The sequence below is a fragment of the Ostrinia furnacalis genome, unplaced genomic scaffold (genome assembly GCF_004193835.3).
Source record: "Ostrinia furnacalis isolate ACB-3 unplaced genomic scaffold, ASM419383v2 OfSCF1217, whole genome shotgun sequence".
NCBI lineage: Eukaryota > Metazoa > Arthropoda > Insecta > Lepidoptera > Crambidae > Ostrinia > Ostrinia furnacalis.
Window position 1 is genome coordinate 317,879 of NW_021131456.1, and position 60,948 is coordinate 378,826.

General features: G+C 39.2%; 3 protein-coding genes and 1 long non-coding RNA gene across 4 annotated transcripts; all 4 read right to left on the reverse strand.

Annotated features, from left to right (window-relative positions):
• Positions 1 to 545: 545 nt before the first annotated feature.
• On the reverse strand, positions 546 to 2,698 carry LOC114351884 (uncharacterized). The gene is made up of 2 exons (XR_003655815.1): positions 2,100 to 2,698; positions 546 to 1,813 (listed from the first exon to the last, which is right to left on the reverse strand). It is a non-coding gene; the product is annotated as an uncharacterized LOC114351884 (long non-coding RNA).
• Positions 2,699 to 10,230: 7,532 nt separating this feature from the next.
• LOC114351883 (asparagine--tRNA ligase, cytoplasmic) lies at positions 10,231 to 29,919 on the reverse strand. Its single transcript, XM_028303232.1, is given in 11 exon segments — positions 10,231 to 10,452; positions 14,720 to 14,930; positions 16,076 to 16,180; positions 17,013 to 17,157; positions 17,937 to 18,065; positions 20,311 to 20,428; positions 26,087 to 26,107; positions 27,573 to 27,741; positions 28,093 to 28,313; positions 29,346 to 29,693; positions 29,765 to 29,919. Coding segments are annotated over 11 exon segments (1,665 nt in total). The 5' UTR covers positions 29,778 to 29,919; the 3' UTR covers positions 10,231 to 10,267.
• Positions 11,802 to 13,128, reverse strand: LOC114351881 (asparagine--tRNA ligase, cytoplasmic-like). Its single transcript, XM_028303230.1, has 2 exons — positions 12,793 to 13,128; positions 11,802 to 12,142 (listed from the first exon to the last, which is right to left on the reverse strand). The coding sequence occupies exons 1-2, from the start codon at positions 13,004 to 13,006 to the stop codon at positions 12,102 to 12,104; spliced, it is 255 nt and encodes an 84-aa protein (XP_028159031.1). The 5' UTR covers positions 13,007 to 13,128; the 3' UTR covers positions 11,802 to 12,101.
• A 3,334-nt stretch (positions 29,920 to 33,253) lies between the features above and the next one.
• Positions 33,254 to 58,153, reverse strand: LOC114351872 (fatty acid synthase-like). Its single transcript, XM_028303217.1, has 39 exons — positions 58,018 to 58,153; positions 57,094 to 57,214; positions 54,926 to 55,129; positions 54,586 to 54,702; positions 54,075 to 54,250; positions 52,511 to 52,653; positions 51,930 to 52,133; positions 51,287 to 51,473; positions 50,446 to 50,608; positions 49,703 to 49,872; positions 49,131 to 49,282; positions 48,789 to 48,972; positions 48,241 to 48,389; positions 47,729 to 47,913; positions 47,095 to 47,214; positions 46,895 to 47,004; positions 46,051 to 46,241; positions 45,376 to 45,542; positions 44,946 to 45,197; positions 44,463 to 44,580; positions 44,129 to 44,383; positions 43,543 to 43,974; positions 43,309 to 43,464; positions 42,965 to 43,080; positions 42,461 to 42,611; positions 42,138 to 42,309; positions 41,143 to 41,255; positions 39,517 to 39,672; positions 38,981 to 39,153; positions 37,770 to 37,919; positions 37,364 to 37,567; positions 37,092 to 37,200; positions 36,788 to 36,941; positions 36,481 to 36,631; positions 35,927 to 36,068; positions 34,506 to 34,682; positions 34,113 to 34,221; positions 33,398 to 33,980; positions 33,254 to 33,365 (listed from the first exon to the last, which is right to left on the reverse strand). The coding sequence occupies exons 1-38, from the start codon at positions 58,073 to 58,075 to the stop codon at positions 33,412 to 33,414; spliced, it is 6,660 nt and encodes a 2,219-aa protein (XP_028159018.1). The 5' UTR covers positions 58,076 to 58,153; the 3' UTR covers positions 33,254 to 33,365; positions 33,398 to 33,411.
• Positions 58,154 to 60,948: the final 2,795 nt, after the last annotated feature.

The following is a 60,948-nucleotide window of genomic DNA, read 5'->3' on the forward strand; positions in this document are numbered from 1 at the left end:
CTTCGAAGTGCTGCGCTGCCGCCTGCAACCCTTGGCGACGTTGTTGCGAATGCTGCTACCAGTCTTAATTCTATGAAGGTAATTATAATATCTATTTCTACCTCGTAATGATGTAATGGTTAGTGTTGACGCTGTCGACTAGCTCATTGTCTGGTTCGATTTATTTATTTCAGCTTTAATACCATATAATCAGTATATTGTGGCGAACCTAATGCCATAATGGTTATTTAATGATTTGCTGTTGCTAATTTTATTTCGTAATTTTAGTCTAGGTAATTGATTTAAGAACCTCCAAACCTAAATCACCTAGAGATGCAAATAGAGGCAAAATATTGTTGTCAATCTTGTTGTCAAAATTGTCAATCAAGCCACGATAGCCGAACGGTGAAGAGGTCGGACTGCAGGGCTAAGATGCGCGCCGTGATAAACTGCTATCGCGGCGTTATATCGATTTTGACGTCACTATATCGTTTTATCTACCGGCGCTAACATGGCACCCCGAAAATTATCATGTCATCTGTCAAAATGTGATAGTGATAGATTTGTTTTTTTTTTGTGATAAACCTGGCAAGCCCTAACATGAAGCGCTAACTATATCATATTTTGACATCACGATAGGATAGGATGTGGTGTTTTTATCGTCTTCGATCCTTGCCCACGATAGCAAGACGATAGGAGATTAACTTTTTTGCAAGCTACTTTAACTCTATTTATTTATCATTTATAATGGTAAATGACATTTTACGACTAATTTGAGGCTAGTAAAATTCAAAGAAAGGAATCTAGCACCTTTGTGATACTTTTACTTCTAGGTGGAGATTGAGTTCTAGTTCAAGAGTTTATCAGTGTGAGGCGAATCTTGCGACAGTTTATAATCGCTAGCTGCAAAATCTTAGTGCTCCCACAGTCCCACCCACATATTAATTATTACATTACCTACCTTGTAAAATAACCATTACTTACCTACTTAGGTAGGCAGTCAACAGTACATCAGACAATACATATTAAGTTGCAAATGTCGTGAGATACCCCACAGTGTTTAGCTTGATTTAAGTACCTACTGTCATCTGTACATAATCTTGTAAAATTATTGAAAATGGGGCGGAATGTGGTGACCGAGCTTCTTGTGTCTACATCAAACAGTGGCAAGGTCATTGTCAGAAATTAGCATTGGGTGGGATGTGTAATCAAACTTGCTATAATAACAATGAGAATAAATGAATTTTACTAATTTTATAACTTGATGGTGATACCATACATACATTCCACATTACTATCAATCTAATTCCTCCATGTGGTCTTTTTTAAGGGCTTTAATGTGACAGGATGATAATCTTGTACAATTTATTCCATTATAATAAATTCATCATCATCTCAGCCATAGGACGTCCACTGCTGAACTTAGGCCTCCCCCAATGCTTTCCATGTTGCCCGATGGGGCAGCAAGGTTCTGGGGTGGAGGCCGGGTACCGGAATACGCAGCGTGGGACGTCCACCCACAAGGTGGACCGACGACATCATAATGGTAGCAGAAAGGCGCTGGACGCAGGCAATAAATTCATTATTGCAGTGTAATTTCAAAATAATTCAACCATTATTTACAAAATCTTTATTTGGAAAACTTTTGTTTTACAATAGCTATTTATAATTTCAAATACAAACAGAATTCCATGAATTGGTTAGCCTAGCCAGTACCCTTGAAGTTTTTCTTGCTGATTGTTATTGTAAATTTTCATGATAGTGAGCAAGACTTGATTATATCTCCTTTAGAATGAAATAATCACTCATAATCCCACACTTCTTCATCCACTGTCTGAAAAAAGAAAGAATATTATTTAAACACAATTATAAATATTACAATTACATAAACAGTTCATAAATAGAAACATTTACTTAATCCTATTTGTATTTTAAGTTTACATACAAAATATTGATCACAGTATTATTACACGGTGAAAGAACTATGTGAAATAAATATAGGAAAGAAGGTGAAAGCTTATTTGTAGGAATAAAGATATTTTTCCTTTTCTCCGGTGCTGTTACTTATGAAAATCAAGATCTGCGGAGTATAGCTAATATTTTAGACTTTAGGTACTTACTTTGCTACTTATGAGTGTAACTTTATTTCTCAAATCTCAATAAACTTTCTGACTGCTTCATGTAAGTTGAATAATTACTGTAAACCTCGCATTATGGGGTAGGTAGTGGAGTTCGGTTATTCTGTTAATTTTGAAGACTTCATTCTTTAATACTATCGGTATGATTAGGAATTCTTCATTGTTTTTCATTAACTCGGTTATCTCTTCGTTTGATATTTTCCGTACTTTAGAAATATTAAAAATAAGACTGGAAACATAAAAATACAATTTTAAAAACACAAACAAATACAATCAAGCAGTCATGTAATGTCAACAAAATTGACATAACTTTTTTTTAATGACGTTCTCACTGCTTTAAGATATGTGTTTTTAGCCGAATTAGTAGCAGAAATGAACGAGATTGAACGAATGAGCTAAAATATTTCAAGGTTGGCCAACATAATAACGCAATTTTTTCTTAATATGGCAACAATTCGGTTATCACGCGATAGCGGTCGATAGACTTTTCTATCGATGGTTCCATGTTAGGGAAAATGATAAAATTATCTACGTGATCGAAAATTGTCTTATCATATCATGTCATTGTCGATGCGCGCATCTTAGGCCTACTGGCCGACTCGTGATCCGAGGAACGCGGGTTCGGTCCCCGCCGCCGCTCGACTATTGTGGTGAGCTCACTCGTGACACAAGCATATTTAGCTTAGTACGAGGGGCTAACGGGAGTATTAGTAATTTGTGTAATAACAAATTACTAATAATCTTTTCAAAGAAAAAAAAAACTGTGTTTATGTTTATATAGGTTAAGTATCGTATGAAATTTAAATGGCTGCATTGCTCCTAGACACGTGATAAGTGTAGCTCTTCATTACATTATTTCGCATGACTATTTCGTGGCTTGTGCAACTATGGGTACTGCCGAATTTTAATGGCGGATTCACGTATTTTGGAAGGTTCTAAGATCCATCAGAATTCAGATTCCTTCTGCACGTTCCGTTACATCAAGCCATTGCGTCGTAATCGAGGCCCTGCTCCATAAAGCGATTTCGATATATTTGGTTTTAGCAGTAACTTCTCACACGACGTTAAGTATATACCTAGTACTAAACATAATTATGTATGGCCTGTTAAAGAGCCATAAATAGATCTGCCACTAGAACTCATGCAGTTCCCTCCTTTGGGTTCGTCCAGGCAGTATACATAAATAATAATATGTTTACATCAGACAAAAATACTAACTAATACCTAAAACACACATAGGCCAAGTTTAAAATACATACCAGTATGCAATATTTAGACAGAGCCGGACAAATTACAACTTGGTTCAAAGAACAAGAACAAAAATGTCTTATGTGGCACTGACACGAGATACTGATTAAAATGAGTTTAGACTAGATATTTAGTTATAAATAAATTAAACTGATATTCGAAAATGTTTTACCACAGAATAATAATAGGTACCTACTACAGAATATGGATGCCTGCTGATCCAAAAGGAGCTGTGCTTGTTACACACAACAGAATGCCGCATGCACTTATAAACTTATAAACTGCTGCAGTTGTAACTATTCCCCATTAATATTTTATTCACAGTCTACTTTAGTATTAGGTCGTTACATAAATACCTAAGTGGAATGCCTACTTTACTAAATTCGTAGTTGTTTCACCTTGTAAGCCGCCTGAAAAGTTTGGCCCGGCTTGCAGATGCGTCAGACAGATTTCACGGTGAAGCAACACGTCTGAGTGTCTGCCGGAGCCGATGCCGCCAAAACCCAGTTACGCAAGCATGACGTCAGTGACATCAGTCCACCCACATTATCGTAGTCATAGCCCTTTGACTGATTTCTACCATATCCTGGTTACTTGCACAAGTTTCCATGTTTGCAATTTAGCTCTTGTGCGATAAGATGAGCGCGAGGAAATTGTTGAAATTTTCCCTTTCACGTAGGTTTTCTCATTATATTTTGCAATACACATTAAGAAAACGTATTGTTTTCGAAAATGGCGTTATTTACTATTGAATATTACACAGATTATATCATTATCATCATTAGACATGCTAGAATTGCATGTGTTTTCCCAACGCGCGGACGCTCGTGTGATTTCAGTACGGAAACTAACCTTTAATTACGAATTGATCGTCATTAAATATTGGGTACGGACGTATTATTACAATGAGGTCCTAAGTAGTTAGGATAAAAGTTATCTATTCGTACCTACAGCCTAAACACTATTGCAATTTAAAATAAATATCTTTCACGTTGCTGTTACATTATCGGGCGTCGAGCATCCTGAAAGAGCGAGTCCAAGCTCTATCAATCACTAGACCACAGGTTTGTTAATATGTGGTAAACACCAGGTAGTAAGTGGTCTAGCATCTCTTTATTTAGGCTAATCTCCACTCTTTACCTACATTTTGCTGAAAACGAAATCATAAACGACTTCTTTTAGTAATCTGTCATAGATTCACCATCATCAACGTGGTAATAACACATATTGGATTGCGATGTTTTTGCATTATAAATCCACATGACCCGCCTTCATAATGTCGAAGGATAATATAATCGATTTATTATACAAGATGGGCCTATTAGCCTGCCCAGTCATTTCGACACATGGCTACGTGAAGATCACTTTCCCCTACATGGAGAAACAATTGCTGCCATAAATATTTTATTAGTCCCATAAGGTCTTCGAGTTGATATTATTAATTAACAGTAGGTACTTGCTTATATACTCTTCAATGGTAATGTATTAACAATTAATCAATTTAATTGATATTTATTGGTGTTTCGAATTAAGGAATTCTTGTTAAAATTTTGTTGTAAAAAATGATGAACAAAAATCTTTTGAAAGACTTGAGAATCAAGGGAGTTGAAAAAAGGGTGGTATTCAACAAGCACTTCCAGTTTAGCTACTAAATCTACCTAGGTTTGTAGGCATTGTAGCTTTAAACCTAAGCTTTAAACGTAAATGACTAATTTATTAAATGAATTCCAATCATCTTTAATATAAATTACTGAAGTAGATATTATTATACAGATAGAGTCATTAAACGTAAATGACGCTGCCTCGCGGTGTTCCGCTGTAGCTACTTTGAATTCAGTTAGTAGCAAACGTACAACGTAATTATTTATTACATCAACTTTGTAAGTTTATCCTAATAATCAGAAGATCAGTTTACTTTGAGATTTGGTGACAGATCTCGAGTAATGGCGAGTTATTGTTGGATTGGTATCATAAAACCACGGAATCGGGCACAATTCATGAACAACTCGTGTCCCTGAATTTAGCCTATTTGCTTACATTCTTTGGGCTTTTCGTGGACACTTGAGCGAGATAAGTGGTATGTAGATTACTATCCGCACTGCCAGTATAAAGTGTTTTGTTGGACGTCTCAAGCATAATTAGAGGATCTGGAGCGTAGCTGTAATCAAATACTTGTATAGCAACTTCAGAAAACAAGTTTCAAATACCTTTGTTAAGAATTGACAAATTAAATTTTATTAGCTACATATACTAACTGCATATAATGTTAATTTAATGCATTGAACTATACATTTGTTACTTTTAATATGTAACGTGGTTACACAAGGTATGGTTGAAAATTATTTTTATAAGTAAATTCATGAATAAATAATTTATTTTTAAGTCTTCTTAGTTTTTCTTTCAGAATATTAGTTAGTCAAAACAGAAGCTGTAGTATGTACTTATCTCTCTCTCTCTATTTAAGATTATTCAGGAAACTGAAAATGTAATTTCGGTAAGGAAACTAACTACAAAGTCAAAGAAATAATAGTAAGTGATTGCAGACTATTATATTCATTCTCTTTTAATTTACTTACCTACTAAGAATTCAGTTGTGTAGCTATATTGTTTTTATTTTATCATAAAAACAGTTCGTATAATTCGTGTATGCCTGCACGTAATACGTATAGGTGGTATAGATAACTATATGATATGGCTGGCTTTCTTATTAATCGCGAGTCATGCAATTGTATGGCTCGCACATGAGAATTTAGAGCTCTGAGCTTTTAAGATAATGAAATATTGATTCTTTATGAACATGCCTTTCTCGATTTCAGGTTTGACACAGATATGTAAGTAGTTATTAACCATCACTCAACTGTCGCCTCAAAGGCCTGAGCGCGCTCAAATTGATTTAAATAGCCTGATCACCGTATTTATGAACACGCAAACACTATTATCGGCTTGCCTTATTGTTCAAAAGTGTCTGAATAGTGAGAATAATAATCGGGTTTGTGTCCTTACTTAATACAGAAATACACATGAAGAGTGAAACTGTTTTTTGATTTAAGCGTTATCCAATTAGGGTAAAATCATCTTACTAACATGGTGCTTAATTGATTCTTAAACGAATATATTATTTGGAAAGTAATTTTCACCATATTTAAATATAAGTTGTAAGTACTTATTCTTTAAATCCAATTAAGGCGATCCATAAAGTGCCACACAAGAGGGCTGCAATGTTCACTATAAATTGCATTAAACCTTGCTACACCGTAAGATTGAGAAAACAACGTTATTTAAAAATAAGAACCGTGGCGTTGTCTCCATTGTACCTATTTATGAAATTTATAATCTCATTCTACTTACCGTCCACTATATTCGTATGTCACTTATGAAATGTGCGCTTACCCATTTTTACTTACGTAACTATTTCATTCATCTTGCTAAAAGCCTTATTCAAGCACAACTATACCGCAGATAAAGTACGAGTAACGTCAACTCTGAATCATGTTTTAATATGCAAGAAAATGGATTCGATACATAAAAATAGATGCAATAACAAATGATTAAATGCATGAGATACAGGTAGTAGGTAGATACTACTAAGTTATACTTCTTGTTTTTGTATGCTCATGATAGCCGGAGCGAATATTCTTTTATGTAACTTGATGCTGTAAGTTTGAAGACCTAGAGCAATGTAGTAGGTACACTACGTTATTTTCAGCATTTCGCATTTTGCGATCACGGTAATAACATCGTTTACAAAACACTTTCAATTGCAAATGCGCGTCGACGATGCCTGAAAAAAGCTTTGTAAGCAAAGGGCCCATAAGTGTTCACGACCCTACTACCTTACTTTACCTTATTTAATAAGAAAGACTCATCAATTTCTCCTTGTTTGAAGATAACGGGAGCATGGCGGCGACTGTCAAGCACAGTGAGCGAAAGCGTGGGCCTGAAGCACGCGCTACGACGGCTGCAGGCCGTACCAGCGCGCGCTGCGCGTCTCGTGCACGCGCTGGTGGACCGCATGCGCGTGGGCGGCGGGCCCATCGTCTTCACGCAGCTCGGCGCCTTGCGCGGGCGCCAGCTCGCCACCAGGACTGCCGCGCAGGCACCGTACTACAGCTTCAAAGGCATCAGGTAAAAACAACTGAACAAATAATCTTTATGATAAACAAAAGACTGACACAGATTATTACATCATCGTCATCTCTAAACCTTCTCAGCCACAATCGATTATGTTGTCTTGAACTGATGATAGAGCAAGTTAAATTAAGGACGTTTATGTGCCCTGAAGAAGGCTTGTCAGATTGTTTGCCCTGAAAAGTTAATAAAATGAAAGGGCAATAAAATAATCATGTGAAATTGTGATTGTATTTATCGGTTAGGCGTTACATGGCGTTACCTACCTATGTACACTGCTTATTTTGTCCACTATGGTTAGAACAGTAAAAGTAACACATTGAAAGTGACCTCTCCATACTTGGTAGGACTATTCTATTTTATTATGTATGAGTCTTCGTCGTTCGACGCCGTCAAAGGCAGACGTGTGTCCGATTTCTTAACAAAATATCTATAATTTGGCATTTTAAATTCGACTGTATTCGTTAAATTTTAAAAATCAAATTCGTTTAAATCAGTGCCCGTATTTTTCGACGCGAATCTACTGCTCGCCTGACTCATCGCCCGAACCCGTGCCCGAACACAACGGCGCGCACACAAGTAAGAAATTATTTTACTGAGCCGTGGACAAGCTTATGCAATAATGAGCCTGTTACATTCACCTGTTAAATCAACTTCGGGGCAAGAGTGCCGTTCCACACCTGATTTATCCACTATTGGTCGCGAAGCAGCGGACCCGCAGATTACCTGCACCGATTGCCTTAATGACCGACTGTTCTAATACGTGCGCTGGAGCAGTTTTACAGCAGAAAGAAGGAAACAAATGGAAACCATTAGGATTTTTCTCCAAAAAACTCAGTGACGCACAACAAAAATACAGTACATTTGACCGTGAGTTGTTAGCAATATATATGGCTATCAAACATTTTAGATATCTCATCGAAGGCAGAAACTTAATCGTGTACACCGACCATAAACCGTTGGTTTACGCGTTAATGAACAATTCAGTTGGCAAAAATGACACACCTCGCCGTATAAGGCATCTAGATTTCATCATGCAATTTTGCTCATCGATTCATCATATAACTGGAACAGATAACGTTGTCGCAGATACTTTGTCACGAATTTCATCTATAGAAACATTAGAAACGCCATCTCCAATAGATTACAAGGAAATTGCCAAAGCTCAAGTAAATGATGAACAACTGAAAGAAATGATGCAATCGAACACAATTAAATTGAAACAATTATTTCTACCTAATTGTGACATACCCATATATTGCGAAGTATCGAAAGACACAGCGCGACCATATTTGCCTCCACAGTTTCGGATATCTGCCTACAAAGCGATTCACGAAATCAGTCATCCAAGTATTCGCGCCACTAGAAACATGATTCGCGATCGATTCTTTTGGAAGTCGATGAATAAGGACGTTACCAAGTGGACAAGATCTTGCCTAAACTGTCAAAAGTCCAAAGTCCAACGTCATACAACATCACCGTTTGGCAACTTCGTGCATAGCAACAGATTCGAACATCTTCATATGGATATAGTGGGACCCTTAAGTTACTGTGATGGCTATCGCTATATAGTAACCATGGTGGATCGAGGTACAGGCTGGCCAGAGGCCTATCCAGTAAAAGATATCACAGCCGAGACTGTAGCCAACATCATATTCTCAGGCTGGATTTCGAGATTCGGATGTCCATTACGTCTAACCACAGATCAAGGTAGGCAATTCGAGTCGTGTTTATTTAGCCACCTTGCGAAGAAAATGGGCATTTCAAAAATTAGGACCACTGCTTACCACCCTCAGTCGAATGGACTCGTAGAAAGATGGCATCGTATGCTCAAAACAGCTTTAATTTGCCGAGGAAACACAGATAATTGGGTTACAGAATTACCTGCCGTACTTTTGGGCTTAAGAGCAAGTTTACGCGACGATACGCAAATAAGCGCCGCCGAATTAGTTTATGGCGAAGTACTGAGGTTACCTGGAGATTTCTTTCAGCCGTCAACGCAAGATATCTCTGAAAACGAAACTTTCTTACAAAACCTTCGACAGAAAATTTCACACTTATGCGCTGTCCCTAGAAGAGAAATCAGACAAGGCAAAATATTCGTACATTCTGGTTTAAAAGACTGCACACACGTATTTGTACGTGACGACAAAGTAAGAAAACCATTAACGCCACCTTATCTTGGCCCATTCAAAGTCATAGAGAAATCGGACAAATATTATAAAGTATTGCAAGCAGATACAGAAAAAGTTGTTAGTATAGATCGCTTGAAGCCAGCATTTACAATTGAGTCTGAAGAGCTCTCACCTAATAAGGAAAGGCATTCTGTAAACAATCCGATAGTTACAAGATTTGGACGCATCAGCAAACCTGTCGTACGCTTTGCGTTATAATTATTCGTTCCCGAGCATTACGTACATCACGTCACGTTCTACTCGTCAATATTCAGTCAACTTTATTTCATCTAAACATGGGAAAAGGGTCAAGCAAAATCGAAAAAGAAGAAATAATCATCGCACAAAATGGTGCTGGAAATTCTGCATCTGCTGCTGNCAAAGAAGCAAACAAAAAACTCCTGAGCGTAAACAAAAGGCTGTGGTAATAATCGTCAAAATCAACAGATTTTTAAAATAAAGAATGCGTCTTGCTTTTCGAACGTCATAGAATAAATCAAGACACTGGCCAGAATCCTGCAAGGCTGCAAACGAAAAGAAAATCGAAAAAAGAAAAAACAAAAGACAGTCAGAAGCGTTATATTTGAATTAAGAATCAGTTTATGGCGTGCAGCGCTCCAGGAAGCGCGGGTAGAGGCACACGTCGCGAATGTGGTAGCGATCCAGAAGCCAGCACAGGAATCGCTCGAGGCCGAGTCCGTAGCCGCCGTGCGGAACGCTGCCGAATTTGCGCTGGTCCGTGTACCAGTAGTACGGCGACGGGTCGATGCCTTCGCGCTTGTAGCCTGGGGATAAAAAAAAACAAAGTTTAACCCGTAAAATGTTTAAAAGTAAAGATTTATGAATATTGGAGACTTGGCTGTATGGCATTATGCCTTTGCCTTTTTCTTGCTAAATAAAATAATAGACTCTAGAAAGGTATAAATGACCTAAACTGAACTGTCCCACCAAACTCATTGACAAGGGGGCGCCACCATCGTTCAACTACATAGTTTACAACATGGCAAAAATCGGAACCAGCGATCCCGTATTGACGGTGGCGCCCCGCTGTCAATGTCACGGGTAGGAAAGTTCAGTATATTGGGTCTATAACCCTTGATACTGGCAAGATAAATTAGTGGCTCAAGTTTGTAAATAACAGTTCATGGTCCCATATCTTCATGGATCCACAGACGACGTCCGGGTCTATTTGTCACTGTCGCTCATGCGGGCGAGATGCTTTGCAGGAGAGGGATGGCAACATTCAAAACTGCGGATGTTTTTTTCTTAGTAGCCCCGCTATGCGTTTTTCAAACATGTATGTATTTTATTGTAGGTATCAGAATTCCTGCAGTTTTATTCAATAGAACGATCTTAGTACAAAAGTTAACTGGGCTTTCAAAAAGGCTCGAGCTTTCAAAAAGGCTCTAGCTTTCAAAAAGGCTCGAGCTCTCAAAAAGGCTCGAGCTCTGCCAAAGACTCCAAGCTTCATACAAACGAGGCGAGCCCCGAAAAAGGCTCGAACTCTAAAAAAGACTTCCGAGTCGTCGAGCTTCATACAAACGAGGCGAGCCCTGTAAACGACTCTGAGCTCTCGGCAAAAGGACTCGTAAGCCTCGAGCCTAGTACATCACTAATGCGAATGCGATGTTTGACATCAATCCTCGTACCTTCCATCAGCTCCTCATGATCCCATATCCTCAATCTATTTGTCACTGTCGCTCATGCTGGTATCTCGCTTTGCGTTTGAGGGATGGCAACATTAGGAACTTCGGTTTCTCGGAGTAACCTCGCTGTCATTTCGAGCTCTGTCATCTCTGGGATGTCTTGTTACATTTTTTACAATCCACGTACCTTTTATCAGCTCCTTATTATCCTCATGGACAGCCTATACTCCAGTAAAACAGTCTACCAGTCCCATCCCAGCCGCCGACGACCTCCGGGTCTATTTGTCACTGTCGCTCGCTCGCTCGCTTCGTATTTAGGAGTATGCTCGCTGTCATCTTGAGCTCTGTCACCTGTGGTATATCCTGCGCTGTTTGACAGCAACCCACGTACCTTCCATGAGCTCCTCGTGGCCCCATATCCTCATGGAGCCGCCGACGATCTCCGGGTCTATTTGTCACTGTCGCTCGCTCGCTTCGTTTTTAGGAGTAACCCCGCTGTCACCTTGAGCTCTGTCACCTGTGGTATGTCCTGCGATGTTTGACAGCAATCCACGTACCTTCCATGAGCTCTTCGTGGTCTCAGATCCTCATGGATCCACTAGGAAATTTAGTTCTTGAAAGTTTCCGCAAGGGGCGCTGTACAATCTGTCATACATTTAATGTCACTTTTTTGCGTTTGACGTAAACTCACGCCACGCCCCCTGGAACCTGTAATGCCCTGCGATGTTTGACACCAATCCACGTACCTTTTATCAGCTTCTCGTGGTCCCATTATCCTCATGGACAGCCTATACTCCAATAAGACAGTCTACCAGTGCTACCCACGTACCTTCCATGAGCTCCTCGTGGTTCCATATCCTCATGGATCCGCCGACGACCTCCGGGTCTATTTGTCACTGTCGCTCGCTCGCTCGCTTCGTATTTAGGAGTATGCTCGCTGTCATTTTGAGCTGTCACCTGTGGTATGTCCTGCGCTGTTTGACGCCAACCCACGTACCTTCCATGAGCTCCTCGTGGTCCTATATTCTCATGGATCCACCGACGACCTCCGGGTGTATTTGTCACTGTCGCTCATACTGGTATCTCGCTTTACGTAAGAGGGATAGCAACATCTTAGTAATCCGCTGTCATCTTGCGCTCTGGTATCTTTAGGATGTGCTGCGAAAGCGATGATGTTTTTCGGAGTAACCCCACTGGATTGCGACTCATTTTGACGCCCTGGAATCTATAATGCCCTGCGCTGTTTGACACCAATTGCCGTACCTTCCATGAGCTCCTCGTGGTCCCATATCCTCATGGACAGCCTATACTCCAGTAAAACAGTCTATTTGTCAATGTCGCTCCTCGCTTTGCGTGAAAGGGATAGCAACATTCAGAACTTCCGATGACGGTTTTCGGAGTAACCCCGCTGGATCGCGACTGTCATTTGACGCCTAGGAATCTGTAATGTCCTGCGATGTTTGCCAGCAACCCACGTACCTTCCATGAGCTCCTCGTGGCCCCATATCCTCATGGAGCCGCCGACGATCTCGCCCACGCCCGGCATGAGCACGTCCACAGACTCCGTCAGCCGCTCGTCGTCGCCGCACCGGGACATGTAGAACGACTTGATCTCCGCCGGGAACTTGCAGAGTAAGAGGTCTACTCCGAAATGCCGTCTCAAAGTTTTGGGTCTTCTGTCACCCTCGCTCATGCTGGCATCTCGCTTTGCGTGAGAGGGATGGCAACATTCGAAACTTCGGATGATATTTTTTGGAGTAGCCCCGCTGGATTGCGACTAATTTTGCGCCCTGGAATCTGTAATGTCTTGCGTTGTTTCACACCAATTTACGTACCTTCCATCAGCTCCTCATGGTCCTGTGTCCTGATCCATGGTGTGTCCTGCGCTGTTTGCCACTAATCCACGTACCTTCCATGAGCTCCTCGTGGCCCCATATCCTCATGGAGCCGCCGACGATCTCGCCCACGCCCGGCATGAGCACGTCCACAGACTCCGTCAGCCGCTCGTCGTCGTCGCACCGGGACATGTAGAACGACTTGATCTCCGCCGGGAACTTGCAGAGTAAGAGGTCTCCATGAGCTCCTCGTGGCCCCATATCCTCATGGAGCCGCCGACGATCTCGCCCACGCCCGGCATGAGCACGTCCACAGACTCCGTCAGCCGCTCGTCGTCGTCGCACCGGGACATGTAGAACGACTTGATCTCCGGCAGGAACTTGCAGAGTAAGAGGTCTACTCCGAAATGCCGTCTCTAAGTTTCGGGTCTTCTGTCACCGTCGCTCATGCGGGCATCTCGCTTTGCGTGAGAGGGATGGCAACATCTTAGTAACCCCGCTGTCATCTTAGTAACCCGGCTGTCATCTTAGTAACCCCGCTGTCATCTTGCGATCTGGAATCTATAGGATGTGCTGCGAATGCGATGTTTGACATCAAATAACGTACCTTCTATCAGCTCCTCATGGATCCATCGAAGATCTCCGGATCTATTTGTCACTGTCGCTCATGCGGGCATCTCGCTTCGCGTGAGAGGAATGGCAATATATGATACTTCGGATGACGTTTTTTGGAGTAACCCCGCTGGATTACGACTAATTTTGCGCCCTGGAATCTGTAAAGTCCTGCGATGTTTGCCACCAATCCACGTACCTGCCATGAGCTCCTCGTGGCCCCATATCCTCATGGAGCCGCCGACGATCTCGCCCACGCCCGGCATGAGCACGTCCACAGACTCCGTCAGCCGCTCGTCGTCGTCGCACCGGGACATGTAGAACGACTTGATCTCCGCCAGGAACTTGCACAGGAGGAGGGCTCCGCGTCTGTTTGTCACTGTCGCTCATGTGGGCATCTCGCTTTGCGTGAGAGGGATGGCAACATCTTAGTAACCCCGCTGTCATCTTAGTAACCCGGCTGTCATCTTTGTAACCAGGCTGTCATCTTAGTAACCCCGCTGTCATCTTGCGCTCTGGAATCTATAGGATGTGCTGCGAATGCGATGTTTGACATCAAGTAACGTACCTTCCATCAGCTCCTCGTGCATCCATCAACGACCTCCGGGTCTATTTGTCACTGTCGCTCATGCGGGCATCTCGCTAAGCGTGAAAGTGATAGCAACATTAGGAACTTCGGTTTCTCGGAGTAACCTGCTGTCATTTCGAGCTCTGTCATCTCTGGGATGTCTTGTTACATTTTTTACAATCCACGTACCTTTTATCAGCTCCTTATTATCCTCATGGACAGCCTATACTCCAGTAAAACAGTCTACCAGTCCCATCCCAGCCGCCGACGACCTCCGGGTCTATTTGTCACTGTGGCTCGCTCGCTCGCTTCGTATTTAGGAGTAACCCCGCTGTCATTTTGAGCTGTCACCTGTGGTATGTCCTGCGCTGTTTGCCACCAACCCACGTACCTTCCATGAGCTCCTCGTGGCCCCATATCCTCATGGAGCCGCCGACGATCTCGCCCACGCCCGGCATGAGCACGTCCACAGACTCCGTCAGCCGCTCGTCGTCGTCGCACCGGGACATGTAGAACGACTTGATCTCCGCCGGGAACTTGCACAGGAGGATCGGGACGCCGATCTCGTCTGTCATTTTGCGCTCTGGCATCTCGGGAATGTCCTGAAATGTGTGAAAACAGTTAATAGGGATGATGACTGGGTCATGAAATCGAAATTCTATTTAGTCCGTCAGACAGATATTTAGAAAATATTACTCATATTTTTTATTTTTTTCCATAATCGAATAATTACAGTATTATATTGAGTTGAAATGTCGCGTGACGTCACTTTTGAGTAAAAATTCTACTCAAGCGTGACGTATCGCGCCATTTTAACTCGATGTAGCACTGTTATTATTTAATTATGAAAGAAAATAAAAAATATGAGTCTAATATTTTCTAATTTTTTATCTGTCTGACGGACAAATAATTGAAATTTTGTCATCTAGCCTATTGACATGTTTCAGATCTGAGTACAAGACCTTTTATGAAGACTGTCTGTTAGTTGAGTTTTATTTTTATTTTGGTGCACTTCCCATAAATTTTTAAACTTTTTTTTACATGCAAGTCAAGGCAGGTATTTGATCACACCTGGTGTTAAGTAAGATGCAATTTAGGATGGTACATATCTGTCGTGTAAGTGCCTATTCACTCTCAATATAAGCCAAATACGTCACTATTTCGCATACATTATTGAACTGTCAATGCGCAAAAATACAAAATACTAGCGGCCGCCCGCGACTTCGTACGCGTGGACCCCATTTTACCCCCTTAGGGATTGAATTTTGCAAAATCCCGTCTTAGTAAGCACCTACATTCTAAAAGGAACTCCCATGCAAAATTTGAGACTCCTAGCACTTGTAGTTTCTGAGATTTCGTGATAAGTGAGTAAGTCAGTGTTCAGTGACCTTTCGCTTTTATAGATTAAACAGGGTTGATCCAACTCCTCGTCAGTTTAGTTCAAATAAACCCAATTTATATAAACACTAGCGGCCGCCCGCGACTTCGTACGCGTGGATCCCGTTTTACCCCCTTCATCTATCTTACGCGGTTTAGATTTTATCATACAAATGTTTTTTACCGCTAACTCCCGTTCCCGTGGGGATTTCGGGAATTCCTTTCTTAGTGCACCTTTACGGTACCTAAGCTACGTGCCTTCCAAATTTCAAGTACCTACGTTTAGCCGTTTAGGCTGTGCGTTGATATGTCAGTCAGTCAGTTTCTCCTTTTATATACATTATTTAGATTTTAAACTAAAACTCCTTACCTCTCCGAACTCGTAGAAAGACCCATCCTCCTTAGTGATGTTGTGTTCCCGCAAGTATTCGATGGCCTCGGTGTAGGCCATACGCTTGAACGGCCTCTGCGGCTTCTGTTGATGGCATTTGTTGTTAACAATATGGGGGGACGTTAACCATGACATGCACTGTACTGTTCTATGTATTGTGGTCATTCTGATCAATAAATGCGCTTATACAAAAGAGGAGTTCTACATTGTTTAGTTTTAGGCCCAGAACAGACGGTGAAACGCAACTGCAACGAGGCTGCAACTGCTAGTTGAAAGTTTCAAACTGGTCGCGTCGTGTGGTCTCTCAACGGACGCTATGGCAGAAACTTAGATGCAACTCAAAAGTAACTAGCAGTTGCAGTTTCGTTGCAGTTGCGTTTCACCGTCTGTTCTGGGCCTTAAGAGTGAGATTGAGGTATTTTTTTTACATTTAAAACTACAATGTCATTGAGAATGTAGCATAAAAATTTTGATCATGACCATAACCTACTCCATGTCATCACGTTGCCACGTACATATACAGGGAAAAAATCATGCACTTATTTTTTACATCTAATTTTTTATCTATGAATGAACTGTGGAAACTGCTGATTTCTGTCCTATTTTTAGTCTTGACTATTTTATATCTGTGCGTGTATGAAAATTGTTTATTTCCCAAATATTGGTAAATAAATATATTATCGGGATTTGAAAGCTTAATTATAAATGGTTTTAATGCTCAAGCATTTAGGCCTTCATTTCTAGTTTAGAGTCAATGTTGTGTAGTCTTTGAGAACAAAAAATAAGGAGTAAAACACCGATTGAGAAGGGGTGATTCTGGTGCTCAATATAAAAGGACAAGTGCTCAAATGCTATTTGGTATTAACATCGAAGTTTCAAAAAAAATCACGTGTTTTCTTAATTAATACTTTCCTACCTTGAAGTTAGGGTTCAGTTCGTAGACCAGCTGTCCCTCAGGCGAGGCTAGGACTCGGTCCACCACGTCCACCACCAGGTCCTCAAGCCGGTTTAGCAGATCCTCGAAAGTGATGAAGGGACACTCGGCTTCTACGTGGCTGTATCTGTGGGTGGATAAAGTCATTTTTATCAGTTCAGACAGTAGGGCAATAAAGTTCACTACAAACGTACGAGTAAGTAAGTAGAGTTATGAATATACAGCAAAGGCCACCGTAGAAGTTAGGTTACGTTATACCATAAAAGCTGATTTTTATCAATATTTATAAAAGCGAAAGGTCACCGACTGACTGACTCACTCACTCATCACGAAATCTCAGAATCTACAAGTGCTAGGAGTCTTAAATTTTGCATGGGGGTTCTTTTTAGAACGTAGGTGCTCACTAAGACGGGATTTTGCAAAATTCAACCCATAAGGGGGTAAAACGGGATCCACACCTACGAAGTCGCGGGCGGCCGCTAGTATATTATAATATTTGGGCAATAATTCATTTCATTCATTCATTCATTCAATCAGCCAGACAGTTTTGACAGTTTCAACTGCTTGCCAGATAATCTTTTGCGGGTAGCTGCTGCCAAAGCCACGATGGCCCAAACTTCATGATGCACCAACATTCTATCTAACCAATATTGGAAGCATACGCTGACAAATTTTCAGCTTTTATAAAATGACGTAGGTCTGGCGTTCACCAGCTCTTAGTCTATAGGTCTAACGCCCGTATTCACAAACGATGCTTGCTTAAGTGGAACAGCAAATCAAACGCACAGCGTGGAATAGAGCTCTGTGATTGGTTCATGTCTCATCCTGTTCGTCCACGCTCACTATGAGACCTCATAGTAATGTTTGTGAATACGGGAGTAACATACAATTTGTGAATATACTTACTCGGCCAAATGTCTCCTCGTGCGCGACTGCTCTGCGCGGTACGACTGCGCAATGCAGTACACGTCGCCGAGAGACGCGAGACACGTCTCGAGATACAGCTGCGAGCTTTGGGTCAGGTATGCTTGCTCGCTGCGGACAAATGTATGGGTTAATGTTAACTGTTGGACTGATAACAATCCTACTAATATTATAAATCCTACTAATATTATAAATGCGAAAGTTTGTGTGGATGTCTGGATGTTTGTTACTCTTTCACGCAAAACTCTGAATGGATTTTGTTGAAACCCAGATTAACATTATAGGCTATAATTTATGACGATATATGACAAACTAAATTCCAATAAATAAATAAGACGTGGGTAAAAAGCGCCATCTATCGTCATTGGTTAAAATCTACAGCGCTGGACTATCGAGGTCCACGCGTACGAAGTCGCGGGCGGCCGCTAGTAACATAATAAATCGTAAGAATATACCGCGTTATAATTGCTTAATGTGTTTAATTTTAGTCATGTATCATAATAATATATGATTCATGTCATTCAGTTACTAAATACAATTTCACTCTCATATAAGTTTACTAATGTACAGAAAATTACACATCAAATGAAAATTCGCAACAAAATGTCCGATACATTTTGTATCATTTTGCGTCTGATCTGACGTAAATGTAAACTGTGCTGTGCGCCATTATTTTAGTTTTATTACTGTATCAGATATGATACAGGCATCAACTTTATTGCATAAAGAAGAGGGTAAAAAAGGCGAACTATATAGGGTGTTAGGTAAATGGGTATATGAGCCCATGTTAACATGGTCATATAAANCCGGCAGGAACTTGCAGAGTAAGAGGTCTACTCCGAAATGCCGTCTCTAAGTTTCGGGTCTTCTGTCACCGTCGCTCATGCTGGTATCTCGCTTTGCGTGAGAGGGATGGCAACATCTTAGTAACCCCGCTGTCATCTTAGTAACCCGGCTGTCATCTTAGTAACCCCGCTGTCATCTTGCGCTCTGGAATCTATAGGATGTGCTGCGAATGCGATGTTTGACATCAAGTAACGTACCTTCCAACAGCTCCTCATGGATCCATCGAAGATCTCCGGATCTATTTGTCACTGTCGCTCATGCTGGTATCTAACTTTGCGTGAGAGGGATGGCAATATACAGTCGTGGTCAACTAATTAGGGACGTTATATTATGACTAAANGACAGTTACTTTCGCATTTATAATATTAATATTAGTTGGGATGTTAACATGGGCTAGTGTCGGCTCATATACCCATTTACCTAACACCCTGTATAAATGCCATGTCAACATTTCGTCTAAGCTAGAAACTAGATTAGGCGTAGAAGCACAGAATAATAATAAGTACTACGTACACAAGGCTTACTTCGCGAAGGTATTAAAAAATGTATGCTCAATGTCAATAACAATATGGTTTAATTTAGCTTGTCTCAAGAGTCAAGCACCATTTTGTTGACAAACGTCAGTGATCAGTACTGCGCCGAAGCTATAGGGCTGACTTCGGTAAAAATGATGTGTGACGTGAGGTGCCAAACTGCAGAAAATGGCGGAGGAAATAAATGATTAAGCATGAATTATCATGAATAATATTAACCACTTATTTACCTCTCAGTGTCTTCAGACAACTTAAAAAAGTACATTCTGTTTTTATTATTATTTAGGCAGTTAAATACTGCACAGTATTTAGTACACCATTTTATTTATTTTTTTCCATCATACACAACAATACGCGTGCGTGAGTCAATGCTCGCTCGTATGTGAGGCCTTGTCGAATAGTAATCCTGTAGGGTGTCATTGTGCTTGTTTTGTTTTCGATGTAAACTCGCGGAGATGAACAGGCCTGGTAGAAGTAGTACTAAATACGACTCACCCAAAGTACCTAAACTTGAACAAGGTGCTGCCTCCTTCGCACTGCGTTTGTACCAGCGTAGGCGGGGTGACTTCAGTGTAGCGACGCGAAGTGTTCCCGGATTAATCGTCTAACTTAGAAACTGGATGAGGCGTAGAAGTGGTACTGAATACGACTCACCCAAAGTAGCTAAACTTGAACAGAGTGCTGCCTCCTTCGCACTGCGTTTGTACCAGCGTGGGCGGGGTGACTTCAGTGTAGTGACGTGAAGTGTTCCCGGATTAATCGTCTAACTTAGAAACTGGATGAGGCGTAGAAGTGGTACTAAATACGACTCACCCAAAGTAGCTTAACTTGAACAGAGTGCTGCCGCCTTCGCACTGCGTTTATACCAGCGTGGGCGGAGTGACTTCAGTGTAGTGACGCGACGCGAAGTGTTCCCGGATTAATCGTCTAACTTAGAAACTGGATGAGGCGTAGAAGTGGTACTAAATACGACTCACCCAAAGTAGCTAAACTTGAACAAGGTGCTGCCTCCTTCGCACTGCGTTTGTACCAGCGTGGGCGGGGTGACTTCAGTGTAGTGACGCGACGCGAAGTGTTCCCGGATTAATCGTCTAACTTAGAAACTGGACTGCACACACGTATTTGTACGTGACGACAAAGTAAGAAAACCATTAACGCCACCTTATCTTGGCCCATTCAAAGTCATAGAGAGATCGGACAAATATTATAAAGTATTGCAAGCAGATACAGAAAAAGTTGTTAGTATAGATCGCTTGAAGCCAGCATTTACAATTGAGTCTGAAGAGCTCTCACCTAATAAGGAAAGGCATTCTGTAAACAATCCGATAGTTACAAGATTTGGACGCATCAGCAAACCTGTCGTACGCTTTGCGTTATAATTATTCGTTCCCGAGCATTACGTACATCACGTCACGTTCTACTCGTCAATATTCAGTCAACTTTATTTCATCTAAACATGGGAAAAGGGTCAAGCAAAATCGAAAAAGAAGAAATAATCATCGCACAAAATGGTGCTGGAAATTCTGCATCTGCTGCTGAAGCCAATCACCATCGCCAGATGCTCCAAAGCTTGGAAATGTATTCGACAATAACTGTCGTCATACTATTCGTCATCGTTGGATATTTCTTATGGAGACGCTGCAAAAACAATTATGGTAGATACATGCGGCGGGAGCTCCAAGAGCTTCCTACCTGCATCGTCGAGCCCACGACCAGAGCTGAAGGCAGGCGCAGCCGCCAAGGCTACGCACCTTCGCAAGTCATTGGATAAAAGTGAAATTGTGTCGTGCAGTGCAAAAGTCAATTTATCAGTGAATCTAAGTGTAATAATTCAGTGTATAACAAGTGTAATCGCGTATCTCTATTAGATAATATTTTTTTAAATAGCAAATTCTATTTTATTTTAACAAAATGTGTATTTACTGTGTACTAATGTAATTTAAATGGTATGTATACGCATAATATTTTATTAGCGAAAATAATTGTAATATTTAGGTATTACGTTCTTTACATAATGTGACTTATATTTTTTTACATACTTTCTTTCAAATTAATGTGTCATTACTTAGTTTCTTATTTTTAAATTAAATTCACGGAAATTGTATCAATATTATAAAACATTGCAAATCTTGTAATTTATGGCATAAAAATTAATAAACACGTTTGCATAATATATTTTTTAAGACATGAATTGTATAACATTTGAAATTTTAATAAATTTGTAATCCGTTACTTATTAATTAATAAAATTATATGAATGTATACGAAATAAAATCAATATAAAATGTATAAACATAATAAATAAAAATGTGGATAGAACGTTACTATTTTTTTAGCAAATTTTTTAACATAGTTTTTTTTAACTTACTTTATACTTATTAATTTTATTTCCTTTTCAAAGGGGGAAGTAATGTGCCGTATACACACATAAGTTTTCTATGTATTAACTTCTATTTAAATAAGTTGTCATGTAAATTGAGTCAGTGTAATACAATTGATCGGAGCAATAAACATCGTTCCAACCACAAGTATTGTGTCGTCTCTCATTAATTACACTCACCCCGCGCATACGCGCGCACACTTTCTATGTTGCCCGGTTGGTAACGGCATGCGTCCAGCGACACACGTCCATAAAATCTAAATTAAGTTCAATTAAAAGTAAATGCAGTACACTGCTGGACCTCGTTTTGAGCTTTTTCATAAAGCAACTAAGGGCAATTTTTCCAGCCACTATCTTCTTCAGGATTTCTTAACAAACATGAAACTGAGAGGCATCCTACATTACAAGTGATTTCTCTTTTAGAACCTGTTTGGTCTACCCTTCATATAAAGTTATTTCCTATAAATAATTTAAAGTAATAAACTCCTTACCTCTCCGAACTCGTAGAAAGACCCATCCTCTTTAGTGATGTTGTGTTCCCGCAAGTATTCGATGGCCTCGGTGTAGGCCATGCGCTTGAACGGCCTCTGCGGCTTCTGTTGATGCCATTTGTTGTTAACAGATACTAGATATTAGCACGTCACTATCTTGTTTAATATACCATGCAATTTTTTATACCCATTATAAGATACACTATACAAGAATGCATGGTAAATTCAGTGAACTGCTCCTGAATCGAATTTACCTACTACTGCTATTTCTATTTATTTATATTAACCGGCTGACAGTGGTGACTGAGTTTGTTGCGGCGCTTTTTCTCAACACTTGCCAAATGTTGGTCTCGAAGCGCTGGTAGGGTAAAAAGATTATGAGACATGTAGAGGCTCCTTAAGAGCAAAATGACGATTTGTAAGAACTATTTATTAGTCTAAACAAATAAAGAAATTTTGACTTTGACTTTGACAATATGAGGGGACGTTAACCATGACATGCACTGTACTGTTCTATGTATTGTGGTCATTCTGATCAATACATACACTTATACAAAAGACGAGTTCTACATTGTTTAGTTTTAGGCCCAACTGCAACTGCTAGTTGAAAGTTTCAAACTGGTCGCGTCATGTGTGGTCTCTCAACGGACGCTATGGCAGAAACTTAGATGCAACTCAAAAGTAACTAGCAATTGCAGTTTCGTTGCAGTTGCGTTTCACCGTCTGTTCTGGGCCTTAAGAGTGAGATTGAGGTATTTTTTTTACATTTAAAACTACAATGTCATTGAGAATGTAGCATAAAAATTTTGATCATGACCATAACCTACTTTATGTCATCACGTTGCCACGTACATAGACAGGGAAAAAATCATGCTCTTATTGTTTTTTACATCTAATTTTTTATCTATGAATGAACTGTGGAAACTGCTGATTTCTGTCCTATTTTTAGTCTGACTGTTTTATATCTGTGTATGAAAATTGTTTTGATAAATAAATACATTATCGGGATTTGAAAGCTTAATTAAAATAAATGGTTTTAATGCTCAAACATTTAGGCCTTCATTTCTAGTTTAGAGTCAATGTTGTGTAGTCTTTGAGAACAAAAAATAAGGAGTCAAAATCCGATTGAAAAGTGGTGATTCTGGTGCTCAATATAAATAAAGTGCTCAAATGCTATTTGGTACTAACATAGAAGTTTAAAAAAAATCACGTGTTTTCTTAATTAATACTTTCCTACCTTGAAGTTAGGGTTCAGTTCATAGACCAGCTGTCCCTCAGGCGAGGCTAGGACTCGGTCCACCACGTCCACCACCAGGTCTTCGAGCCGGTTCAGCAGATCCTCGAACGTGATGAAGGGACACTCGGCCTCTACGTGGCTGTATCTGTGGGTTGGACGAATTCATTATTAATAGGGTCTTACACCTTATTTTGAATTATGTTGTAAATCAATCCTAAGGTTATAATGAACCAGTGGAATTTTTATTTACATTTTAAAAAAGCCTATGAATGCCATAAACACTTAAATATAAATATGATTTTGATTTTTCGCGCGGAAACGCTAGCCGCCATGCTGTTTCGGCTCGTGATGTCACTCCGTTAGTAAACAATAAGACTACGAAAGACTGAGTAGCAAATATTGTGTAAATAATGACGCGATTTTAATTAAAGAAAATTTAAGAATCCAATAACGTGATGTCATCACAAACAAATTTAACATTTTTTTTTACACATGAATCAAGTCAAAATTTACTTGTTTACTAAGGGAGTGACGTCACGGTAATAATATCATACAGTATTGTAACTTCATATAAACTGACGAAACGAGAACTTTCTTTCGAAATTCAAATCTCGGTATGCGCTCGGTATGCAAAAGTCGGGGGTGTCGCGAATGTGCCGAATGGACGTCGGTGGCCAAGTGTTAAAAATGACAAAACTGAGTGAATTTGACATTCATTGTCATTGTGTCATTTATGGTCAAATTGGTCAAAAACTAGTCAAATTGTTATTTTCAGTCAGTTTGATTTGAAATGAAAATTGTATTGTATCAAACCAGCTTTTGTCCACGACTTCGCCCGCCCGAAATTAAAGTAACAGATCATTATGATTATTAAAGTTTCGAAATTATTTAAATAGTTTTTACTAAATTAAATCTACTAATCACAAAACAACACACATTTTTAGCCTATTCCATTCCCAAAGTATTTTGTTTGTCTAACTAAATAAAAAAATACAATCACAAAACTATATAGAAATTCTAAGTAGGCAGATGTAATTAAACTGGGTACTGTAGGTGGGCAGCCCTATCGCATGTTGTCATACTGTGACGTACCGCGCGACTGTTGACATTTATTTCAAAAATATGGCCGAGTTGGAATACTGTATAGATAGTATTACCGTGGTGACGTCACGACGGAACCGTCATGGCGGATGGCGTTTTAGATAATTTGAAAAGATTAAAAACGATGATTTTTAAAAGTGAATTTAACCATTATATTTGCACTTTTATGAAAAAAATTCAAAGTTTTTCGTTTATTTTTAATGAAATCTATTATTTATAGACATGCATTTTTATGTTTTTTCTTACATGGAATTCTATTTTCGGACAGTAGGGTAATGAAGTTCACTAGTTGGTGCCATCCGTGACAGGACCTTACTCAAACAGTGATTGCAATTAGGCATGGAACATTTCATGAATAGCAGGTGAAAAATCGTATGAAATGAATTTCATTAATCACACCTGCTATTTTACTTCACTTAGACTGCTATAAGTCCGTGAGCGCAGCTCTGCGAAGCGACCGAGCGAGTAAGAAGGAATGATTTGATCATGTGCGTGTTAGAAAAGGACAAGAGATGTGATGACGGACGAAACTGGGCATTTTAAATATGAACTTTAAACTCAAAGAAGTAAGGTTTAGATTTCCTTGTCATTATTCGTATGATTTCATTAGATAGCAGGCAGATGAAATGAATGATTTTCATTAGTCGCGCGGTTATTGATGTGCTGTGAAACTGTTTGTTTTTTGTTGTGCGACATAAATGAAACAGATATTGTTACATTTCATATTTTAGCTAATTAGCAATCCTTCATCATAATTCATACTTCATTATATTATGAAAGAGCTACATTAAAACACTGCGAATAAAAATCATTGCCTGTGAAATTTCGCATGTGAAATCATATGAAAAAAAATCATCATTTCATAGAATGAAAATGAATGAAAAATAGCAATCATTTCCATGCCTAATTGCAATAGACTTAAAAAATCACTCAGCTAAGGAGGTCTAGTGACCCAGTAGATACTTACTCGGCCAAATGTCTCCTCGTGCGCGACTGCTCTGCGCGGTAGGACTGCGCAATGCAGTACACGTCGCCGAGAGACGCCAGACACGTCTCGAGATACAGTTGCGAGCTTTGGGTCAGGTATGCTTGCTCGCTGCGGACAAATGTATGGGTTAAGGCGCTACCTCGTAATAGTTTTCGGCCGACTGAATGCCTCGCACACAGAGGGATAGAAATATGATTTCTCAGTGCGAGGAAAGGGACAGCAATAGCGCGCGCGGCGCGGAATAAAATAACGTAAGCGACAAAAATCTGAAATCATGTATTTATTGAAAAACCAAACACTATTTAAAGAAAATAACTCGACCAGTACTTAGAATATGTTATTACCTTACCAATATACAAAATTTGGTATGGAAATATTAGCCTATCCGCTTATAAAACGAAAAACCGAGTAATAGAAGGGTCATCTTTGTATTTTTTTTCTATCGAGAAAATTGTTTCCATTCATGTTTCGGCTTCGACCAGACACTAGATTTATTGGTCAACTATGACATATTTCAAAATAAGAACATAAGTAATAAGAAAAGTACGATTAAAACTAATTCTGCGCTTCTTTAAAACTCCCAATATTCGCAAGGCATCACCTTAATGTTAACTCATCATCATCATCTCAGCCATAGGACGTCCACTGCTGAACATAGGCCTTCCCCAATGCTCTCCCATGCTGCCCGGTTGGTAGCGGCCTGCGTCCAGCGCCTTCCTGCTACCTTTATGATGTCGTCGGTCCACCTTGAAGGTGGACGTCCCACCTTTACGCACGTAGTGTTAACTGTTGGACTGATAACAGAATAAATCGTAAGAATATACCGCATTATAATTTCTTAATGTGTTTAATTTTAGTCATGTATCTTAAATGATTCATGTCATTCAGTTACCAAATACCTACAATTTCACGCTCATATAAGTTTACTAATGTACAGAAAATTACACATCAAATGAAAATTCGCAACAAAATGTATGATACATTTTGCGTCTAATCCGACGTAAATGTGCACTGCATTATTTTAGTTTTATTCCTGTATCAGATATGATTCACGAATCAACTTTATTGCATAAAGAAAAGGGTACAAAAGGCGAACTTAGTGTCATAACTTACTATTATCTCCCAGTCAATTTTTCGTCTAACCAAGAAACTAGATTAGGCGTAGAAGTGGTACTAAACATGACTCATAATTATTATTACTGACGGGATTACTACCATGTACCTTAATTTAGAGTTTCTGATATTTCGGCACTGTTGCAAGCGCCATGGTTACGGAGTAACTGAATAAACGATTGTGGTCAAATACCTGCCTTGTTATGCATAAAAAAATTAAAAAAACATATAATAATATGACTCACCCAAAGTAGCTAAACTTGAACAGAGTGCTGCCTCCTTCGCACTGCGTTTGTACCAGCATGGGCGGAGTGACTTCAGTGTAGCGACACGAAGTGTTCCCGGATTAATCGTCTAACTTAGAAACTGGATGAGGCGTAGAAGTGGTACTGAATACGACTCACCCAAAGTAGCTAAACTTGAACAAGGTGCTGCCTCCTTCGCACTGCGTTTGTACCAGCGTGGGCGGGGTGACTTCAGTGTAGTGACGTGACGCGAAGTGTTCCCGGATTAATCGTCTAACTTAGAAACTGNTTTCCGTAAAGACCCATGTCTGGCTAGCATAAGTTAGGCTCGTTCCTCTTATACAAGGCAGAAACAAGGGTATCAATCAGGTCATTTAGCCAACTGCAGGACCACAATCTGTTCTAATTTACCAGAAACAAATGAAGGATTTAGCCTATACTCCCCACTATAGCCATAATTATGGCTTGAGGAGATGAAGGGATTTTTTATTTAAAGACCGTTATATCACTCACTACTACTTTATTTTTATTTTTTTAATTTATTGTCTCATAAAAGTTACATCGATTTTACTTAATACTAATCTGCCAAACTGCTTAACAGTTTGTCGGCAGATATAAACATAGTTAGTTTCATGTCATTCACAAGGTAATAATGCCTTCCCTACGCCAAATCTGACTTCTTACTTTACTTAGTATAATTTAAATCGTTGATTAGGATGAATATGTAAAAATACCTGTTATCTAACTGCACGTCGGGCAAGGCTTCCTCGTTGAGAATGGCATCAGCTCCACCGGGCGGAGCCAAGCCTACCAGTTCCCAGTAGTCGGCTGTGAGTTCATGACCTCCTGGTGCCTGGAAAATGTAATATGGACTTTAGGGATCCTTGAATCACATATGACTCAAAATGTAGATAGTTAATCTAGAGCAGTTTAGAATAGGCAAATGTTTGTCTTTAGGAAAATTACAAAATTTGTATTGTATTAATTTTATTGACCAAAATGCATCATCATCATCATCAACAATTTAGCCATAGGACGTCCACTGCTGAACATAGGCCTCTCCCAATGATTTTCACAATGGCCGATTGGTGGCGGCCTGAATCCAGCGGTAAAATGCATAATTATGATAAAAACGCATTCCTGAGGTTTTCACTCTAAGGCGAGGAAATGTAGTAGGAAACATTCTTTATAGTACGAAACTCACCGTCTTTCCTTCTGGCACAGCTTCTAACTTTCCGTACAATGTCACCGATGACTCCGTTGACAGCACAAGAGCGTTGTACGTCTGACAAAGCACTCCGTGGAGTACACACTGCAGGTATCCGGAACCATCGCGGAGAGTTAAGAAGGTTAGGGCTTTACCCTGTCTTCGGAGACGATGAACCCATCCACGGACGCATATGCGCTGGCCACGGTATTCGGAGGCTGAAGAAAGAAGAAATAAATATTTACAGAGCACTTGGTAGATCAATTTACAATTTTACTGCACACAAACAAAGTAGTAACGAGAAGGATTTCGTGTATTAATTTACAACTACTGTTGACAAAATAAACCATAGATGTGGATCACATTTGACTCAAAGGGATTACAAGGGAAATAACAAACAAAAAAGTAGGTGAGGAAACTTCCTCATAACAACTACTATAGTAAATATACAGATGATCAATTCAGTAAACACAGTAAGCATAAATTGACTTCTTGACTTTTTTCCAATGCGTTTATCATTTATTGAAATGATAATAATATTGACAAGGGTTATCTTTTTTGTCTATACAACATATAGAAAAGTTATATTAATGCCAATCTTTACAAACTGGTTAAATACTAAAGTTTATTATCTTGACTGAATACTAGAATGCATTGGGTCTACATGCTAAGTATGAGTCAGAATTGCAATCGTGACTCAGTTGATAGCTATTTGGTTTTACCAGTAACACCAAGATAGTAACTATTGGATGTATGGAGGGAGAAATTACAGTGTTGCATCAGCCTCAAGGTCATGCAACATTTAATTTTAAAAATGTAAATTAAAACAGACAAATCAATATTTTACATATAGTTTTGATTTAATGAATGCACCTATATTATGTATTGAAATGGAAATCAATGAATTAAACATTGACATGTTGAATAATTTCAGCATCCAGCTTTTAACTCCACACAAATAGTTTTAATTGTGACTATTTACACAAGTGTTTGTGTGTTTGAAGTTGATTAATACTTTGATATTTTCATCAAAAAATAACGAACTATTCTTTTCGCTATCATTGATACGCTGTTTCAATTCAGGCAGACGTTAAAACTATACACAATGATGAATAGGATCTACTGAAATAAAATATTTGACCAAATAGAGTTTTTACAGGCTCAAGTATCATTTTATACTGAACTTAATATAGTTATTTACAATGTTATTGTGGAACTAATACATAAATTAGAGTGTCATCTTATCTTACCTTCGAAAATCTTCACGACTTTAGCTTTCGGCAGACTTGGATCCTCTTTAATTTCGATTTTCTTCGCATCTTCAAGGTTCTGCTGTCTCTTGTCGTTGGACTCCTCCTCGGCCTTCGCTTTATCAGCCGCTTTGTAGTTCTCTCTGACCCATATTTTCTGGATCTTCTTCAATTGGGACTTCGCAGCGACGTCATACTGTTTCCCATCGTCTTTCGAGTCGACGTAAATAGTAGGGAAGGGCTCCTTTCCAGCGTGTCGCATGGCCTGCAGAACGGTCTTAAAAGGCTTCTCAGCTGTCCCATCCCCGGCCTCATCGCTGCCGGTCTTATCAGACGTATAAATCTCACCTAAAATAATTATTAATATCATCCACTGCATACGTGTTCAACCATAAGGTTATAAAGTAGGAATAACTTACCGCTTTCCGGCATGGTGTTTGCTTATTACAAAAAATAAATAAAAACGACCCTACTAATAACGATTAGTGAAAATGCAACTTATTTTACAATTAAATGCTGCAATTTTTTCACCGCATTGCACCACGAAATAGAGGACACCTGACAGATGGATGAACACATAAATGACAGCTGACATTGACAGCTCTAGCATATTGATTTTTGTTCCGATTTAGGCCAATATCGATTTTATATTACAGCTACATCAGTATTTAAGCAAAGGATACAGTGATAGGTATTGAATTTTGAATGTGCGACTGGTGCGACTTTTTCTCTATGCTCGGGAGTTGACCATAACATGACCATAACCTTCTTTGTTCTGCCTGTGGGACTCGAACCCATTGCACCTGGTCAATAACTTAAGTACGAGCTGATAATTCCGCGGCCTAAGGTACTTAATGAAATAAAATAAATGGTTTCTATTTTTTATTTTGTAATATAATCTTCCTCAAATGAAATACATTTCTTAAATCTCGCATACAATGCCTTTTAACCCTTATTCAAATGCGAGCTGGTATGCATTTTTTTTACAAAGTTGAAGTGGATTTTGGGTAATTGAGGGTCACTAATTTCATATTTTTGATCAAAATTTATAAAAAAATAGGGGAAGGGGTAGTTTTTTGGGTGGTAAATAATTTACCATTATCCATTCATGACTACCAATTATTAAATGTTGGTGGTAAAATAGTTACCATTGTCCATCTTGGTTTGTTTTTGGTTCTTGACTAGTGAATTCCTCTTGGTTCTACCTATATTTTATTAAATATTTTGGGAATTAAATAAATTTATTGTTTTAATAAAAACAACATTTATTAATTTAAGTTATTATGCTTACTATTATTATGCTTACCTTGAGTCTGAAACTAACAATTCACTTATTACGTAACGTCAAAACGTTACGTAAATTAGTTATCAAAAAAACTTAAAATTTCTCCAAATATTTATTTAGTTTTACATACAAAAAACAACAGTATTTTTATATATCATCAAACTTTTGTCAAGACGGGATCGGACAGTGGTAAACTATTTACCACTTCTTTAAAATGTCTAAATTATATGAATAAATCAATTGCAGACGCCGCCTTTAAGTGAGACTATACAATAAATGTTATAGTTTAGGAATTTGAATCGAAAAAACACTTTTCAGAATTTTCGTTGAACAAAGTTTCAAAAATACCAAAAAAGCGCGCTAAGAACTTGAAATTTTTCACACCAAAACCGTTTGGTTGACTTTGACATTACCTGACAGTGACAAATGACGTTGAAAAGTTGTAAGATGGCATAGATAAGTAAAAAAATATATTTAAAAATATAAATAAGTGACCACGATATCTTTAAGTATTACCATATCGAATATTAGGATCCTTTTTTAAAAGTAAACGAAGTGGTAATATATCTACCTTTGTTTGAATAAGGGTTAACCACCTAAATTTTTTTTTTTTTTCAAAATGACGACCAACATTAACCAATTTCGTTGTCATCTGCATATCTCCGGCCCCATAAGTCCTTTTTCAAATCAAAAAACAGGAAAATATCGCTAGGTAATAGGTCTTGTCTATAATTATGGTGGGTGGTCAATCTCTGAGCACCCGGTGTCTTTCAGGGCTTGGCCTCGCAATACGTGCGGCGTGAACGGGCGCGTTGTCTTGCAGAAAGAGCAATCCGCGTGTCAGTTTCCCACGTCATTTCTGTACAATAGCCTCGCAAACATAAAGAAATATTCTTCAGCTATCTGCCACGATGTAATTCTTTGGTCAGCCGGAACGATTTTTTCGACTATTGAACGTTTCCTTCACTCAGTATCGTGACAGGGCGGGGGTCGTTTTCACAGGTCTTTCATCCGTGTTGAAATAGTCGGGCCCATTTTTTAACCATGGTATATGAAAGTCCAGAATCCTGAAGAACCGATGACATCTCTTCAAAAATGTCTTTCGGTTTATTTTCCTTCTTTACGAAGAATTATGTTCGCGGCGCGCGGTGTCGAAATTCCGCAAATCTCTAGATTCGGCGGACATGGTGATGTCATTTGTTCGATAGAAATTGAACTATCAGTGCAAACTTAATTAGTGATTGCTTTTTATAATACTACTGAGTGTCACAACTAGTGAGTGACATGAGTAACAAGCTAATTACTCATCGCTAAGTAGGTACCTTAGGCCGCGAAATTATCAGCCGCCCCTCGTATTTAAGATTCAATCATTTTTTAACATCATAACCTACCTAATTTCTAAGTTTAGAGCTTATAAGATATTGACTTTTGTTACANTTTCAAGTCAGGACTAGCGTTACTTATCTCTTCTGATATGAAGTTTTGGAATGTATGCAGCCAATGACTCCATTGGAGCTCTGCACCGTGCGTACTTGGATCCGTTGAAATTTTTTCCGGATTTAGATAACGAGAACCTCTCGTGATGGAACTCGACGACACAGTTTCGTTATGAGACATTGTCACAATTTAAGTTGAATAAATTGTTACAAATGAAAAGATACGGCCTTCAGAAACTAGGCTTTATTCAACTTAATAAATGAGCTACATTTCTGTTATTTTAAGATCAAGATATTTTCCACAAAGATGTCACTTGTATCATTCTTAAGGTACCATAGACAATTTGCAACAGAGGAGGTTCATATCAACTTTATGGAGCATACTTGAATGATGATCACATTGCAGATCAATATGAAAAGGAAAATGAACAAAACAAGACTTCATTCCAATAAGCTATTTATTATGTATTGTATCTTTTATAAAAAGTTTAGGTTTCTCCAAATTTTTTATTCAACAGTCAGTAACAAACTTAATATTATAATCCCAAAATCCCTANGGAAGTTTCTTCACCCTGGATGAACACATAAATAAATGACAGCTGACTGACATTGACAGCTCTAGCATATTGATTTTTGTTCCGATTTAGGCCAAAATCGATTTTATATTACAGCAGTATTTTATGATTTTTGCTTTTTACTGTTTAAAAATTTAAAGCATAGGCTGTTTCACTGTTGTAGGTATTGAATTTTGAATGTGCGACTGGACTGAGCCCCGATTACGGTAACTTTTAACGTCTACAATCCAGACACGCTTCATCGATTCTGCGATACGATTGGTCAAAACAGCTGACGTACGCTGTTGAACGACCAATCGTATCGCAGAATCGAGAAGCGTGTCTGGATTGGAGACGTTAAAAATTACCGTAATCGGTGCTCTGGACTCTTTCTCTTTGCCCGGGAGTTGACCATAACATGATCATAACCTTCTTTGTTCTGCCTGTGGGATTCGAACCCATTGCACCTGGTCAATAACTTAAGTAGGTATTTAAGATTCAATCACCTACCTAATTTCTAAGTTTAGAGCTTATAAGATATTGACTTTATGGAGCATACTATACTTTAATGATGATCACATTGCAGATCAATATGAAAAGGAAAATGAACAAAACAAGACGTCATTCCAATAAGCTATTTATTAATTTATGTATTGTATCTTTTACAAAAAGTTTAGGTTTCTCCAAATTTTTTATTCAACAGTCAGTAACAAACTTAATAATCCCAAAATCCCTAAAACACAAAGTAATNTAATCCCAAAATCCCTAAAACAAAAAGTAATCCTTCTAAATTATTTGCCTTCATCATCAAAATCTTCCATGGTCATGTAACTATCCGCATTCAAAAGATATGTTTCGCAAAGATTCTTCTTTTCGAATTCTTCCCTTAATTCTGGATCTAGATGTTGGTTGATGATGGTAGCGCAGCGTAGGTCCTTCAGCGCATGCGCGAGACTTGAACTCAGGTTGTGGACTGTTATGGGTTGATGGGAGTACTTTTGCAAAGGTTCAGGGTCGAGGGATTTAAAGCTGTTAGGACGAATGAGGATGAGGCGAGAGCGCAAAGGTTTTAGGCAAGGGGTGTACTGAGTAGCTTGGATGAGCCGTGCCAACGCTGCGTTGAACTGACTGCGCACATATTGCGCAGACTGCGGCACACGGCCTAATAACGCTCGTACGCATACATCCACCTTCTCCTCCCACGATGAACCCTCGCTGAACGCCACCCCATACTTCCCGCCCATCAAGCCGAACATGTGACGGATTAATCCGTCTTCATCAAATCCTTGGAGCTCTGCCTCAAGAAGCATCTTGAATTGTTCTGGTGCGTCTCCAATACAGTAAACGATGCCATCGTATCCTGTGAAAAGAAATAAGCTTAACCAAGGGTTACACAAAATACACGAGTGTCCTGTGAGAGCGAGAGAAGCTAGCTTTTAAGAAAATTTATACTATTGCAATTTAATTAAGTGTTTATGTCTGATTTTCTCACCAAGTCCTTCCAGTATTGTTGCTAATTCCAATGCCACCAAGACTCCACTCTCATAGCCCACTAGGTAAAACTTCTTATTTTCGTTATAATTTATTCTCTTCAGCAGGATCTGAAAAAAAAAAACGTTTTTTTTTAATGATCGGTGATAAATAACAAGCAAAAAGTATTTTGGTTCAACTGGAGGAGAAATCATTATTGGCACACCTATAAGAGTCATATTTTTCTGGCAGTATTAATATAATTTACCTAGACAACGAGAAAATTTTCAACATTATTAGGACGAATCGGATGTACCCTTTTAGATAACCGTACTTATTATTCCCAATCATTAGTGATACTTGCAGTACTATAAATTAGTTTTGCAAATAGTTGTGATCGAAAACTCGGACTCACCTCAGCATATCTCTTAGCTGTCTCCTGAATACTTTCATCCAAAAAGTCAAGGCTTGGCTGCAAGACTAATGCTGCCAACTTGAGTCTCTCACACAGTTCCCTGAAGCGTTCACAGTGACCTTCCAACCCTGGGACGATGCACAACGTGGTTGCATTCATGTCGATCTCATCGTCTCTCTGTAAAAGTGTAATAGTTTTATCTGGATGATGAAGACATCTAGCTAGTAGCAAGCAAGAGCTCGTCTCATCATCGTTATTAGATCAAACCAGAAAAATGTTTGTTTAAACTTTTATAAGTAGGCCAGTAGAATTAAACAAAAATTGATCAAATCGGAAATAATTCCAACAAAAGATTTTATTGCTTTAATGGCTTCATTGGTTGCCCATTAAGACTCTCATAAGTTTTCGACTTCGACGGAGTTGTGCTTAAGTGGTGGGGGCCCTCGAAAGGGGCGATTTTTTGGTTTTCCGGTTATACCGCGTAAAGGACTTACCCTATCGAAAAGTGGTCTTCATGACGGTTGAAGGGCACTTAATCCTGCATTAAATAAGACCAAATTCATATATCTTGGACTAACCGTTCTCGTGCTTATCTTCGACAAAGTAGAAAATGTACTAATAATTAATGACCCTCTCCACGTCCAATGGCTCGTTACCTGCAGGATTCCAAGTCAGTACAAGGAAGAGACAGCAGCCAGCAGCCATAGTAGATAACAAAGAGTCGTTCAGGAGAGTGCAAGGAAGAGGTGCAGCAACCGTAGTTAAGGATCGGCTAAGACGAACAAGGATAGGTGAATCCAACTCGCGAGCCTTGACAGGGATACGCTGGTTAAGGCGGCCCTTTACAAGGCTTTGGAGCCTGCAGGTGACGAGCTATTGGACGTAGAGAGGGTTATTAATTATACGTACATTTTCTACTTTGTCGAAGATAAGTACGAGAACGGTTTGTACAAAACATATAATTTTGGTCTTATTCAATGCAGGATTAAAATTAAATGCCCTTCAACCATCATGAAGACCACTTTTCGATAGGGTAAGTCCTTTACGCGGTATAACCGGAAAACCGAAAATACGCCCCTTTCGGGGGCCCCCACCACTTAAGCACAACTCCGTCGAAGTCGAAAACCTAGGAGAATCTTAATGGGCAACCAATAAAGCCATTAAAGCAATAAAATTTTTTGTAGGAATTATTTCCGATTTAAAATCTAATTCTACTGGCCTATTAACGGTACAAGTAGTAAGAGTAGGTAAGTTCAGCAGTCATAAAATAGTGCATGGGCATATATTCTTTAGCCTGATGCTAAGGTAAATTTTTAGTAAATTCTTAGAGTTAATTTTTTCACTTTCGTCTTTCATTTTACTACGAGCAAAAAGCAAATCCTTGAAGAAGGTAAGCAAGTAAGAAAAAAGACAAGGATTACCATAGTAGCACAGAGTAAAGTGGGCATAAACACCATCTCCGTGGTAGCCGTTAACTCATCGGTATCCACATGGGTAAAGAAGATGTCCAAACCTTTGACCTCTTTCAATATTGTCCCACTGCTTTGGTCAATTTCTTGGATTCTACAAAAAATAGTCACAGTGTTATCATAACAAAATGAGTCACTTTATTATAATAAAATTCTTATGAGCTCTCATCATCTTTTCAATGGATATAATGGATGGTTGAATAATGGTGATGAGCATTTTTGTGCAATTTCAAAAAATTGTGATTTTTAGCAAAAATTTAGCAGGGAAGCGCTCGACGCAGGCCGCTACCAGTCGATCAACGTGAAAAGCATAAGGGGAGGCATATATGTTCAGCAGTGGACGTGGCTGAAATGATGATGATGATAATGATAATGAGATTTTTTTCAGAAAATTCAGCATTTTAAACCGACTTCATCTTACAAAAGTTTCGCCTTGAAATTATTTATTGTGGAGTTAGCTACCTAATCATAATAATTCATGATGAATTGATAGACCATCTACTTACTGTTTCATGCTTAGCAGAGGGATGTCGTCTGCGGACAAGCACATGTGGTATTCATCCTTGAATAGAGCAGCAACGTTCATCGCCTTTTCTTGGCCCACACCAATGTCTCTTAGAATTGTAGTGTCTTCTACATCCCTTTTAATTTTTATATCTGAGTAAACATACAAGGATATTAATTCAACTCTAATATCTACAGTAGTTTTCTCATTATTCTAGAATCAAGGTAAGTTGGATTTGTTATCGAAATCTGTTTTCAAATTACATAATATTACTAGCGGTAGTACAGTTAGCTGACAACTATGCTTACCAGCTGTAGCGACTATCTTTTGCAATAGCCCTAGTTTTTCGTCACATCTAAGATGCGCTTGAACAACGGTTATGGGTGACCTCACTGCGTTTTCCAAGGCATCCAGTGCGCTGCTCCAGGAAACTGCCATCTCAGACTCATCTGAGGCATTCAACTGCGAAAAGTTGAAAGCGGTATCATCATCATCATCCCCATCACCATTAGCATCATCACCTTTAGCTATCAGATCAAAACTTGTTTTGGAAAATTATTTTTAAGTTGTCGGAGTTGGAGAAGGATGACGCTAAAAGGTAATGAAACTTACCCTGTTTATTTTTGGTAGTATAATTTTAGTAGCTGGTAAACGGGCTTGCTCCCTCGAAATACAGGTTCGATTCCCAAATTCTTTGTCGATACTCATAATGGCAAAGTATCTGCAAAAATATTTGAAAGCGATCTTATTACATACCTGCAGCCCGTATTGAAACGATACTCAAGTTTAAATCCAGTCTCAAGAATAGATTTAATTGTGTGATTGCTATAAACATTCAAAATTCAAGATTTGAAGATGCTGAGAAGAGCAATGAACATACTCACTTTAAAGACAAACATATCTTCCTAGATAAAACATCCAACGCACTCAAGATTTCTTGATTACTTTTCTTCTCTGTTGTAGCTACGAAGTAAATACCTTCTATTGGGCCTTTGGTCACACAGTCTTTCAACAAGGTATGAATGTTTGAAATTCCGTTCAAAGCCACTGTTGAAGTCTGCACATCAATGTTTTTCTTTTCCCAGAATCTACAAAGTGATTAAAACCATGATTCACCAATTACTCCAAGGCAAACATTTCTCTTGCTATATTAATGGGACTAGTCCCCGTAGGCTTGCTTATACACAGCACATAAAAAGCAATTTAGTACTAAAATTGATTAACATACATAATAATTGATAGAAAATAAACCCAAAGGAGTTTATCTTAACGATTGACTGGTTGACTTACTGTTTCGTTAAAACAATAGAAGTAGGAGCTGTCGGAAGATGTAGGACTATTTTCTTGGCTCCACGCTCAATGAGTCTTTGAGCTAGTTGCAGACCATGATACTCGTCATCGCAGAATACCAGATGGGATTTATCTGGTGAACAGGTAATTCTGAAAAGAGAGAATATTATTTGATAACTTTCACGACGCCACCATCCACTCCCAAAGAGAGGAATGTATGGTCAACACCAGCAAACTCTTCTACAGGGTGGAAACGATAAGTGATCTCACTCGATTATTTCTAAACTATACAAGATATCGAAATACTGGTTACTGATCCTGAAAGTGCTTCATAAGCTCTTTCAAACGATACCAATAATAGGTTACAGAATAAACTGAAATTACCCCAAAATTCAATGTTTCCAGCTTCCATACTAAATGTATGGCGATGACACTATATTAGAAGCGTAATTTATTTTTTGTTAAATAATAAACTTAAAAAGTCGGTTAAATAAACTTGTAACTTGCATCTTATTTAAAATTATTTGTGAAATACATTACTTTTAGGTTTTACTTGCTATAAAATTATCAATAGATGAGTGCAATGACTGTGATAGTAGAAAATGTATGGAAGACGGAAACATTGAATTTTGGAATAGATCAAGTTTATTCTGTAACTTGATATTGATACCGTTGGATAGAACTCGTGAAGCACTTTTAGGATCAGTAACCAGTTTTACGATATCTTGTGTAGTTTTTAAAATAATGTAACTTTACCAAATGTATGGAAGCTGGAAACATTGAATTTTCGGATAGTTCCAGATTATTCTGAAACCTATTATTAGCACCGTTTGAAAGAGCTCGTGAAGCACTTTCAGGATCAGTAACCAGTTTTTCGATATCTTGTATAGTTTAGAAATAATCGGGTGAGATCACTTATCGTTTCCACCCTGTATATGTCATTAAGTCTCCACAACAGAAGCACGAGCACGACCCTGAATTTACCAGAGTTACCGGAAGAAGATTTAGCCAAAGCTCCTCACGCTGGCCAGACATAGCCTTGCAGTAGCCGTACTTGGGATGATCAAGTGGCCGGTGACCGGTTGGCCGTGCCATGTACCCCTGGGGAGACATCTCCACGTCGATAACTGGCCGATATTGTTGGAGGCCAAAATTCACTGTAAGATGTTGTGCCGTCAAGTAATTTGTTGTGCTAAATTACTTTTAATTACCTAGGATGCGCAGTCGGCGTGGTATCAGCAAGTCGCAGAAGCACGCGTCCGCGGTGACCGCTCGCTTCCAGCAAACGCAACGCACGCGCCGCCTCGTGTGGAGGGTAGGACACGCGCGTCAGCGGACGCACGTACCCTCGCGAGATACCCTCACTCACGAGTAACTGGAGTTTCTGTACAAGAAGTTTCAAAGGCTCTACCATTAGACTTGATGGCGATGTAATAATTCTGGTTTAAAACACTTATTTATTACTAAGGAAATATAAAATTTCTTGACACTGGCTATTGTGTAAGTAGGCAGACAATTTACAGTACCTACATCGAGTTTTTTTAAACATATGGCATCATCATGTTGTATTGCGACAAAAATGTATAGCCTAAGAAGCTGTAATCACATAATACCTAATAGTAAGCACTACTGCTGTAACCATTGAAGTACCTACTACGTAGTACATTATAACTCAATGGCTGTAAGCTGTAACTAGCCAAAGCTTATATGAGTAAAAGTTGTGCCACATACAAATCTGTCTACTTACTTTCATATTATCAAAAATGTTATGCGTAAACATTGACGAGAAATTAACAGTTATGTAGCTCCGATCCCCGAACAGGTGGGACATCCCGAAATTGAAGTTTTCATCGATTTGGGTTTCCAAAATGACAGCCAGGCTTGAAGTGGATCTGATGGAAGTCTGAAAGAACAGATGTAGTTAGATATGATAAAATAAGTAACATGATACATTACAAAATACTCTACTTGATAGGTACTATCACTAGAACAAGAAAATGGAACAATAGGCCAGTAGAATTAAACAAAAAAATGAATTAAATCGGAAATAATTCCTATAAAAGATTTTATTGCTTTATTGGCTTCATTGGTTGCCCATTAAGACTTTCCTAGGTTTTCGACTTCGACGGAGTTGCGCTTATGTGGTGGGGGCCCCCGAAAGAAGCGTTTTTTCGGTTTTCCGGTTATACCGCGTAAAGGACTTACCCTATCGAAAAGTGGTCTTCATGACGGTTGAAGGGCACTTAATCCTGCATTATATAAGACCTTTATATGTTTTGGACAAAAAGTAAGTAAGTTTGGACAAAGTAGAAAATGATCGAAGGCTAAAACCTAGGAGAGTCTTAATGGGCAACCAATGAAGCCATTAAAGTAATAAAATCTTTTATAGGAATTATTTCCGATTTAAAATCTAATTCTACTGGCCTATAACTAGCTAAGAATCAGACTAAAGTGACATGCATTGAACGAACGAAATTGGTCATGATTGTGATTGTTTGTAATATTTAGAATCGAGGTTTAAATCTCGATTCTCACTAAAATGCTTCAGTTCAGACTGAAAAGTTCTTAACTGTGGTCAATTTATTTATGAATCTTTTATTAAGTTATGCCTTAGATCAGTGTTTTTCGACCTGGGGGGTCGAAAAGGGCCTAAAATCTACCTCAATAATAAAATCAGTAAAGTTATAAAGTTATAGATTTGTCCGAAATCTAATTATGCAAATGCATTAATGTTGTATAGATTGAAATTATTCGGTTCCTACGACATCATCTTTGTAACATTATACGAGAAATTAATGAAAAAATAAAAATTAGCCAAGTGCGTGCGTACCGTAGTTGTTTCAGTAGCAATAAATTACGTCCAACTCGAACAAAAGATGGCACTTTTAACTTTAATAATTTGCAAACAGATCCCTAAATTAGAAACCCCTAAGACATTTTAAAGGACCTATATAACGTTACCCCACTCGTTGGTACTTTACATGTATGGGAGCTACAATAAAAAAATATATTTTTCAAAATTTTATTTTACCGTTTTGTCGGCGTGATTAATATTAATTATACATATCTCCACAAAATTACAGCTTTCTAGTGCTAACAGTTTCCAAGCAAAACCTCGGACGGACAGACAGACTTATCGAAACTTTAAGGGTTCCTTGTCAGGACTACGGAACCTTAAAAAGCGAGCGGTCAGGGGGTCTCAAAATTATTTTTCAAACAATTTTGAGACCCCCTGACCGCTCCGGGGGGGGGGGGGNATAAGTATGGGCATGTATGGGAGTGCGCACACTACGCCTATAATCGGGCACAACTATCGGCCAACTAAAAATCAACGGTGTGCGTCTACTCTTAGATTTCAGGTTTAAATGCTCACATTTCTTAGGTCTCCCTTGACACAGTTGATGACAAGATTGACGCCTTCACCTTTAGTGACGGACAGCACCATATCGCCAAAGCTGTTGTCCCGGGAGTTTCCTATTTGGTCCTCTGAAAAAGAAAAAAAATCATTTAAAGAAATATGCTGGAATGCACCATCTTACTTTAAGGGCTCCTGCACACGACGCCGCCACCGCGCCGCGCCGTCGCCGCCCCGCTACACTGTTTATACGCGCCGCGTGAACACCGCTGCCGCGCCGCCGCCGCGCCGTCGCGCTTTTACTCGGTGCGTATGGACAGTGCAAATGTGCGGCGACGGCGCGGCAGCGGCGCGGTAGCGGCGTCGTGTGCAGGAGCGCTGACAGTAACTATTTTTTTTTTTGGGATGGACTGTTCCGTTTAATCGCGCAGGAACAGTAACTATAATAATAACCGGTGTTTTTGTATGGAATTTGACAGATTTTTGACGTTTCTTAAAGTCAAAGTAAGGTGCAACTCAGCCTTAGCCGTGGCTTAGCGAATAGGTTAAACACGATATTAACGATATGCAAGACTGTGATTTTTCCTACCCACACAGGAAAAGCTTTATCACAGGTTGACGATGGAAGCGAGCTTCACATGGAGCTTAAAAGCTTTAAAAGAGGCTGATATAATGGTGTTAATTTCATTTTGCACCACATAATATGTATTTAAAAACGTGATAAATAAATAAATAAATATCCTTGGACATTTTACACTGCGCTACTAATCCCAAACTAAGCAAAGCTTGTACTATGGGTACTAGACAACGGATATAAACATACTTAAATGCTTTTTTTTTTGTAAATACATACTTATTATATGTACATAGAAAACACCCAGTCCAATACAAACAAATAAGTTCATGCACACAAATGTTTGTACTGTGCGGGAATCGAACCCGCTTCCTCCGGAATTAGTCCGTTTCGAACCACTACACCAAACGGCCGACTGACTGATACTTAAAAACATTACCTTTCAACTCGGGGAACAATCTCATAAGCAAGCGTTTCTTGTGCATATCGCTGACGGTGGTAAATATTTCCAAGCCGTTCGCGAGTGCGATCGCGATGGCGGCCTGTCCCAGTGCGCCTGCGCCGCCATGGACCAGGATGCTCTGATTCGCGTATATCTTGCATCTGATTGCCTGAAAATGTTCCATTAATCACAATTTATCTGATTCAGTTGCATGCATTCAAGAAACCACACTCAACTGGTTTTATCAGGACGCTAGGCAAGTACCTACATAAATAATAGCCACTCTATTCTACCAATCGCTGCAAATTAGGCATACTTACAAGGCAGTAGAAGGCGTGGGCATAAGGCAGCGGGACTGTAGCCGCCTCCTCCATGGTCCAGTGGTCCGGGACTGGCCACAGCAGTTGCGGCAAGCCTTTAAGGCGCTTGCTAGCGGATCCGCTCGGCACTATGCCCATTACGCGTACTCCCCTAAAATAAAACATGCCATTACGAATTTCTCCGATTTCTTTTTTGCGTATTCCGCAGAGATACGGCAAGTCTTCTGTATAAGGTTTTTACTTAAGCAAGTTGATCACACGACATACTGAAAACCAGCGTGGTGGCCTTCATTAAGATACGGCATGAGATATTATGTGTTTGTAATTATTCTGACTGTGGTCTTAGATAGGACCAGATGATTGCAACAATGGGGGCACTGTCTATATTCTTGACTTATGTTTATCTTGTGCTGTATTGCGACATTATTGATTTGTGATATCCTGTTGTAATAAAATTAAATACTTGTTTTGTACTGATGAAACTATCAAAATATGTATAGGTACCTATCAGTCACTCCACTGAAATCCATCCCGTAAGAATTCTGCACCTCGCTATTTACAGTGGGGAGCACGCCTATAGCCTTCTTCGTATCGTTATTGTTGAGACCGGCGAAGTAAACCTAAAGTTGAAAATTTGTTAAGAATATTATTTTGCTAAGTTGGAAAAATGTGTTTTTAAATCACCGGATTGAGCCATCTTAGACGCCTTGAGCAGTAGTCAAACACCTAGATTGTGACTTCAGTTGTTTCAATAGGATAGAACAAAACATCACAATTTCCCCTATTATTAAAAGCAAGCAATGAATTACAATTTACAAGCAATTTTGTTTTGAAGCTACAACTCATACCGTTACTCCAATCCCAGGACTGGAAGGTTCTGGCACTTCGAACCAACGTAGGGAGTTGAGGTCGCCAATATTCTCACACTGGAGGGCCACATTGCGGTGCACCACCCTGGATCCCTCCACCGCCAGAGGAGTGTAATACACTCCTCCCCATATCCCCTAGAACATCAAGAAAAATACAATTTTTCCTTAAATTTTTTCCTTTTGCTTGCCGAAATGCAATGCAAAAACACTCACGTTCTCTAGCACGTTAATTGCTAGATTTAGATCTGGGATCATATCCATATTTTTTTCTTCAGCGATTTTGTGGTTAAACATAACCAAATAGACATGGTTATGATGGGAATCTTTTCTCCATTTGCTGACCAATTCCTTGATTCCGTCTACAGGTGGATATGACGTGACCACAACGAGTTGCTGATTTGGTTTTAAGTTATTTCTAGATGATGATAGTAGAGCCAGATCAGTGTGACTTCGAACTGTAACGACTTTTCTGGAGGTCGGTTGTGCTGCAGTTGACCAACGAGCTAAATTCAAATAAGTATTTCCAATTTTGTGAGAAGATACGACCCGATAGAAAGGTGAAAACTCAGCGTCGAAGGTGGGACTGTTTTCCGCAACCACTATGAATGATTCTGGTGGCAGAATTCCAGCTAGAAGTTGTAACATCTGAAATGAAATGACGCAATGTTAAATGGAAACGGCATTGTCTATATTTCACTTTCTAGCCGCCTATATCTTTACTATTTGGTAAAATTCGGCCCATGATAGGTTGCATAAGAAAAATACCTAAATATTTAGTGTTAGATTTACCAATACTTACATCAGTGTCTAACACCAGTCGTTGAAGTAAAGTTACGCTGACGTTCGGCATTCTTTTCCCTTTTCTTTGTTTCAGTTCTAGATCAGTTATTTTTTCGTACTGTATTTTAATGCCCTGTAATCCTTCGTCTATGATATTTCTCACATCATTTTTAGTATCGTGCTCAGTATCAGTGAGTACATCAAGCACTTTTATAACGTCTTTGTTATCATTTTCTGCTACTATTTGTAGAAGGATTTGTAGCGAACTTTTCACCTGGTAAAAGATTCAACATTTAGACTTGTAATTTTTATTGAACTGACGTCAACAATAATAAAGTGAATTAGTTACTTACATCAGTCATGTCTAATTGGAAACGCGGGACAAAAGTTAATGCGTTGAGTGTCAACTGTTCTTTTTTAGATGGAGGTAAGTCTATAAACTGTATATTTTTCATTGAAACTCCACCGCAGCTGAAAACAAACAATACTGATGAAGATAACCACTCTTCAATAGTTAATTGATAAGATAGAGTAGAGCTCTTTGAAATCAGAGGTTCTAGGTTCGGTACAGACCTAGGTGGGACATACATACATGTAAGCGAATGAGAATCGGATTTTGGTCGGAATAAGCTTTTCACCCACAAGATGGACCGACGACCTCATAAAGGTAGCAAGCAGGAAGGCGCAGGATGCAGGCAGCTACCAACCGGGCGATGTGGAAGTTATTGGGGAAGGTCTATGTTCAGTGGACGATGTGGACGTCCTGTGGCTGAAATTATGGTGATGATGAAGCTTTTCATACATCAGTTTAACTTTAAATGTAATTATTATTGTACCTCGTAGTAGAATTTACTTCATCCACTCTTGCTCTCATCAAATCTCCATCACCACTGGTTTGTTCAGTAGTATGCTCTCTAGTATCAATTGTGATAGTTCTTATGTAGGCAGGTTGTGATAGTCCATCGCGTTTTAGACTCAAAGCATTCAATTGCAGTAGACCATCGATAAATGTTACCCAATTTCCATTCCATTTAATATTGGCTTCAGTGAAAGATTCATTCGCTTCTTGAATACTTTGGAAGTCATCTCTGAAATAGCCGAAAAGATGGAAGTAAAATTAGCCCTCAATAAAGATATTAAAAAAATCTGCTATAACTAGGTCAGGTACATTTGGGTAGTAGGTATAGAATTCCAAAAAACTGTTTCACCAGGTATATTTTGTTACAATGCTACTTTAAAACTTTTAAGTAAATTATGATACTTTACTTGTAACAATATTCTCTTTCATTAAGCATTTGATAAATGTCTCGGCAGCTGAATATCATGTCCTCTTTTTTGGTTGCTATGCTATGTTCTGAACCCATGATATGCGAATGTTTCATTTGAGAGGCAAAAATAAATCCAGTGGCTACTTTTGAAATACCATCCATTACCTGAAAACATTTTAATCAAATTATACATATTATTCTTCTCACATTTTTCTAACATTGGCGCTACTGCCTATTGCTGCGAACAATGTAGGTACCATTGGTAGGTACCCACGTTAGTCGGGTCGTCAGTATGTGAAGATCCCAACGTTGGTACCAATACCTACTATTTTCTAGATTTAGACGAGTGGCATTGGGACCAACGTTTGAGTCAATATGTGGAGCTGGTCTTATGTAAAAGCTTCATGTATGATCTACTAGCTTTGCGCCCGCATTAAATTTTGTCTGTCACAGAAAAACTTTATCTCGCGCGTCCCTGTTTCAAAAACCGTGAAAAACTATCCTATGTCCTTTCTCGGTACTCAAAATATCTCTCAAATTTCATTGAAATCACTCGCTTTCATCGAAATGGTTTAGGCGTGAAAGCAAGACAGACAGACAAAGTTACTTTCGCATATATAATTATTACAAGTAGTATAGACTAGTATAGACTAAAATAATAAAGAAAACTCACTTCAAATCGACCAGTTCCTCTATGAAGAGATACCTGTAGTTTTAATGGGGTCTGATGATTAAGAAATGGTTGGACAAATAGTTCGACTGCGTTGAATTTCACAGACATTTTCTTCTTCGTTTCCCCAGTAAACATCGCTAAAGTGTCCCACACTGCGACCAGGGCCGCCGCAAACGGATACACGTTTCGTCCTTAAAACACATTATCTTTATACTGAGGTAAAAAGGTTTTCGGAAAAAATTTCATTGAACAGTAAGGTAAACAACTGGGGTCCGTGGCCGAGTCCCCCAGTGTTCGACGCACCCGTGGTGGATGCCCTCGATTTAAATAAATTTAATATCATATTTTTTTCGGCTTTTGCACTAAGTACAGTCAACGAAAAAAGTTTCACAAGCTAATTATTATACTAAACTATGCATGTTTGACGCTATTTATGCAATCTGGGAGCAAAATTTTAACCCAAAACCAGCAGTAGTAAGAAGCAAAAAACTTTTGTAGGAATTATTTTCATTTCATTAGATTCATTTTTGTGTTTAATTCTACTGGCCTAATAAATATTTATTCGTTTATAAACATTTTTGTGCCTGACTGTACATTTGATTAAAAATTGCTTCAAATCGAATTTAACTGACCGGGGGCGTCGACCACGGGTGCGTCGAACACTGGGGGACTCGGCCACGGACCCAACAACTGCACGCATAAAGATTTCACGAATGCTGCTGAAAAAGCCACTCTTGTAGCGGAGTAAGGTGAAGTTTAGAGAAAGAAAGGGAATCAAAGCCTCTAAAAGAGTGTTTATTCTTGCATATTTCACTATTCTAGGAAATCACAAAATTGGCCTTACCCCTGATGACATTTCCTCGTAGATAGCGATGTTCTTCATCAAATAGAGTAATAACGTACTTGGTTGCTGCTGCTATATTCCTACGAGCTGATATGTATAATGGGAGATTCCTGAAAACATTTAACGCACCTGGTATTAGAAGAATTAGAACCATAACAACTATTTCAGTTTATTTTAGGTAAAAAGATAGCTCCTCTTACCACTTCTCGCTGTGCACCCATTGCACCAAATGTGAAAGAAATGGTGTTCCGGTTGAAACAGGGAATTCGATCTTTGGGTACAGAACTTGCACTTTCGGATTGTACCCTTCCATAAACAATCTGTAAATGGGAATCTTTGTTTCAATAGCCAGAAGTAGGTTATTATTATTTTTGTAAGATTGTAGAGCTGTTTTTCAGTGAAGGATGAACAACTTACGGTTGCCGCCAAATATTAGGACTACCATTCGATAATTAACAAGGAGGCATTAACTGCCGATGGATTTTAAAATAAACTTGCTTACTTACTTCATTTATTTATACTATTAAGGCTTGGTTGCACCATCTTACTTTAACTTTGACAAACGTCAAAAATCTGTCAAACTCCATACAAAAAGCACCGGTTATCGTCATAATTACTGTCAAAATAAGATGGTGCAACTCACTCTAAGTCGAGCTTGATATTTTTACGAAATATGTAATATACATTATATTATTATAGTAAGACAAAATGTGAAACTTGAATGGACAGATAGACTGAAGGGTAGCTGACAGTGTCTGAAGAAGCGGCTTAAGCCCATCAGTGGATTGCTCCAAGCTGAAATGTTGAGGATGATTCACTACCAGTCACACTTACTTTCCAATTCCTTCCAATACCAATAAATTATTATCTGGATGTCCACGCCGAGTCAGAGTAACGTTGTTGCAAGTTGATGGAAGCGAGCGTTTGAGGATCGCTTGCAGTAGTCCGTGAGGAGCTATCTCCACCAGAACTGCATTGGGTGGAATCAGTCGGGATGTTTCTTCAAATAGCACAGGATTCTAAAATCGTCAAAAATGACAGCATATCAAATTAGGTAGGTTAATTTGCTGGGAAATCGCTCCTATAACTGTTTGAAATGTATTTCGATAATTATTAGATTGACCATAACAATACCACCCGAATACTTAGAACCGTCGTCTTATAAAAATATGTAAGTTAGTAAAGAACGCTTATTCAAAACATACTGAGAACATAGCTAATATTTAAAGGGAAGGGTGCCTACATTAATCTTAACAAAAACAATAAAAAAAACATTTCAAAATGATTGATTTCAAAAAGATTGTTTGTTGTTAAAACAAGGAATTTGTATAAATACGGTTGCTCACCAGTAAATTGTTAGTATGGTACTCTGCAGAAGAATACTTGGCAGATGGTTCGCCCCATCGTTCTTGAGGAACGGATGTAGAGAGCCATTTTTCGCTCCGTGGCTTTGGGGTTTTCATAACTTCTGTTAAATACTTGAATAAGGTTGGCCCTGGGTGGAAGTTAAAACAAAGAACAAAAATTATGTATTGATAACTAACTACCTACTCTTGAAGGATTCATCGCTTTTCTGATCTTGATTAAATGATGCTGAATCTTGAGCTACTTACTTACTCGTAGTTTAGTTGTGGAAAGATAAATAATCTTAATTTCTTTCTTTCTTTCTAATGTCTTTGTCTGTGATTTTTTTTATTGTTTAATTTGATTACAATAACCGTGGTGGAAGTCGCGGGAGGTGAATGGATGCGGGCGGGCGGGAGGACTGATCTTTGTGGAAATCCTTGGGGGAAGCTTTTGTCCAACAGTGGACGTCATTCGGCTGAAACGAACGAATGAACAATAAATTGTAGAATTTTCCAAAGTTTTTTGAAACGCAGATATTTGAGCTCACCTGCATCAGCGACGTACCGCGAATGGTAGGCAATGTTCGAGCAAGCAACCTCTTTAGCGAAGATTCCCTTAGCAGTAAGAGAAGCTACGAACTCCTTCATCACACCAGCAGGGCCTGAGATGGTGCTGGACTCGGAGGAGTTATGGCAAGCCACTTCTATTTCTGGAGGGAGCATCTTCACAATCTGAAAATGTTTACAAAACCGGGGTTTTTATGGTCGAGTTTTTTGCAAAATGAAATTTTGGTTCCTTTAGACAATTTCTGTTAGAAACAACTTATGAAATTACATCAGCATTGAAGTATTTTCGTTTGAAATTATTATCAAAAATAGTGTTTTTTTACCTGCTGGTACCCAAGACCCACTGCCGCCATGGAGCCATGGATAAAGGGTGTTTCTATGGACACCAAGCCCCGGCTGTAAGCGGACAAGATCATCTCCTCTGCGGTGATGCAGCCGTCGGCGTACGCGCATCCGACTTCTCCAACGCTATGACCTATTTAAGGTGTTTTTAAAACATTTGATACTATAGTAAAAATCTCACCAAAATATATTCAATTCAAATGTCGTCAAGATGAACCGTAAGGCTTGTACTTTGAAAAAGTTATCCGATCTCATATCTAGAGTCAAGCTTCTAACTCTACACGCCCTAGAACCTTTTTTGACTGAGATCAATATAATTATGTGGCAGGGTCGATTCGTAATTTACATGGGCGTAATGTGAAACATTAATTCACTGTTCATTACTTTTCTAACATATAAACGGTAATAGTCTTTGTGACTTGTAGTAACGAAAATTCACGCAGGTGAAGCCGCGGGTAAAAGCAAATTCCCATTGAACTAATCTTCATTTGAATATGAAATATTGTATGCACATTGATCTGAAATAACTATTAATGTGTTCAAGAATTCTTACCGATAATTTTATCCGGTACTAGACCTAAAGCTTTCAATACATCAGTTAGGCCTATTTGTATGGCAGCTATCCCGACGAAGGAGTGCAGTATGTTGTCGAACGTGGTCTTGTCAGGAGAAGTTATTACGTGGACTATGTCAATACCTTTAGGCTTTAACACTTTATCGCATCTGAAAATGAGAACCATAATTAAATTGAGAATCTTGGATGGTATTATAATCTTGCTATTCACTTCTGCTGGATTACATTGACTCTACCTACATTATCACTATTCATATTTTCAAAATCCCACTGTGGTAAATGTCAAGATTTACGAGTAAATATGCTATTTAAAAAGCGGGAGGTGGAGATTTGTGGAATTTTTTGGAGGTCTTACTGAAATGATGATCCTATCAAAAACATTTTCATGTAAAATGTTTCCAAGATCCACAATAGCTCGCATTGTGAAAATGTTATGAGATTTCATGTAGAGCCAGGCTTCTAACTCTACGCGTCCTAATTCTACAAGCCCCAACTAAGCCCTACCCCTTAGTCAAAATGTTATGGTGTGGTGTGGCTTTGTCGTTTTGCTATCGTCTATGGTCAAACCGACTGGTCTGATAATGGAGCCGGAAGATAGCCATAAGAACTATTTGATAAAACAACAAAACGTGTCGAGTTTGGGCTCTTTAAATTTGTCTTGGAAATTCTTTTTAGACCGTTTAAAAGGAGTGGTTTTAAAAATTAATTTCCTGAAATCGTACCTTTGTATAGCCTCGCTGAATATGGGGATGCGCATGAGTTGCGCGCCCATGCCGGCCCACTGTGAGCCCATGCCGCTGTACACGAACCACAGCGGCTTTTTAGCGGCGTCGAAGTACTCGCACTTCTCTGTTATGCTGTACGTCTTCAACTCCGCATTCGTGTCTTGAATACCAAAAAAATAAGCAAAAGAACTAAACAACTAAGAAGCTTTACTGTAAAATTCATCAGACTAACAAAGCTTTTGAGTGGAAAACTTGGGAAATTCACTATTTCGTCTACTAAAGAAAGAAATAAAGAAATAATCTGCATTATGCAGTAGGAATATTGCAGATATACTTGATAATAAATAGATATTAGATAGCTACAGTAATACCCAACAACATTGCTTCAGCAACTTAATCACAGGAGATGAATCAACCATTTCTAAAAATGATTTTCGAATTGTACACAAAGAATTGGTAGATGGGTTTATGAATCATGATTCTATGATAGTCGTCATTTATTTGATGACAACCAGCCCCCGTACTCCCAGCACCGTATCACACAAGGAACAGGACTATTCCCACCTCTCGTTTCCACCGCTGCAATTCCTGTGTAGCCAGGATCTGCAGCTTGACCGGCATTAAAAACCCAACCAGTGAAGCTCAAGTTTGTCCCGGGGGAAATTTAAACTGTCATTGGACCCGCAACGAAATTAATTAGAAGAACATAGGAGGAGTTCGAAGTTAAGGATCTACTTTCATCCAATAAAAAGCGGATGATATATGACAAAATAAAGCTTCACACAAGAGAAGACGAAGGCTTACATACAGTTAGAGAATATTATTCAACTTCCAATACCAAGTATAGTAAATCCTCTCCCAACATGTCCACTGATTCCCGTGCAATGGATATTGTGCAGCAGTGCCAGCTCTTCAGGGTCTATCGGGCGGCTCTTCAGGTCATCCAGTATCAACTGCACTGCTGACTCTTGTCTTCCCGAAACTGTTACCAGGTATGGGATACTGGACTTGTATTTGCTTGGATCCTGGAATAATACAGAGCTACGATGCAGTAAGTTTTTATCTTTGTGTCGTTATCATCATCATCATCATTTCAGCCATAGGACGTCGACTATTGAACATAGGCCTCCCCCAATGATATCCATGTTGATCGATATTTGTGTGAATGTGAAAAAATGAAGTGCAATTTTTATATTTTAACAGGGTCCCCATTTGACTGCAATTTGCTCTTTACTTGTCTCTTTATCTTTTGGACTCTACCAGCACTTCGAGAAAAGCTGAAAAGAAAGGTTGCTCCCTTTCTGAAACTTAAGACGGGTTTATAGAATCGGTATCCTACCTTGTTTTATTAGACCTTACCTAAGTCCTAAACATTCTGCGTTGACTATTTCATTAGCATCATCATTTCAGCCACAGGACGTCCACTGCTGAACATAGACCTCCCCATTTGGCTGTTTATGTAAAATGTACGAGTGACTTACTTTTGGTTTATAGTGTCCATGCAACAAAACATGGGCATTGCATCCAGTAATCGATAGGCTGTTCACAGCAGTCAATCCCCTTTGAAAGGGCTGGTGCTCCGTCAATATTTGGATTCGACCATCTTTCAAAGCTGCGATGTCCATCCGGGGTTTTGAGTAATGGAGGTTGGCTGCTAATTGGCCATTGTGGTATCCCAATAGCACCTGGAGAAACAATAAAACCCATTTATATGCCACAATGCCTGATCATTCTGAATTCCACGAAGTCTCAAAAATGTCATAATTAATATCGATTTTTTTGTATTTTTTTTTTTTATTATATATCGATTTTTTTTATTATATCTGTCTTTGGATCCTATACAATACAAATAGTTTAACAAGTATAACGTATTACTAAACTTGTTCCTACGGCAGTGGAGCAGTGCGAGAGGGGTGGTTTTGTTACGTCAAAACATCAGCGCTACTTTAGATGTGCTTCAGAATAAATAGCCGTGTTACAACATCAAATGTAAGTGACGCACAGGAACAGCAGAGGATTCTACTTAGTTATGCGCTATACTTGTAAAATTACAACATCTGACCTTTGTTATAGCTGATATCCCAGTAGCTGCTTCGGCATACCCAATGTTGGATATCACGCTCCCAACCAGCAGTGGATCCGATCTGTTCTCACAGAACACTTGGTCGATCACTTCTAATTCTGATTTATCCGCTTTGGGTACCGCTAAAATCATGATAAGATTAAAAAATATTAAGAATGGTCTTACTAGCGACCGTCCGCAACTTCATACGCGTGGATTCCGTTTTACCCTCTTAGGGGTTGCACCTTCGTTCTAAAAGGAACCCCCATGCAAATGAAATTCTTAGCAATTGTACTCGTACCTATTTTCTAAGATTTTATGATGGGTAAGTGAGTCAATGACCTTTCGCTTTGCATATTAGAAGAGTATAAGGGCCCTGTTGGGCACACCACTGAAAAGGATGATGGGCACAAATGTATGGAAAGTGGTACCCGCTCCAATAGCCATAACCAATATATATTTCAAAAGGCCTTTAGATGTAGAAAAATGTCTGCTATGGGGCCAGTTCTAATTCACGTTTTGAAAGCAGTAATTCCAATAAGTATTATATGAAAGTATAACACAATCATCCATGTATACGAGTATGTACTATGGCGAGAATCTATTAATATAACTAAAATAAACATTGAAAAGGAAAGGATTATACCTACGATGAACTACCCAAGCCATTAGCCCTTTATTCGCTTTCATCATCATCATCATGATCATTATAGCCATAGGACGTCTAGTTGAACATAGGCCTCCCCCAATGATTTCCACAATGGCCGGTTGGTGGCGGCCTGCATCCAGCGCCTTCCCGCCACCCTTTATGAGGTCGTCGGTCCATCTTGTGGGTGGACTTATTGGGTCTTGTGGGTTTATTCGCTTTAGCAATCCATAATAAAACCTTTAAGAAGTAATAAAACTCCAACCCCTTTATTAATAAAAGTTACACCCTAGTTGAACTCTGGCTTAAATTGTCATTTGGTATGGAAATGTTATTTTAATCCAAGGTTCACCCTAGGTATAACTTTCTATTAATAAGGGGGTACTTAGTAGTTCTTCAAATAAAAACATTTATTTCACAATTATCCCTATTAATAATTATAGAGTTAAGGAAGGATGCTGGAGCAGTAAACCCTTCATGCCTCGCATAACCTAAGTACCATACGATGGACACGAATGATACTTCGGTTACACAAAAAGTAAGTTTATCTCAGAACGCAACCAGATCTGAGGCTGGTGGCCATAGTAAATGTTGTTCGTCTTGGTAAGACCTATCAAATGACACTACAAACATAACCATTGGAGCCGGGTACCATTTTGCAAAAAAGTATGTTTATCTTCGAACACAACCAGATCTGAAGCTAGTGGCCATAGTAAAAGTTGTTCGTCTTGGCAAGACCTTTCAAACGATACTAGACACATATCTATTGGAGCCGGGTACCATTTTGCCCATTGTCCTTTGCAGACATTTATAAAGATTACAAAGTAAGATAAAACATATTTCACTATAGCAATGTAAGAGGGAAAAGCAACCTACATAAAACGACGCCTAATTTTGTGATATTAAACGTTGTATTACCTGATCCAAAAGCTTCAACATACTCTACATCCTGCGGCATTACTCCGGCTTCATCGTAGAATTTACTTAAAAAGTTCCTCACAATCTTTGGGTCTCTATAGAAACCGAACTGTGGATTCTTTTCGTTGCCTAAAGACAAGAATTCACTTTTCACGTGCAAGACTTCGGCGTAAATTCTGAAAGAAATGTTTATTATCTAGTAAAACAGCAGAAAACAACTTCAGCCATTCAGCCAGGGTCAACTGACCTGAAATTCATTAATTCATTAAATTGGCAAACAAATATATAGTCACTGGTTTGTCTCCAATCTATTTTTGTAATTGAAAAAAATAAATAGACGTTAATGATGATACTCAATTTTATTAGAATTACTTATGTCTTCACTACTGTAGGAGGACGACTCTCTCTGATTTACCAGAGGTAAATGAGAATTTTGTTTGCACTCCCCACGCTGGCTAGACATGTTAGGAACCTTACTATGCAGATAAAATCAAATTAAAAGTGTGCTCACCTTAGAGCGTCTTTCGCTTTCTGTAAGAATAGCACGTTGATGGCGTCAGACTTCGCGCATCCGTCAGCATCCTGATCGAATGACTTGGTTTTACCGTCCATGCAGATCTTTATAGTCCTGATATAGAATAGATAAAGAATAGTTATCGAAATTTCGACGGGTTTATCCAATGTCTAAGTAGCTCAGATGGAAAATCAATCGCCCGGCAAGTGAAAGGTCGTGGGTTCAATTCCGACCTTAGGCAGTTAGTAGTAATTTTCAAATTAGTTATCGAAAGACTTCACCTTCCATACTCAATGTTAATGTTAAATAATAGTCATCGAAAGACACCAAAACTCACCTTCCATAGTGTACCGAAGACTGCGGGTGCAAAGTCAAGTTGGCCCCTCCCACAATGGCCGCATCACACTCGCCACGGAGCATGGCTTGGTAGGCCTGATCCAAGGCCACAGTGGAGCTGCAGCAAGACTCATCGATGGCCACGGAAGGCCCTTTGGCGTTCAGCCAGTAAGAAATGCGATTCGCAAACATGGCTTTGCTACATCTGTAAAAAATATCCTTGGTCATTTTAGACTGTGACATCTTCTTTTTTAAGATTTAAGTCCCGTTAACCCCCTTTGCTAAGCTAAACAAATGCTTATGATACGAGCGGGTCCATCACAATCAAATAGTACAGCAGCGGGGTTCGAACCAGTGTTCCTCAAATCTCCTCCTCAAAAATATCGGTGCCAGATATTTTACAATGCAAACAGGTGTTCATGACGTATACAAATATTAATTTATTCTGTGCGGAAATGAAACCCCTGACTCGGTTGATAATTTATTCACTGCTTTATTAATAAATACGGAAAGATACAAAATAAATTAACTACGATATCTTTCCCCGCGACGGTCCGCGTGAGTTTCGGTCTGTACAACTTTATTGATTACAAACAAACAAACAAACAAAGCGGATACGCTTGCTCTCATACAGGAGGTACCTCCCATATTTGCTCCAAGCGGTGCAAATATGCAGTCCTCAATGAGAGTTAATATTTGTGCCGTTTGGGGTTGAGACTATGGGACCATGGGGTCCAAGCGCCCGTTCCTTTAATAAGGAACTGGCAAAGAGGCTCATCGGGCGACCGGTGATCAAAAGGCTGGCAGCTATTTCAGTCAGAGAATTAGCCTGGCCATTCAACGTGGCAATGCTGCCAGCCTTTTGGGCACCATTCCTGACTGCGGCACTGGTGGTGACGTATTTTTTATTTTGTAAATAGTTTTTGATCATTAGTAGTCCAGTAGAATTAGCTTTTAAATCGGAAATAATTCCTACAAAAGATTTTATTGTTTTAATGGCTTCATTGGTTGCCCATTAAGACTCTCCTAAGTTTTCGACTTCGACGGAGTTGTGCTTAAGTGGTGAGGGCCCCCGAAAGGGGCATTTTTTCGGTTTTCCGGTTATACCGCGTAAAGGACTTACCCTATCAAAAAGTGGTCTTCATGACGGTTGAAGGGCACTTAATCCTGCATTGAATAAGACCAAATTCATATGTTTTGGACAAACCGTTCTCGCGCTAAAGTTCGGCAAAGTAGAAAATATACGTATAATTAATGACCCTCTCCACGTCCAATGGTTTGTTACCCACAGGCTTCCAAGTCTTGAAAAGGGCCACCTCAACCAGTGTAACCCTATCAAGGCTTACGAGCTTGATGCGCCTATCCTTGTTCGTCCCAGCCGTTCCTTAACTGCGGTTGCTGCACCTCTTCCTGGCACTCACCTGAACGACTCTGTGTTACCTACTGTGGCTGCCCCTCTTCCTTGTATCCTCCTGCATGACTACGTTGCCTAGCCGTATGCCTGAAAGGTTCGACGCGGTAAAGCCGGAAAACCGAAAAAACGCCCCTTTCGGGGGCCCCCACCACTTAAGCACAACTCCGTCGAAGTCGAAAACTTAGGAGAGTCTTAATGGGCAACCAATGAAGCCATTAAAGCAAAAAAATCTTTTGTATGAATTATTTCCGATTTAATCAATTTTTGTGTTTAATTCTACATTACTGGCCTATAGTAATTTTAAAATTTTAGTTTTCTTCTTTATAATATTAGTGTAGATACAGAAGAACTTGCTGACTAAAATGCTGTTATAACTATCCTTCCTTTCTAGATCCTTTGTTCTATTTTGTTCCGGGACCCAAACTATCTCTATACCATATTGATCTAAATCGGTTTATTATTTAGCGACACAAAACAATATCAAGTAAAATGATAACCAAAACTAAATAAAGTAAGTAATGTGCGTATCACCGAAACGGTATCCACTCAGCATCATGTCGAGGTGTCGTAAGGAACACCACGACGCTGGTCTTCCGTGGATATTCGAAGGGCAAGAGGGACTCCTATGACGCAGCAATACTACTCCGATTGCAGTTCAAGTAACAGTGGTTATCATTTTAGTCAATAAAAGTAGTGTATGGATAGGTATACATACTCGTAAATAAAATTATGTGTTTATAATACGTATTACGTACCCAGCAATTCCAAACCCAGTCCTGCTACTGGCTACGTAGAAGCAAGCTTTCTCAGTTTCAGAGAAGCACGTTCCGACATATACCCCTACTTTCTTACCGGAGAGATGCTCAGGATTTAAACCTACAAAGAAAAGTAAACTTTGGTACTGTTTTACTGTTCTGCTAGAACTACCTACAACCCGGTCGAGTTAACTGCGAACCTGGCAGCCGTGACGTTTCATCGACGCTTTAAGCCTTGATCACACGTACAGAGTAAACGGGCGAGACAGTAAAATGTTTACTCGGTCAAGACAGTGATGTAAGCGAGTAGCTGTTCAAACGTGTTTTGAAATTAGCACAGTCAGTTCAGTTCTATTGAGTGAGACTTTTCTTTTTCTCTAATCTGTGGACGTGACGTCAATCATTTGGCCGAGTGGCGAGTGGCGAGACAGTGCACGCTCAGACCTGCCGAGTGAGCGAGCGAGACAGTGCGGGGAAGCAGGAGGGTGGACACTCGGCCTAGTAAGTTGAAAGGGAGTCGAGCGAGCTACTGTCTCGCCGCTTTGCTCGGCCGAGCACTCGGCCGATCACTCGGCGCGCTATGTTCATACGCACCGAGTACTCGGCCGAGAGCACTGTCTCGCCCGATTACCCGATTACACGTGATTCTGTGGTACGTGTGATCAAGGCTTTAGAACGGACGGGTAAGTAGAGGGAGAGTCGAATTCAAGTGAGGTGCGCAGTTAATTCTATCGGGTTGTAGTGCGAAAATGGTTTTCTGGTAAGTACTTCTTATTTTTTACTCTGTTTGAAGGCTTCATTAGAATCAACAGCTGATTCTTAAAAAAAAATTCACCATTATACAAAATAATGACAAACTTCGCCTACATTGTTTAATGTTTATATTTTTTGCCTTTCTCACCACCTAAACGGAAAATCACTTACCAGCGTCGTAAATAGCTTGGTAGGTCTGTTCCAACATCTTCCTGGACATGGAATCCATGGTGTGTCCAAGCCTGAAGTGGACTCCGAAGAACTGGGCATCGAAGCGATCCAGGTCAGGCACGTTGCCCGAGTATTGAGACACTTCAGGGTGGTTGTTTAACCAGCGCGTGCCTGTACACGATATTGGGTTTACCTGAAGAAATCATCAGGTCATTAGTTTTGGCTTCAGGATGAAGACTCTCTCTAATTTACCAGAGGGTTACCCTCAGTTTGCCATAATTTTACTCTCCTCGTTGGCCAGACGGGTTGGGAAGGCATCATCATCATCCACAGGACGTCCCCTGCATAGGATTGAATATAGGCCTCCAAAATGATTTCCTTAAAGACCTGGTAGCGGCCTGAAGACCTTTATGAGGTCCTACAAGGTGGCGTACCTAAGGAAAAGCGCAGCGTGAGGAGGGGGAGGCATGATTCGCTTATTATGCATGAAGTAGACAGAACACTGCCACTTGGAGGAGGCCTATGTTCAGCAGTGGACGTCCTATGGCTGAGATGATGATAATGATGAGACAGAACACAATTAGATTGTAGCGTCAACCAGTCAACTCTTACCTTATTGTAGAGTATATCAGACAACTCCTTCACACAGTGGGACTGAGGGTAGAGTCCTGACATCCCAGAGATTACCACGCTGTCACCAGCCATCCTGAAGTCTACTTGGGGCACTTTACCCACGTCGCTTTCAGGCACTGGTGGCATTTTCTTGGACTCACGGAAATTAAACGACTTGTATATTACGAATAATCACTTGTAATGTAGCGATGTAAAACAACAAGTGAATGCTAATCATGTACAAGGTGTCTTTATAATTGCGTTCGTTAATTAAATTCTGTTTAGAGATCCTCAAGCAAAAGGTTTACCTATGTGCAAATTTTTTATTACAATTTGTACCCAGATCTGTCCATACCATGTTAAAAATATTTTGAATGAACTTGTCACAATAGTCACAACAAGTCGAAATGTGTTCGGATTACCAAGTTTTCGGCTAGTCATCTAAAAATTTTGCGAAACGCAGCAAAAAGGGTTAGTTAGTAGTTTCGCACGAAATTCGTACGCCCTTTCAATAAAAATATTTTTTTAGTAGTAGTTTCGCCCGGATGTATTAAAATCGCGTGCGAATCGACTCTTCCGAGAACTAGTAGTATGAGATTACTAGTTCTTGAAGGAGTCGATTCCCATGCGATTTTAATACTTTTAATACATCCGGGCGAAACACCTACTAAAAAAATATTTTTATTGAAAGGGGACGTTACGCACATTCGTGCGCACGAATTTCGTGCGAAACTACTACTAACCCAGCAAAAACAAAAAGTGTTAAGTGGGTTTTCCAAAAAATACAGTGCTTAAAAAGATTATCCTTATGTCTTGTAATTATGGTAAGTATTCCTTGTGACGATTAAGTATTAAAGACAAAAGTACTTTATGAAAGTTAGTTAGGTACTTAATTATTTAATGGTAGCAATCCCGTCAGTAACAATAATTATGTTAGTGACCGTGAAAGTTTAAAACAACATTTATTATTAATTATTTTATTTTCTATGGAACCATGAAAGCTGTTAGAGACTTTTTATTTGCATTTCCTTAGTATTTATTCAACACCGTCAGAGTATAGGTCAAGACAAATATATAAGTGAAAGTCGACCGATGACAATGTAACATTAAAATTAATTAATTGAATGTAATACGCACTTCCTTTTAATACAAAAATACTTGACATACCTAAGTAGTGAAAAGATCAAAAGCGCTGATAAGCGCTGATAAAGCAATAAATATTTGGAATTTGTATTTGAGATATGTTATTGTTTCTAAATTTTCAGCGACTGTTATTGTTGTACATTTTATGAAATAATTTCACAAAAGTAGGCCTATTTTGTACGCTTACAGTGTTGTTAACTTGCAACTTTACTTCAAAAGCATTGGGATATTTTGAGATGGTTTAGGTTTTGTTCACCACAATAGCCCGGCGGCGGCGTGGCTCAAACCCGCGTTCCTTCGTAACTCGAATGCTACACCGACACCATTGAAAGAAAGAAAGAAAAGTATTTATTCGATGCAAGTACAAAATAACATAATAACTAAAACGGTGCTATTGTAGATATAAGTTTTGTAGTTATTAAATTCAAATATTAAGTCAATCAGATAATTTATTACCTACTGTTTATTATCAAGGTCAAGGCCAATGCGCTTGAACATGTAGAGTTCACTTGCCCTGCATTGAACGGCAATAGAATATAATTTAAAATTAAAATAAATCTGCAATTTATAACAATTGTCTATGAAATCACAGTCACATCAAGTAAGCTGATTACTTTGGTTAGTGTAGCGAAGATAATAATAATAATTAATAACTATGACGTAAGAACGCGTTTGCCTGATCATCACTTTCCATCAGGTGAGATGCAGCCAAGAGGTTCGCCGTGGTGGCACAAAATAGAAAATATCAGCAACCCTTAGAGAGGTTTCGCACTTTGTCCGATCTAAATCAATACGGATCTAAAAGTTCTACTGGTTCTACGATTACTCGGGACTGTATTCTTGTGTAATGCGAAACCGTTCTTTAACGTTATTTAGTCATCAATCATCATCATTAACCACTGCAGGAGCACGACTTTCTCTAATTTTGCTACGGACAAATTGAGGATTTCAAGAATTTGGCCTACATTCTTTGCACTGGCCATGCAGATTGGGAACTCTTAGGTTCAAAAGGTTCAGATAATAAAATATCTTGTAGCTAATTAATATTAATTTACGACTCAAGTGTCTAAGGATTGATATTCAAAAGCGTCTGCATTCTTTTAAAATCAGAACTACCTTTAACTCGTCATGTAAGGTACTTACTAACATTTTATTAATTTAATCCTCTAAAAGTTC

Excerpts from the sequence above, each read along its gene's own strand:
- LOC114351881 (XM_028303230.1), bottom strand. The coding sequence starts at position 13,006 with ATGAGCGAGGGTGACAGAAGACCCAAAACTTTGAGACGGCATTTCGGA. Across the intron at positions 12,143-12,792 it reads CCACGAGGAGCTCATGGAAG|GTACGTGGGTAGCACTGGTA; the intron begins GTACGTGGGTTG and ends AGCTCATGGAAG.
- LOC114351872 (XM_028303217.1), bottom strand. The coding sequence starts at position 58,075 with ATGGATTCCATGTCCAGGAAGATGTTGGAACAGACCTACCAAGCTATT. Across the intron at positions 52,134-52,510 it reads GGATATCAGCTATAACAAAG|GTGCTATTGGGATACCACAA; the intron begins GTCAGATGTTGT and ends TTGTTTCTCCAG. Across the intron at positions 49,873-50,445 it reads TTCAGCGAGGCTATACAAAG|ATGCGATAAAGTGTTAAAGC; the intron begins GTACGATTTCAG and ends TCTCATTTTCAG.